This window comes from Barbus barbus, assembly GCF_936440315.1.
Source record: "Barbus barbus genome assembly, chromosome: 14".
Classification (NCBI taxonomy): Eukaryota; Metazoa; Chordata; class Actinopteri; order Cypriniformes; family Cyprinidae; genus Barbus; species Barbus barbus.
The window spans coordinates 23,488,156-23,558,541 of NC_136742.1; the positions used below are offsets into that span (position 1 = coordinate 23,488,156).

The 70,386-nt window shown below is 37.0% G+C and overlaps 1 protein-coding gene across 1 annotated transcript; it reads left to right on the forward strand.

Moving 5' to 3' along the window:
* Nucleotides 1-28,687: 28,687 nt before the first annotated feature.
* On the forward strand, nt 28,688-59,192 carry LOC306880068 (protein cornichon homolog 3-like; the record flags this gene model as incomplete). Its single annotated transcript, XM_079433349.1, has 6 exons — nt 28,688-28,765; nt 33,763-33,831; nt 38,518-38,565; nt 52,415-52,527; nt 55,721-55,864; nt 59,165-59,192. The coding sequence occupies 6 exons, from the start codon at nt 28,688-28,690 to the stop codon at nt 59,190-59,192; spliced, it is 480 nt and encodes a 159-aa protein (XP_079289475.1).
* Nucleotides 59,193-70,386: the final 11,194 nt, after the last annotated feature.

The following is a 70,386-nucleotide window of genomic DNA, read 5'->3' on the forward strand; positions in this document are numbered from 1 at the left end:
AGTGCTTTACACAAGAGAAAATTATATAAAAAAAAATGCACAGAGAGCAAACCAAATAAAAAAGAACAACCCGTTTAAAAATGACCATAACAGTAATCAATACACTAAGGAAAAAAGATTTTTAGCAGGGACTTAAAAACAGGCAGAGAAGGGGCCATTCTAATCTCTAAAATACAAATAAATGTATATATAAAATAAAATATAAGAATATAAATATAAATATTTTCAAAATATATACTGCATGTGTGTGTATTTATATATACATAATAAATAGACACAGTACACACACATATATTATGCAAACAAAAACATTTATTTTGGATGCGATTAATCTGAAGAATAACTGCTGCATATATAAAAACCCAACCTGTCAAGAGTTTAATCTGACATTAGGCAATATATCTTTCTTTACAATTCCATACTACGCCCCCAGAAATGCCCTGATTTGACTCTGAGAACTGCCAGAGGGTAGCATTGTGTAAGACGCTGCACAACAGAAGAATGATATATCCGACAATCAAGCTCCAAAGCAAGTGTTCTAAAGCAAATGCCAGGGCCCCCTAGGAACGTTTCTTCAGCTCAGTTTTTCTCTTTGTGTAACAGTGGAACTAGTGTTCTCTTCTTTCCGCTACAATAGAATAAAAGTTCCAGCCGAGCAATTTATCAAACCACAACATCAATACAAGCTCCCTTTGTATAGTGAGTGCTTTTAGAGAGGTGGGTGCGATAATGGGAAAACATCGTGAAGCAGCATGAAGTCAAGTTCAGACGTTGTCGGAATGCATAATCACAATACTGGAAATAAGGAAACACTTTGAACCTTTTTTAAAACATCACCATATTTTCCAAACAAAATCAAATATATTGGACAAGGGCAGTTTCATTGGGGGCACTATTATAAATGAAGCACTGTTCATCACAGCATCTCAGCTTCATCAAATGAAGACGCATCCATTAAATCTTCAGACTATCAGTTGTGTATCTCATCCCAAAAATTAAGAGCTTTATTGAGCTTTTAAAAATATAGACAACCTGACAGTCAAGGCTAAGGATGATCGGATTCTTTGACATTATTCTACCAATATTTCACAGAAATTTTAATGATTTATTGTCCTCTGAATGCATGAAAAAATAGTAAACAAATTAAAAATCTGCACAAGTGTATACACATTTATCTGCTCCTAATGTCAGTTTAAACAAATGCATCACAAAATGAGAACATCAGTATTATAACCATTAGATTACTTTCTCAAATATTTATTATCCTAGAAAACTATTTAATTTCTTTTTGACTAAATTACATTTTAGTTGTATATATTTTTTTACACAGTATAATCTTCCTTTTCATATTAATATAGTTGTACTGTGACAAAGTCAAGTGCACATATCAGTGTGCATTTTAAACGTCCAAATAAATAAGACATACATATCAAATTAGCTTTTGGATTTCACATAGTCATGGGATGCTTCCATAATAAAAAACATAGTATCTTTGAAATATTTCGAAACTGTTGACAAACTGTCTTTCACATCTGTAAAAATGACTAATATTTTTGTGGGATACGGAATAAATTTTCTCATTGCGGATCTCTTAAATTCTAGTGGGGCTCAACCTTCTAGAACGTTCCCGTAGGCTAAGATTATATGAATAGAAAACAATCTTTCACTTGTGTCATACATACAGCAACAGAGTGTGACAGATGCCTGGAGCACAGGTCTGGCAGTGTCTACATTGACAGCTGCGCATCAAGGTCATATCAAATGATGCTGGTGCTTCATATTTCAGAGAAATGGAACTTTTGGCCCATACAACTTAATAACACATTTGAATGGGTTCATTATCCCGATGCATTTGTAAATTGTGATACTGGGGTAAAAGTACACCATGTAATGGTTTAATGGGGTACAAAAGCCATTAAAGTGGAAATAAACTCTCTCTCTCTCTCTCTCTATCGGTGTGTGTGTCTGCGTGTGTGTGTTACAAATTATTATTTTTATTTAAACTCTAATAACAAATCTTATATTATAAGATAGCCCCTAGCTGGGGCTATCCAATATCTTGGCTATCCAAGATAGCTGGGGCAAGAAACCCCCATAACTAAACTTTTACACAATGTATGAATGACTTTTGATATCATTCTTATTAATATTTATTTATTTTTAAAGGTTAATTAATGTAAAATAAACAAATTAGTAAATTGATTAACTATTTTATTTATAATTGTTTTGACAATTTAGTTGAGAAAAGAATGCCAGAAAAAGCAAAATTCCAGTAAAAAGATTAATCTGAAATGTAAATTGATTCTATGAATTATATACATATGAATATGTACATGTTTAATTGCCCTATTTTAATTTAAAATGTGTCTAAATAGCAACATCAGGAAAACAAATTGAATGATTTCACTGAATATTAGCCTATAGGATTTAAGAAAAAGCATCTGTACATCTGGAAATAGTTAATAATAACACCATTTATGACAAAAAGTATTAAATTAAAAAATAATAACAATATAACAACAGGCCTTTTGTGCCACAAATCCCTCACTAACAAAGAGACAAAAAAAGACAACACACACACACAGTCATTCATTATATTATGATATTCAACATAAGATAATGTCATAGATCACTATTTCTGAGAGATACAAAATTATATTAATCTCACCCTATACATGACATACAATTTATTATTATTATTATTATTATTATGTAAATCATAATAACAAAATATTAAATTATTATAACAAATGTTAAACCACGAGAATACATTAAAATGCACACACACACAGATATAAACATATATAGTAATAAAATTATCATTATATAAATTATAACAACAAAATATTGGATTATTATAAATAAATAAATAAACAACAAAAATATGCATCAGTGGTCTCACACATTTTGGTCCACCTCACTGTATAACTAGTAGTGTTGTAGACCTGTCTCGAGACCGGTCTTGGTCTTGAGACCGGTCTTAAGATCATTCTTTAATGGTCTTGATCTTGTCTCGGTCTCGACCGCATTTGTACTCGGTCTTGTCTTGGTCTCAGACTAAGAGGACTCTGGATTTTGTTTCAAGACCAGTCAAGACCACAACTGCTGGGATATCACTAAATTGCCGGTACATTGTTTGATTTATTTACAGTCATCATTAATGTTACTGAATGTGAAACTTCCTGCTTCAAATCAATTTCTATTTCAATCAATAACTATAAATAAATAACTAAATAACTAAATAACAACAATAAATAATTAGATTTATACCAGTGTATCTCAAAATGTTTGACTTCAGTGCCCCCCTATTGTCCACAACAATATTTGAAGGCCCCCGTCCACTCACCCAAAATTTTTTAGAGCTTAGCGTGTTTAGAAAGATGTATATTCATTATAAAATAACCAAATACCAAGAAATGGTTTGGATTTTTACCTGTTTTAGTTAATTCCTTGTTTTATCTAATTTTAAACAATTTTAAGTCACCTTGAGGCCCCCTTAGAAGTTTGTTGAGACCCCATAGTGGGCCCCGGCCCCTGGCTGAGAACCACTGATTTATACTGTTATGCCAGGTCAGAAATTGTCAAAAATGCCACCAAAATTAATAGATACACCCACAAAATTCAAGAAATTGTTGCAAAAAAGTGATTATGAGTGCTTGAGTGTATGAAATGTGGATTTTTATATTATAATATGATATAATAAAACAATATCACGAGAAATGTTTAAAAAAAAATAGATATTGCTTTTATACAAACATTCAATAAACCTTTTTTTGTTGTTGTTTTAAAACATTATTCTCAACATTATTTATGCATTTGTATACCAATTCAGGTGCAGCTTCTGTGCCACCACTGCAGTGCAAAGATGAATTTTGTTAGAGATTTCATTTGATTTGTAGCAGCTCTGTAAGTTGTCTTATTATTGTATTTAATTATTAAAAATAAAGCATTTCTCAAGCAGTAAATGTGGATCCTTTAGATGAATTTGAGCAGTGCTGGTCTGGTCTTGGTCTGGACTCGGTCTCGACCTGCCTTTGTCTTGGTCTTGTCTTGGTCTCAACGTACAAATGTCTTGGTCTCGACTTGGTCTCTGATTAGGTGGTCTTGACTATAACTAGTGTCAACAGATACAGCATGGAATATTGTTTGTGACAGCTCTGTGGTTAGTATGTTCAAGCGTGAGAGAGAAGACCTCTCTAAGCATGCTAGATCTGCTGACCTGGCTTAAGCCAGACTCTTGGGTCATGTATTTTTAAAGGCTTTCAGCTGATGAAATGACAAAGAGAAGCTTCAACCGCTCATCAGTGTTGCGAGAGCAGGGAATGCCCATCGGAGGAATCCCAGGTTGCTGGGAATAGCCCTAGATGAGTACTGTGCATTTAAAAAAATATATAATACCCATTACTGAGAGAACTTAAATGGTTCAGAGAAAACAATTCCCCGAGCTAATTTAGTTTAGTTAATTGTCTATTACATGAAGTGTGTCTTGTGCTATACGTTAAAGAACACAAGTCCCATTTCAGTAGATTAACAAATAGATTTCAAACAGTGCAAAGCATCACGTTAATATTTTCATTTAATATGTAAAATGCCCGTCTGAATCATCAGTGGACAGATTAATCTCAAATGACTCACAAACTTATCAAAGTCACTGCTTTCAATTAAAATATCAAATATAGCACTTTCTGTATTATTGTCTGCTGACAGGAAAATAAAGTGCTGCATATTTAATGGAAATCAAGAAAATCAAGAGTAATATTGCCTTCACTCATGCTCAGATTATGGATCAGGACTGTGACTCCAAACACAAGTGACTCGGAGAGAGACGGATGCATGCGTGAAGCGGTAAGGGACTCTGACAGGCCACTATTACATATTGAAATATTGCTCCATTCATCCACAGGCTTTATAAGCTCTGTGTTTTTCTATTCTGCCTGCTCGTACATCACTGTCAGCTGTAGTCTCGATCACAACTACAATGACTGCTTTTTAAATCTCAACTGAATTGTCCTGCGTTCACGCAGGCTATAAGCTGTCTGTTGGGTGGTCATGCTACACGTTCTTATAAATGATCGAGCTCTTATAAGAAGGACAGCTCTAATTTTCAACCAGAGCAGAAGCATGTCACAAAACATGAGCCTTTCATGGTGTGAAGACATGAGTCATTTATGGTGTGGCCCTGGTAAAGGTGCATTTGATGCAACAGAGTAGGATACATAAAATGATCTTACAGGTTTTCAGGAGGAACAAGAGTAGGAAGGCACCAGGCCTAGACGGTGTGACACCAGCCTGCTTGAAAACCTGTGCTGACCAGCTGGCCCCCATCTTCACACAGATCTTCAACAGATCACTGGAGCTGTGTGAAGTCCCCTCATGCTTCAAACGCTCCACCATCATCCCCGTCCCAAAGAAACCCAAGATAACAGGACTTAATGACGACAGACCTGTGGCTCTAACGTCTGCCGTCATTAAGTCATTTGAAAAACTGGTTCTGGCTTATCTCAAGGACGTCACTGGACCCTTACTGGACCCCCTGCAGTTAGCTTACTGAGCAAACAGGTCCGTGGATGATGCAGTCAACATGGGACTGCATTACATCCTGCAACACCTGGACAAATCAGGGGCTTATGTGAGGATCCTGTTTGTGGACTTTAGTTCGGCCTTCAACACCTTCATCCCTACACTCCTCCAGACTAAACTAACCCAGCTCGACACCACACTCATCGGCCTCATCCAGGACAGTGACGAGTCTGCCTACAGACAGGATGTTAAAGAACTGGCTGTCTGGTGCAATCTAAACAACCTGGAGCTCATCACGCTAAAAACAGTGGAGATGATAGTGGACTTCAGGAGAAACCCCCTTGCACTCTCCCCACTGCAGTGGAGACATTCAAGTTCCTGGGATCCATCATCTCTCAGGACCTGAATTGGGACACTCACATCAACTCCATTGTAAAAAAAAAAGCCCAACAAAGGTTGTACTTCCTTCGCCCGGCTGAGGAAGTTTAATCTGCCACAGGAGCTGCTGAAACAGTTCTACTCAGCCGTCATTTAGTCTGTCCTGTGCACATCAATAACTGTCTGGTTTGGCTCAGCTACAAAATCAGGGATCAGAAGACTACAAAGAATGGTTCGGACTGCTGAATGGATTATCGGTGCCCCCCTGCCCACCCTCCAAGAATTGTATACATCCAGAGTGAGGAAAAGGGCTCAGAAAATCACTCTGGATGCCTCACATTCAAGTCATCCCCTTTTTCGAACTTTTGCCCTCTGGCCGGCGCTACAGAGTCACAATCACCAGGACAGCCAGGCACAAGAACAGTTTCTTCCACCGGGCAATCTGACTTATGAACAGTTAAATGCCCCCCCATTATGCAATAACAATGAATGAATGAATGAATGAATGATACATTTATATAGCGCTTTATTGTGTATTGCTGTACACCCAAAGCGCTTTACAATCATGTGGGGGGGGGGGGTCTCTCCTCAACCACCACCAGTGTGCAGCATCAACTTGGATGATGCGACGGCAGCCACACTACAACGGCGCCAGTGCGCTCACCACACACCAGCTACAGGTGGAGAGGAGAGAGTCATAGAGCCAATCAAGTGTATGGGCATTATTAGGAGGCCATGATAGACAAAGGCCAGTAGAGGGAATTTGGCCAGGACACCGGTGTTACACCCCTACTCTTTACGAGAAGTGCCATGGGATTTTTAATGACCACAGAGAGTCAGGACCTCGGTTTAACATCTCATCCGAAAGACGGTGCTTTTTGACAGTATAGTGTCCCCGTCACTATACCAGGGCGTTAGGACCCACACAGACCACAGGGTGAGCACCCCCTGCTGGCCTTACTAACGCCACTTCCAACAGCAACCTAGTTTTCACCGGAGGTCTCCCATCCAGGTACTGACCAGGCTCAACCCTGCTTAGCTTCAGTGGGCAACCAGTCTTGGGCTGCAGGGTGATATGGCTGCTGTAACAATGTGCAATAAGCTTATATTTATTTGTTACCACCTCCATCCTTGTACATCCCTGTATCCCCTTCTATTCTATCCCATTCTATCATCTATTGCACAACTGTATACACAATCATTTATGTTTCAATTATTTTTTTCTTTTTAAGTTTTTTTGTTTATTTAAATTTACATACGTGTATTTTTTATTCTCATTTTATTTTTATTGTCTGTGTGTCGTTGTTGTCTCTGTGAACTACAAGCTTATGACACTAAAACAAATTCCTTGTATGCGCAAGCATACTTGGCAATAAAAGTTCATTCTGATTCTGATGATAGCTAGCCCTAGCTCTAGATAAAAGAGTCAGCCATTTTATCAAAAAAAATAAATGTTTAAAACCTCATTTACACCCCAGAATGCTGTTTATTATTATTAAATTTTTTTGACAAACATGTCAAAAGTGACAGGTTAAGAGACTATCCCTGTGACAAATGAAATAAATATCTTTAAAGAATGGGAAGTTCAAAATAACAATTTATTTGAAATAGGACTCTTTTATAAAATGTTATGGCTAAGTATTTTTAAATGCTATTTTAAATGTTTAAATGTTACTTTACATGTCTTTACATTTAATTTCAAAAATCCATCTTCACCACATAATCGCCTCTACACAATATGATTAAACAAAATATATGGTGGCAAAAGTGATCATGAATTTCAACAAAATTCTCATTTGATGAACGTATGCCCACTAACGCATTATTGTACACCTTGTACAAGTGAGCATGAGAAAAGTGTATTTTCAAAAAGTCTACAACGTTAAAAGTGCTTATAGTTGAAATCTTCATGAATGACAGCACTGCAGCATTTGCAGGAGGAAGCCCTCAATTCAGCATAGCAGGAGGTTGCAATGGAGAAAACTGCATGCTAAATAATTGATTATATACATAAAGCAATGCAGAAGGAACAAGGGGCAGGAAAGAACCTCAGAAGACTGTAAATAAATACACAAACACCTAAGCAGCAGCACGACACCCTGGTATCTGTTTTGTTATCTAGTGTAAGCCGCAAAATGAGCCCACGAGTGACTGTGGCTTTCTAATATAAATCTATTGATAAAACTGTCAGTCTTCCATAATTGTGGCTATTAAGAAATCTATTAGATGTGGCACAGCATCTTCGTGTGCGATCTCGCAGGGGTCTTTGGGGACTATGCAAATACACCACATATTGCAAAAGGAGAGGGGGAAAAACTGTTTTGCATTATTCATAAAGGATGCCTTCAGAAATTATAGCACACTACACCGCAGGTGCAATTTGAAATATGAAGAGCTATTAACAGGAAAGATTAGTGGCCAAGTCATTTATTTGGGAATTGTAGTTATACAGAAGGCATGTAGAAACACAAAGCATGTTGTGACAAGGATGTTCTTTGTCATGAAGTGCACAACAAAAATGCATTATTAACAAACTAAACTTCATTTGTCTCTAATTTGTAGCAACAGACAAAACAGTAAAATATACTCAAATTAAGCAATTCATTTCAACTGAATATATTAAATAAATGAAGACAATTCATTTGTAAGATTTTAATAATGTATAATAATAGAAAATGTGTAAAAGCCTCCTAATGAATTGCAAACTGAATGTTTATAAGATAAAGAACAACAACATGTTGTGTATCTTAATGTGTTCCAAAGGCTATTTGAAATTCCATTTCATTTTCTGGATATATTTTAAATTGCCCTTCCACAAATCCTATTTACATCTTCTGAAATGTGAACTGTCAAGACCAGTCAAATTAGTAATGGTGAATTGTTTTCTTTCCTTTTTTTTAACATGTTGTCAGATACAAGGAATTGCCTCAAAATACTAAAACATCAAAAAAGTAGGAGAAATTACCCCCGGTCACAATGTTAGATACATATTTTGCCATGTTTTCCAATCTAGCAAGCAATCTGTAAGTAAGATAATAGATCACAAAATTATCTCTTTCCACTGAATGATATATAATTGCTTGATTTTTTTTTTTCATTACCTAAATAAATTCCCAAAGCCAATGATGATGACGGTCATTATTCACAAGCATTGTAAAGGCTTTTAATATTCCAAAGAGCAACTCAGTCTACTGCTCCATGTTGCAGTGTTAGTCGACAGATGGTTGTGCCAGCATGAGTATAATAGTAAATAAACGTATCAGAGAAGGCCTGAGCTGCTCCTTAACCATCCAGGTGGACATGGGTGTGAAAGTGCACGATTACATGCGTGGGTAACAGTTCAGCTTAAATTAAAAAGTACAATCGGTGACTACAGCATTTGGCTGGCTGTTAGCATTTGTACAGCTACTATACATAGAAATGACAAAACCAGGTCTCTCCGTAGCAGCTCTGATCAAAAATTTAAACTTAAAGTGCTTCACTTAAAGCTGGATTTCTCCTATTCAAGTTTAATGTGCAGAGACAATTACAAGTACGCCATTGGTATGTTGCCTATCAGATGAGTGTTATCACCATGGCACTTTCAAAATATTGCTCTGTTTATTTGAGTGCACTGGAAGAACTCAACAGTATCCGTTTGTCCAAACAAAGAATGAAAGGGGCAGTAGAAGTAATTGGGAAACCTGTTTGGAAACAGCAAGTGCAATATGAACAGCTATTATCAGGAATGAATATTGGCTAAGTCATTTATTTGTGATTTATAGATTCATTGAAGGCATGTACTGTAGATATGCCAAGCAAGCTGTATCAAGGATGTCCTTTGTCACAAAGTGCACTAAAAATATGCATTATGAAAAAAAAGAAAATAACCCCCAAAAAAACAATTGACTGCAAGCTTGGATTCAGATCTGCCTTCATACAATCAACCAATGGTTAGATCCTATATTTCTTACATTTTATTCTTTATAATCTGTTTCAGTCAGATGTATAATACAGAACACGGAAGAAATTATCTGTTGCTACTTTCGTTATGTCACAACATTAAATAAATAGATTACTCAAAATGAAAATTCTGTTATCATTTACTCACTTTCATGTTGTTAGAAATCTGAATAATTTTATTAAAATCCATTGGCATGAATTCAATACCATTGCTCTTCTGCGTGCCAAGCAGTACTTCACATTTCCGCCACCTACTGACCAGGAGGAACAAGAGTGGGACTGACAGGATTTTACTGTATGTAACACTGGGTTGATTTTCACCAAAACCGATCTGATAATTTGAAAAATGATCAGCGAGCAGCATGTACTGTACTTTCTGCTGACACTCTTGGGTACTTTCTTAAGCATTAAAGTAAATCATGTTGTACAGACATTGTACTGAATGTACCCAATTGGACATCAATTCAATTATCTTATTTTCTGCAAAGCAAGAAACTCAAAAAAAGCAAAACAAAGAGGTCTGGCACATGAGAGTGAGAATTTTCATTTTGAGTAAACTGTCACTTTATAAGGGCTCAGCTGGCAGGGAACCATGCCTCTCACGGCTGCCCTTCCACAGCTTTTCACAATAAAGCAATCTCTATAATAAAAAGCTGAAATCTGAGGGCACCAATTTAGAGAATGTAACTGGATTATTAAGTGAATGTTTATAGGTAAACACGACGACTGCGGTGTGATTGCAGCTCTCCAGCAGACATACACTCCCACACTTGCCCCAGCCCAGAAATAGATCAAAGAGAATCCAGAAAGTGTTGATTTCCTCTGTGGATGTCCTTATTTACCAGAACAGCAATGATGAGTCAGACTAGAATACCCTGCAGCTCTGTTTCATCAAAACTAAATTAACATTTGCTGAGAAACTGCGAGCGAGGTTAAAGAAACACAGGCAACTTAGCATCGCGTTCGCTGAAGCACTTAAAAAAAAAAACGTTGCTCTTCATGTTACTAAAATCATCTTTTCAGTTGTAATAAATCGCATTTGTTCTTCAATAGGTGGCCTAATAAGGTTTTTGAATCTATTAAGTTTTTAGCCAATTCATATTTGTAGAGAATAGCCGTCTCACAAGCTATATTGACAATTTCTTCTGTTTTTCCTCAGTGATGCTTCACGGAATATACAGAATGCCTAAATGGCTGCACACCGTCCATTTTTATCTCTCAGGCATGTCACACATAATGAAGTATAGTAAGAGTATGTGAAATAGGATTTCTGACACTCTGAGGAAGAATCGGTGCTGAGCAGACGTCCACAGAGCATGTCAGCTGGGGATTAGCAACCCAACGGTGGAAATGAGAACAGATTCCTCCATCTTTCCCGCTTAATTCCCACCTACAACCATATACAGTGGCATGCGAAAGTTTGGGAACCCCTTGCAGAATCTGTGAAAATGTGGATAATTTTACCAAAATAAGAGAGATCATTCAAAATGCATGTTATTTTTTATTTAGTACTGTCCTGAGTAAGATATTTTCCATAAAAGATGTTTACATATAGTCCACAAGACAAAAAAATAGCTGAAATTATTAAAATAACCACATTCAAAAGTTTGTGAACCCTTGGTTCTTAATACCGTGTGTGGTTACCTGGATGATCTACGACTGTTTTTTTGTTTTGTGATGGTTGTTCATGAGTCCCTTGTTTGTTCTGAACAGTTAAACTGAGCACTGTTCTTCAGAAAAATCCTCCAGGTCCTGCAGAATCTTCAGTTTTCCAGCATCTTTTGCATATTTTAACCCTTTCCAGCAGTAACTGTATGATTTTGAGATCCACCTTTTCACACTGAGGATGATTGAGGGACTCAAACACAACAATTAAAAAAGGTTCAAACATTCACTGATGCTCCTGAAGGAAACACGATGCATTAAGAGCCAGGGGGGGGGAAACTTTTGAACAGGATGAAGATGTCCAAATTTTTCTTATTTTGTTGAAATATCATATTTTTCCATTTAGTACTGCCCTTCTGACGCGACAGAAGATACTTGCATGTTTTCTGGAAGACAAATGAAGTACAATTTACCTTGATCTTCAAATTCAAAAAGTTTTCACCCCCGGTTCTTAATGCATCGTGTTTCCTTCAGGAGCATCAGTGAATGTTTGAACCTTTTTTAATTGTTGTGTTTGAGTCCCTCAATCATCCTCAGTGTGAAAAGGTGGATCTCAAAATCACTGACAGCGTGAGAGGACAAAAGACAAGTAAACAGTCATGGAATATAAAATCCCTGGGATGGTGGAATGCTGAAATGGGAATAAATTGAGTATTAACATCTTATCCACCTAATGCTACAGTAGTCAGATCGACTCTATCCTAGTCCCTGTTGTTTGACCACAATAGCTGATACTTTACCCCTAGCTTTCTACTTTCGGGCCTGTCCCAGATCTATGGTTGGCCACATCATTCTGCACAGAAAGCCCAATGTGCATCCTCTCTCAAAAACTATTACCAGAGGAGAGGAGAGCAGGTGCGCGAGCCAATAATCAAGGAGACCCCACAGCAAGGCGGAGGCTCTGTAATTCACTTTTTCCATCTCCATGAACTTATGTGATTATGATAAATATGGTATTTTTCTGCAAGGGGGCCATTTGCAGTGAAGCATTTATAAAACAAAAACGGAGTAGGGCAATGGAAGCCAGACCCAAAGCCAGGCACCTAGTGCCTTTCTCTTGATTTTCTCATTTGCTTTTATCACTGCTGTCACACGTCCATGGGCTATTCTTTATACCTGGATAGAAAACAGGCCTGTTTTTAGATTAGCCTCAATTTCATTGCATTAGTGGGGTGTTTTGATTAAGACACCTAACCTGAGGGTGCTGCAGTCCGACAATGAGGTGAAGGGGAGACAAGTGAACTGGCTAAAACAATGCTAGTAACTAGAGATAGAAGAAGCCTTTCTTGACATTCTGCTTATTGTTCTCTTTCCAAAAGCCGTGAGCCAAATGTCTCTTTTTGGACCTGGAAGATGAGGAGGATTTGAATAATGAAAGCGCAGTCATGACTACAAAAGCGAGCTTGTTATTTTCTACTTCTTTGCTGGCAGTTGCTATTTGGCGAAACAAGTACTCTTGATGTAAACTCTATAATGGAGCCTCAAATACACCTCTCTTTGAAAATACACTTCAGAAAGAACAATCTTTGACAACTCCTGATGTTGAAAACCTTTGTAGTTAATAGAATCAACATAAGAACATATACAGAATAGACATACACAATATGCTGTAGCGACTAACTGGGATGTCACACATACATGTACCAACGGTTTTTGTTTGCTCTGAAGTCTCGCCCTCTTTTCTCAGGGTCTGGCACTTTGGAAGTGGGGTGACAGATTAAACGATTGCCTTGACATTTCTCTCTCATTCCCTGTGATGGATTGATGAAAGAAGAACAGAAGCACTGTGTGAACAATAATAGACTGAATTAGGACGTAATTTGTGGAGTGATTTTACCCTGTGAATGTGTATTTTTCCTTTGGGGCTTGCCAGACAGAGTATTTCAATAGATTAAAAAAAAAGCACAGACTGTCTACGCTTTCTTATTTATTTAAGTGTTGGAGAACCCAAAACATCTTTTTTTATTGAGATATGCTGCTGAGGAAAATGTTTGAATCAGGTCAGAGCAGGATCATGCACATTGGTTCTTCAGTGTGAAAAGAAGCTCTCTGAACCCCGAACGTTATCAGGAAGGCTATTCCAGAGTTTGGGAGCCAAATGTGAAAAAGCTCTACCTCCTTTAGTGGACTTTGCTATCCTAGGTACTACCAAAAGTCCAGAGTTTTGCGACCTTAGGGAGCGGGTTGGATTGTAGCGTGGTAGAAGACAAGTTAGGTACGCAGGAGCTAAACCATTTAGGGCCTTATAGGCAAGTAATAATATTTTGTAAATGATACGGAACTGAATAGGTAGCCAGTGCAGAGACTGTAAAATTGGGGTAATATGATCATATTTTCTTGACCTGGTAAGAACTCTAGCCGCTGCATTTTGGACTATCTGTAGCTTGTTTATTGAAGATGCAGGACAACCACCTAGCAGTGCATTACAATAGTCATGAATGCATGAACTAGCTTTTCTGCATCAGAAACAGGTAGCATGTTTCGAAGCTTGGCAATGTTTCTAAGATGGAAGAATGCTGTTTTTGTAACATGGGAAATATGATTTTCAAAGGACAAGTTGCTGTCTAATATAACACCCAGATTTTTTACTTTAAAGGACATAACAGTACATCCGTCTAGTTGCAAATTGTAATCCAAGAGATTCTGTGTACTGTTTTTTGGTGCAATAAGTAATATCTCTGTCTTATCTGAATTTAATAGGAGGAAATTATTGGTCATCCAATCTTTTACATTTTTTACACAGTCTATTAGCTTAGATAGTTTAGAAGTTTCATCTGGTCTTGTTGAGATATATAGTTGAGTATCATCAGCATAACAATGAAAACTAATCCCATATTTTCTAATAATATTACCAAGAGGCAACATGTATATTGAAAATAGCAGAGGACCTAGGACAGATCCTTGTGGTACTCCATACTTTACTGGTGATAATTGTGATGACTCTCCATTTAAATGAACAAAGTGGTAGCGATCGGACAGGTAGGACCATCTTAAAGCCTGCCCTTGAATACCAGTATAGTTTTGTAATCGATCTATGAGTATATCACGGTCTATAGTGACCATGATATAGATATAGATATATATAGCTTCAGGACAAGTGAGACACACCCGGTCGGTGCCAACACTATGAGTGTCAGTCCTACTTTTGATAACTTCAGACATGCTAGACGAAGTCTTGGTGTAGGCAAGATCATTAAAGGGACAGTTCACCCAAAAATGAAAACTCACCCTCATGTCATTCTAAAACCGTAAGACCTTCGTTCGTCTTCGGAACACAAATTAAAGGGGTCATATGATGCTTTTTTTAAAATCATTATTTTGTGTATTTGGTGTAACAGAATATGTTGACATGCTTTAATGTTCCAAAAAAACCCCATTATTTTTCAAATACTGTATGTTATTTTAGGTCCTCTATGCCCCGCCTCTCTCAAACGCGTCATTTTCTACAAAGTCCCTTCTTCTGACAAGCGCAGTCTGCTCTGTTTGGCCAACTGGCACAGTGCATTGTGATTGGCCGAACACCGCAAACACTCGTCGGAAATGCCCCCTTCCATAATCGCAAGCTTCATCTTTCAAAATAAATGTAAAGACAGTCAATAATGTCCTTATTTTTACCATCAGTTCAAGCCCGAAAGGGGAACAGAGTTGAGTGACAGACACAGTAATGTTGTTCGTATGTGTTTGCACACAAGCCGCGATTAAGACAGCTGACTCTACTGTGATGTGACCCTGTCTCTCTCTCTAGCTCTCACACACACACACACACACACAACGCGTAAAACTCCGCATTTGAACAGTCAATAGCAAATATTTAAACTAATAACAAAACATACTTAGTCGCTGATTGAAAAGTGCCAGATTGTCATAGCAAAGTCAGAATTACCTCCTCTCCTAGGTTCACGAAACTGTCGCCCATAAAATGCGTTGCTGTTCTGTTGTAAGTAACCTTGATGATTCCTCAATGCATCTACTTTCGGAAGGCCAAATAAAGTGCTTTTGCTTTCGCCTAGAAACACACAGTGTCTCCCTGACATGGTTGCATCGACACTACTGCCGTTACTGAAACCACGCCTTCTTTATTTGCGTGAACATTTGGGCAGCATTACCAAATATCTCCACATCGTGACATAGACATGTGGGGGCGTGTTTAAATGAGCCGTTTTAGGGGGGCGTGGCAGAGTCTTAACTTTCATAAAGAATATCTCTTTGGTTTTGAAACTTTAGTCTTTGCAACTTCAGGGATCTTATCTATGCACAAACAGCTTGTAACACTCAAAAGAGAAGGGAAAACTTGAAATCGCATTATATGACCCCGTTAATATATTTTTGATGAAACTCAAGAGCTTTCTGACCCTCCATAGACAGCAAGGGTCCTACCACTTTCAATGTCCAGAAAGATACCAAGAACATCAGCAAAATAGTTCATGTGACATCAGTGGTTAAACTGTAATTTTATGAAGCTACGAGAATACCTTTAGTGAGCAAAAAATAAAATAAAATACAATAAATTTATTCAACAATTATTTTCCTCTGAATTTCTTCAGCGGACAAGAATTGATGAATAAAGTAGTTATTTTAGGGGGATTTTTGCGCAACAAAAAGTATTCTCGTAGCTTCATAAAATTATGGTTGAACCACTGATGTCACATGGACGATTTTGTCGATGTTCTTGTATACCTTTCTAGACCTTGAATGTGGTAGGACCCTTGCTGTCTATGGAGGGTCAGAAAGCTCTCAGATTTTATCAAAAATATCTTATTGTGTTCCGAAAATGAAAAAAGGTCTTACGGGTTTGTAACAACATGATGGTGAGTAATTAATGGCAGAATTTTCATTTTTGTATGAACTATCCCTTTAAGCTAATCACCAATTTGTTGTATAATATTGAATGCCGTCTCTTGTTTTCGTAAAAGGATGAAGAAAAAAAAAAAAACAAGGTTATATAAAAGGTACTTACAGCGGAAGTACATTTACATTTTTTAAATTTAAGTCTACTGTTGAAACTTATGAATTACTTGAGCTCTGAAGTTGTAAAATTGGATATACACTACTGTTCAATGCTGCATTTAAATGATCAAAAATACTGTAGATACAATAATATTGTGAAATATTACTACAATTTAAAACAACTGTTTCCTGTTCCTTAATATTTTCAAATGTAATTTATTCCTGTGAAATTGAATTCCTGTGTTTAAAATGGATTTGCTCCTTAATATTTTTGTGGAAACCGTGATTTAAGTATTCTTTGATAAATGTAAAGTTTAAAAGAGCAACATTTATTTGAAATATTAATCTTTTGTAATGTTGTAAATGTCTTTAATTTGACATCATCCTTGCAGAATAAAAGTATCCATTTCTTTAACAACAACAACAAAACATTCTGACCTCAAAAACATGAGGCAATAGTGTAATTTACATAGTGACACATTGTTTTCACATTAAAATCATGTTAACACATTGTTAACATTTTGTGGCTAACCAATGATGAAGCAGTTTTAAAACTGAATATTTCAACATTTAAGGATTGGCCCTATTTACATCCATTGCAAAGTGCCTCATTGTAATCCAGATATTTATTCTTTATTTATTTATTTTTTTTAAAAAGAGGGACAAGTGACAATCAATTTCTGTATTGAATCGAACACAAAATATCCCCATTACCTGCTAAGTGACATGCCCACCCACAATGAAGCCTGAAAATTGGCTAGTTTTTACATTTTTGTGTAATCTGCAAATTGTTTTAACTAAAGCGACAAAGTGAAAGTATACATTTTATCAGTTTGTGCATTCTCCAGGAATCAAACCCATGACCTTGGTGTTATTACCACCATGCTGTACCGTTTCCACTTCAGGAGCACTATGGGACATACATCATTGGTATGGAAAGCACCCGGATCTAATCTGATTTTAGCTGTTGCAGCTGCTCCAAGGCTTAAAGCATAGAGTATTAAGTTTAAAAGTGCTGCGGAAAAGGGTTTCACAGTCTAGAAGAGATAAACTGGTGTTTGGGAAGGAAAGTAGGTCCTCTGGGCATTTTCATTAGGCTTCCTCTCAGCTCAAACCAGCCCAGACACGGGTAGGTACCTCTTCCATGTCCTCACACATCCAGTTGGGCTTATGGACACAGTTAATATGCCGCCTTCGGGGAGTTCTGGAAGTGCAGTGAGTAAAAGATGAAGGTGGAAGCAGAAATGGCTTGATGCAACCAGCCACTATACGCTGATGACAGTGTGGCTCCCGAGCGATGCAGAGTGGTGATTCAAAATGTGCTAATAGCTTCATGGAGGCCTGGAGAGAAGTCGAATCTTGTTACACCCACAATCACACTGTGCTCATTATCACCCATAACACTGGAGGGGCAGAAACTAAATGAGGGAGGTTACACATGCACCTAATAAGAAGATCTGTAAACATCCATTTTATAAACACGGGTTAGAAGTCATGCAATCTGCGAATGTATTTGTTCTTTATGCATGCAAATGCTACATTTAATTCAATGTTAAAACTTTGGAGAAAAGCTTCTGTCGAATAGTTAAATTCAAGACACAAAATATGCTCAACTGCATGCTTAATATAATATTATTACACTCAAAAAGCACATGCATATCTTATGAGAGGCTAAATTTTCATAATTCATTTTCATAATTTACCAAACTCATCAGATAATTCAAATTGCTTTCATTGTTATCATTATTATTATTATTATTTCTTAATTTCGAATTCCTTTCTTTATGAACCTCTCAAGGATGCTAAAGTCATGATGAAATGGAAGTAGCAACAGATCTTGAAGGGCTGGGACTAGTTCTATTTATACTTTTTTATAGACTGGATTTCAAGATGTGGGCATTGCACTCAAATAGTAGGCAAACAATATAAACAAATAAAAATAAAAAAGTATGTGAAAGTGTAGTATGTCTGAATTCAAAGCATTCATAAGACAGTAGATAAACAGTGTTGTTCCATTAAATTATAATATTTTGATTAAAAAATACAAGGTCAAAAAATAAAACATGCATACATTCATTGTTCACAATAAGATCAATGGATTAACATGAATTTAGAAAATTTCATGCAGATTTGAAAAGGCATTAAAAAATTTAAAATGCTAGTTTTGGTGAGAAAAAAAAAATTGCAGAAACAGGTGAACAATTCCAGGTGAAATAATAAAGTGAAATAATTTGGTAAATAATAGCATATTGAGCAAAATGCAAAAGCACAGGAATTGTCCACATTACAAGACCAGAATAACAACCAAAAAAGTCAAGAAAGACTGATAAACAGTACATTACTGGCAGTGTAAGCTCATTGCTTGTATATGCATTTGAATTAACCTTCATTAAATTTGGTCAGAGTCCATCCTAGGCTACCTTCAAATGTATTTTCAGTAATCCAAGCATTATCACAATGTACACTGGGTCAATGCACACATGGTTTTCAATGTGACCGAGGGCAACCGCGATTCGCTCACTAAAAACACTCTAATATACACTAACATACTCAATTCAGCTACTTCTCAAGTAATTACTGCATTCTATCGCTTCTGTATAATATTGATTATCAGTGCATTTCCATCAAGGTGAACTTGCAGCTTGTATAAGGACACAAGTTAATAGTCCAAAGCAGCTGTATATTCAGAAGGCTGACTGCTGACTCCACTAACCACTAAAGCTAAATTAAAAAGCACAGGCCATAAGTGAATGCAGTGGATTGGAGCAAAATAACAAAAGACACGAACAGTGGAGTAGCGGAGGCGAGGAGGCATGAGCATTGTGGGCTGAAGATAAAGTGCTGATCCAGCAGACAGTGTCCTACACAGATTGGCTCATGCGATGGACAAATTAGAGCAGTGCCCAGACACATGGTGCGGCTCCAGCTGGGTTTGACTTTGCGAGGCCTGTGGCGCATTTGATTTAAACACTCACTCAATGAAATTGGAATAAAGATAGTGATCTTCTGAAAGGCCTCTTCTTACATATATGGGTTGGTGTGGAATATAAAAGAAGATTTAGCAGAATGTCTGACACGGAGAAAGAAAAAGTTAGAATTGCGAGATAAGTATAAATTCACACAATCCTCCCAATCTCACATAAACTTGCAATTGGGTGGAAGTTAGGAGTTGTTAGAAGAAGAAAAAATCACATTTTTACTGACATTAATTCACCTCATCACTGACACCTTTTTAATTCCATGGCAGAAAAAAATAGGCAAAAAAAAAAGTCTGAATTTTTCAATTTTTCTTCAAAATGTCAGAATTGCAAGATGCAAAGTCCAAATTGTGAGATAAAACAAATTATATATTTTATTTTTTTATATTGTGGTGGAAACAAGATTCCATATTTCTGACATTTTGCAGGTTGACTAACATTTTGTGTTCCACAACAAAGAATGTCATAGGGGTTTAGAGAATGATATGCATGTAAATGCTAAAAGCATTTTCTTAATATAATATCTTATTCGATTTTGCTTAATTGCATCTAGTTTTAAGGATGTTTCAATATTTTCACTGGAAAATAATAAAATATTTTGATTAAAAAATGATTTTGCACTGCATACTGCATTCAGAAAGCTATATTTTGCCAGTAAGATAAGATTCTGATGTTCAATTGGAAAGAGAAAATGAACAGTGTCATCTAGTGGTTGCTTCAATAAAAACAACTTTTACTTGTGATGTCTCAGAAGTGTACCATGATCTCCACATTCTCCACTGAATCTCCACTGATCAAATCAATGTACTGTACAATCAGGGAATAAAAACAGCTGTCAGGTTGACATATGCTTGAACAATTACTCAAATGCATTAGATTGCACTGACGTCACTCTAAGGACAATTTAAGGACAATTTCCCAACTAAATTAGATTTAAAATTTGGAAAAGCTTTCATTAATATTTCATGAACACAGGAGGAAACCACCATTACCCCTTAGTAGGATTTTTCCTTGGCTGCATTTAATCAGAGCCTATCAGTACACTATAGCCTTGTTTAGACCGCGCTGTTAGTTAATTAGGAGGCACTCCACTTAATACTGTCAGTGTACAGCAGTGCCACTGTCAGAAACAAATCCTTACAGAATGCTGTGTAGGGTGTTTCTCTGATGGTGAAGGAATCAATATGCTCTGGGGCCCTGCAACAGTCCAACGAAAAAGTGAACTCTACGCCTGTGGTTTGGAACAGAAATCACCTAATTTCAACAACCAGCCAATCAGTAAATCTTTCAATTAGTCTTTAAAGATGCATAAAAAGATATAGAAATACATGTATTGGTGGAAATTACACCAACTGCAAATTAACGTCTCCACTGAATGCCTTTCGTCGCATTTAAAAAAAGAAACTTCAGCTTGAGATACATTTAATTGCTCCCCTCGTATTCTGAATGCTTTTATTCCACTAGAGGACGTTGAATTAGTATGATATAAGTGATGCAAGATCTCTGATGCGCTCTGTGTACTTTTGTGCCAGGGATTTGTCTTCCCCTTTTGACATAAATATGCTCAAAAGGTGATCTGTAGAGAAATTCTCAAGGGAGCTTGTCACCGGCTTTAAAGATTGTCACAATGTTAAAAGTGTTACTAGGAGGAAAGCCATTCTTGACTCTTGACTCTAGCCTGTCAGAAAAAAAATTAATAAAATAATTTTTCACATATCAAAAAGTCAGTTTGAACATGAATGGGCAAAATATGAGCACAATGGGCTTCACCAATGGCATTCTTGATTTACCCTCAATTCACCTTTCTTAAGACGAGACAAAACTGTAAACAAAATATCTAGAGAAATTAGCATGTCATTTACTTCAAATGGCTGAAAATGGCCTACAAATGTACTCAAACAATCCCTCTTGTTCAAAGATGAACAAGCCATCTTGTAATCAAAGACATTGCATACTGATTTGTTCAGGCATACTAAATTGGGTAACCCTGAAGGCCCAGATCTGATCATACTGAAAAATGATCAAATTTCTACAAAACTGGACAGCACAGTCTCATCATCCACACACACACACAGCTGCAGGATTTTCTTACCTTAATAGAACTGTTTTGCACTTTCTGACTACAGGAACTAGAACTCTGGAAATGGCTCCCTCTGGTGATTGGGATGTGACTACAGAAGAGAAAAAAACGCCTTTAAAACAGGGACGGGGCAATAGCCTACATGTCTGTCGACCCGCTCCATTCCTTTAATGCAGGACCGACTACATGGATCAAATCTGTAAAACTTAGAAACTGTGCAGATTAACAACTTTCACAGATCTTTTCTTTCTTTCTTTCTGTTTAAACAGCCTAACAGGATCCATTTTTAAACAAACATTTATTTGGTTATTGGTCAGGTTGAGAAATAAATTAAGTAGCCTAAATGATTCATGAATTGCTGATTCTTTATTTATCAACTGGGATATTTAAAAAGTTTATCAATAGCCTATGATTTGAACAGAAATAGACTACAGTTTATTGGAAACGTCATGAGTATTTAGTTTCGTAAGCCATATATCCAGGGGTGTCAAACTCAGTTCCTGGAGGGCCGGAGCCCTGCAGAGTTTAGATGCAACCCTAATTAAACACACCTGATCTAGCTAATCAATTCCTTCAGGCCCTGTTGGAGCAGGGTTGGAACAAAACTCTGCAGGGCTGCGGCCCTCCAGGAACTGAGTTTGACACCCCTGATATATCTGTTGCTGTTAGGCTACATAGGCTAAGATATGACCAAAAAAAATAAATAGCCTATTTTAATTTTGGGAAACTTTTAATTTTACGCCACTATATTCCAAAGCATTTACTTTTTTATTTAACAATATTTCAGGGAGGAAGTAATGAATCAGGAGCCAAGAGTTGGCTCTTTTCAATGAACCTGTTAACAAATCGCTTTGAAAGATTCATGTAAATTTGACTGATTAGATTGCACGAATTTAATTACTTGGATGGAACGAATCATGTCAAAGGACAAGTCTGTCACTTACCGACTTATATTACAGTTTGTAGCCTATGTAAATCAACAACGTTTTCTCTTTCTCTGTATGTTGCAGTCAGAACTTGACTTGTTGCGCTCACAGCATCCTGGACGCTAATATTTTAACAATTCATAAAAGATGAATCGCTGTCTGGCCATCTGAGATTTAGGTATGGAGAAAGATTAGGATCGTGATTGCTGGTATATGTCCATGTTTTATTGCCAGTAGCTATAAAATGTAGTTGCCTTTGTGCCAAATTCCACAATGTTTTAATGTATGGTCATGCCCTAAAAAGCCATAGAAAATCAACTAAAGTGAATCTGTAAGACCTCCATCTGTGCACTTGGACTCAACATTATATTTTTTTCTTGAGAAGACAGAAACACCCGACAAAACAAAAGGTCCTTACATTCATTCTCACTGCAGTGACGTAGCAAGTCTGAAATGTCTCTCTGGCAAGTGCTAGAAAACAGCCAGGCCTGTTTGCACCAGATAAGTAACACCTGTAAGGTGTTGTGCTAGTTTCAGGATGCCGAATTGCTTCAGGTGGTCCCAGACCCCCAAATGGTATCTGCACAAGGCTGGAGTAAATAGTCACACGCTATTCAACCCGTCTCACTTTCTCATTCATTAATTTCATTGTCCTTAATGACCCTTAATGATAGGAGGAAAACTGCAAAAAGTGGCATACACTAAAAGGTTTCTAGCACATTTAGTTGGGGGTGAAAATGACTAAACAGTTTCCTTAATGGCCCCCAAATTTGTGATCTTTATAAATATGAATGATACTGTGGGCTGGTATAACCCTGTGGGTAGATTTTATGGAAATTTTATAGCATTATCAGAGTGAAACAATATCATCTATCTCTACTGCATAAATGTGATACAAGTTAAGGATGATGTATACTGTACATATTATCAAAGTGTGCTGTGTGAGGTCAGAGAAAGTATGGATGCATACCAATGGAAACATACAGGCTGTACAGTGTTGATAAGCTCATGGGTATTATTCATCTGCCTTTTGGATGAAGCATATGGACAATGAATAAGCAGCAAATCTACCCTAGATAAAAATACAACAGATGGCCCACCACAGAAATTCTTACAAAAGCAAATAGGTTTCTTTAAAATCCTTTAAAGAGCAAGTTGGGTTTGATCCTTGTTTTATGAAACAACAGTTTATGAACAGTTATTTTGCTATTGGATTATACGGTTCAGTGTAAAAACGTACTGACTACAATAGAACTTTTGTTTATTATATGGGTATGAATTATACAGTATATGGTGAATTCAGATTGTGATGAAACAAGAAGAGTGAAAGAGATTCTGTTCCTCTTTTATTAACTATTACAAACTTCTTCCCTACACGATCATACTTTACTGCCCCCTATTCTATCCTGCAATTAAATTTTGGCACAGTGAAAAGACCTTCATTTGTCTTTGTCAGGGAATTAAGGAAAATCTATTTGACGAACCTCCAACAAATAAGGCAAAGAAAAGGTCAAATAAATTTCACTGTTAGAAGCCCAAGACATTTTGTCCTGATTCAACCCTCTCCAATGTGAAGTTCTGAAGCTGAACAATAAATGTCAAAATATTGTAAAATATACTCAATGGAAAGCCATAAGGTTGTGTTGAAGGAAAGAAAATCATTTTATTTGCTTCAACACTTTCCTAGAATGAAACAAAATAGAAAACACTAACAATACAACACATAACAACATGTATGTAAGCATGGTTTGACACTTTCCAAATTGTGTCCAGCAAAACAGTTCTGTCATAGATGTCTAGTGCTGGTCTCCAGCTGCTCAGACTCTTGACTTCAAGAATGTCCTCATCTCGAGCACGGCTTTTATGTTTCTTCACATACGGTGCACTGTGAATATATACAGTACATACACCTTAAGAAATTCCATAGATATATCTTATCAGCCATGAACGGTGCAGGTCACCATAAACTTATTTCTTGTACCTACCTGATATATTTTGTTGGTGGTTTTAGGTGAATAATTGTGACAAAAGGCCTGGACCTGAAGTAATACAAGTAAATATGTAAAAAAAGAAAACAATTGTCTGTGTCTGTGCTCAAGTTTTGTCTCCTCACTCTTTTCTTCCAGATGTTTCTTGTTAATTATTCTTGTTAAAACATAGATTCTTGTGTATTTATAGCCATTGTGTTTTCCTTTTCTTTGGGCATCTTTCAATTGCCCTTTTGTGTGCTGGGAAAGTTCAAACTGTTAGCTGTCTGCATGTTCACTTTCAGTTTTGAAAGAGTTTTGAAATGTTGTACTTTGAGACATCCCTTCAAGTCGAACAAAGGGTGTATTTATGTTCATTAATTTGCATTAAAACATGGCTACAGTCCCATCTTTTTGCTTTCTTACTGCATCTACAGTAAGCATGTTGGTCCTTACCCAAAAGTGGCTGTGCACAGTGATGATTCATATTTATAAAAGTCAGGGCTGTACTCAGGAACTAGAAATGGTCTGACCTTTGTTAAAGGGTAGATGCTGCATTTGTCTGTGGCTGGGAAAAAAAAACAATAAGATGTGGTTTATTAAAGTTTTGACTGTCTCTCAGAATATAAATGTTTCCTACTGTATGTTAGAAAAAATGATAAATTACCCATGACCTAAAACAACATAGGGTGCACTGACTACACTTCACTAAAAACAATTCCGCTTTATATGAATAGTTAAGAACAGTGAGTAACATTATTAGCATTGATAATGTAGCTCTTACCCTGCTTTTTCCTCCCCATGGATGATTCCAGGGAATTTTCTGAATTGCATCTCATGCTTCTCGCATGATTAATGCCATCCATAAAACATCTCTTTCCAGTGTGATAGGTCTTGGGCTGTCCAAAGTTTGGATAAAAGCTCTATTCAGATGCAGACATCCTATTAGCTTCTAAATGGACATCCCAATAAATATAAGTGATTCTGAAAAATGATCCAAGAAACTAATGACAAATTCCAAAGAAAGAGTTAAAAGTGTCTTAGATGTTACAGCATTAGTGATTACTGTAATGAAGTCATAGGACAGTTTTCATGTACACTTGTACAGCTGCCACTAGAGATCCTTTTATTAATGCTTGAAAAGATAGACGTTGCTGATCAAAGCCTGACTCACGTGGGAAGGATCTCATTCGTTTCCTTTCATTAGGAAACATTATGTCTTTGATGTGTGGAAATGGAGCATCAATGTATCGAGGTTCAGGTATTCAGCGCAACTGGGATTTCCAGTCAAGGTCACATCTAAAAGCATTGGTATCATTTTAATGTAGTGTAGAAGAAAAAAACTCCTATTCATAAAAGCATAGGATACACATAGACATTAAGTTTGACTTGATTTGAAATATTGGCATTGGCTAGAGACAGAGCACAAGTCTCACAGTTAACTGTAATGCTGTAACCTCAGAGCTTTAAAATTAAGACTCAAGAGTCTCTCTTTATGTCCCACTCAGAAATTCTGTTCAATTTACAATTCAGGCTACACAATAAAACTTTGACACTTTGCTTCTACTGCTTCAAACACTAAACGAAAAATTGAAAAGCTGTCATTCACAAGTAACTTCAACTGCAGTTAAATCAATTTTTAATACTTTATGGGAGAGAAATTGATTCATGAAATAGTTACTCAGTGAGAATAGCCTCAATGTGTCTAACGTGAGGCTTGTAGTCCTGCTCTTTTCCAAAACTCCAGAATGAGTCACCAAAGCATGGAACACATTTATAAAGATAGACTGGTGAAAAAGGCAAATAACATTATATGTGACTATACTCATCCTCTAGCATCTCACTTTGAATTACTGCCATCTGGGCGTCGTTTTAGTCTACCCTTCCTGACTAAGAACAGATCTAAATTCTCTTTTATACCACAAGCCATAAAAGCTTTAAATCAGTCAATAAGCTAGATGTCCAGCTGGCTGTATAGTGTAATGTAGGGTGTGATGCATGTTCTTTATGTTATGTCTGTCTGTGTCTGATGTATGGATTAATTGTTTGTTGTTATATGTTTGATGTCCTGTCATAAAGTGCCTATGCGACTGTGCTGCAAACCCAACTGCCCCACGGGGATAATAAAGTTGTCTACTACTACTACTACAAAGTCGGTGTGTTTCTTCATATCACGAAACCGTGACATTTCACTATAAGTAACAAGAGAAAGAAAGAAAAAAGATGGAAAAAAGGGAATGATCTGCTATGCAGTACTTTTTGAACTTAAAGTAAATACGGCCTATAGGCTATTGCTTGTGTTGTAAGTAAAGTATTTCTATGAAAAAACAGCCTAGTCTACACGAGATTTTTAGAAATAATGCTAATTATAAGCTAATTCATTTAATTATTTAAGCACACAAAAAATGATCTCAAAAACACTATTCACTTCGTGTGGCGTAAGCCTAAAGTATACTTTTTAAGAAACAAATTACTGAATTCAGAATTAATTTATAGTGTTATTTAATCCGATTGTGAGCAAATGTTTCAATGAGACTTATTTTTTAAACATTTTAGTCTACTTGCGCCCATCGCAACGCGACTATAAATATTTTGTAGTAAATAAAAGATAAATGTTAGACTGTATATATGGACCAAATATATCCTCGAAACCTTACCTCGTGTTCATCACGTAGCTAAATGATCCAGTGATCTTTGTACATTTGAGTTAAAGGCTGTAGACAAAACTACTGTAATAATCCGTTGCCAGGAGAGCATAAGCAAAACTGACAATAGCCTTCAGAGTCTGATACGTTCTGTAAATCGATTGTGTAGCCTATATATTTGTTTAATTATTCACTTACTTACTGCATTATTTATTCACACGGTAATTCTGTCGATCTCTTTGTTTGTTAGGATACGATACAAAATGTAAGTAAAATAATTTGAATTTGCCTGACATTAGACTGTCAAAACGCAAGATGGCGCAAGAAAGTAATTTATCCTTACAAGGATACTGTTAAAGTATGTCTTAATAATTTTATGTGTGTGAATACTCTATCTATCTATCTATCTATCTATCTATCTATCTATCTATCTATCTATCTATCTATCTATCTATCTATCTATCTATCTATCTATCTATCTATCTATCTATCTATCTATCTATCTATCTATCTATCTATCTATCTATCTATCTATCTATCTCTCTCTCTCTATAGCTTATATAATATCAAGTATTATAACTGATACGCTGCAGTGATTATTGCAGGCTACTAGAACATAACAGTCTAGAGGAAGTCTATGGAAAGTTTATGTAACAAGCATAACTAAAAAAGAAACAAAAAACTATTAAATCGCCTGAGCCAGAGTCATGTTTCTTAACTCAATGCAGATGAAATATGGAAAGTGGCCTGTCAGGATGAGGGCTGACTTTGATATTAACTAATTTTATAAATTTCTGATGGAGATATTTATAGCTGTGAAAACTTATAAAAGAGGAATATTTTTAAAATGACCCTCTTCTTTCTGTCAGGACATAGTTGTGATTCCTGAAAACATACAAAGACTACTAGCCATATAGGCTATTCTGTTTATTATGCAAACTATATGAAATGAGTTGTGGTGAGAGGACAGTTGGTTTTAAGGGTAGTGAGTGGTAATGTTATAACTGTGATTAAATAAAATGGTACAATTGTTTTTATTTTCATCTCATTAACATGTCGCTGTTTTAAAAAGTAATGGCAGGTAATTTTGTGGGACCTGCTTTGACCCAGTGTCTGATTTGCGAGAGACAGAGAAAGAGAGAGCCAAAGAGAGAGCGAGAGCTCTTTAAATCCACCTGTTAGCTGGCTTATATTCTCGCGCCTTTGGTTTGGGAAGGTGAATGATCGCCTGGACCGTGTGTCAGTGTTTTAACTCAAAGTTTAGCATTTTTCCAATGTCTTCACCGCGCACAGTCTGCATCTTTAATGGACTATCACTGCCGACGACACCCTAAGTATAATATTAATGCATCATTTGCTTAACCGTCCACAAAAGCCCTGATCTCGCAGGGCGCAACAGTGCTGCAACTCGCGCAAAATCGACACACCACAGGACTTTTTTTATTCATTCGTGAATATGGCAAAGTGACTGCACTGAACTGGAGCCGTGGTTTGCAACACATTGTTGCAAATATTTTGAAGAAGGACACGATGCTCTCCCTCTTGCATGCCCCGTAACTGCTTGCATTCATTCCGTCCAGCTTGGCTCGAGCTCCGTCTTCTCTCCCGGAGATTTTCCTTCCAGTTTCCTCTCTTCATTATGTTCACTTTCGCTGCCTTTTGCTATATGCTTTCCCTTGTCCTCTGTGCTTCTCTCATCTTCTTCGCGATCTGGCATGTAAGTGTTTTCATCTTTGATATGCTTTATGAAAATATGCTGCAGAATGGCATGCATGTGTCAGAGCAGAGGTTGCTGCATCAGACAAAACTGTTCATCACCAGATCAAAGCCTTCTTGATATTATGAATGTCTCTGGCATGTCTTACATCACCAAATCTAAAAGTCACTGATGATCATTTGAATGTAAATTGATAGTGAAATTAGACTTGGTTCACAGCATTGGTGCATATCCTGACTTGGTGGCACCAGCTTGTGTCAGGGAAGTCTTTGTACACCTTTTTTTGGGTTTCCCATCTCTCTAATGGGCAAAACACCTTTGTGGGTTGTTTCAGATCCTGTTTATCCATTTCAGGAAACACATACTTGCATTAATCCCCCTTATAGTTCAACTGTACAAGCCACAGTCAGTGTAATTTTCCAGCAGCAGTTTGTGCCTGACCTGTTTTGATGTTACTCTGTCCTTTATGTCTGTGCACTTTATGCAAGGTGTAACACTGTTTTTTTTCTTCCTTGAGGAAAGCTGCATTAAAGCACTGGCTCACATTCACAGAACTGCAAGACTGCTCTAGATTTGGGTCAGCACATTCGTTTGCCCTAGGCTTGCTTTTGCATAGTAACAGACTCTATAGCCTTAAGGGTTAAATAAGGGGTAATTATGAGGATATCACATTTGACCCAGACCTTTGTGTAAGACATCATTCAACTCAATCTATCTCCAATAACTGGCCTTGAATTATTCTAAAAGAAGTTCCTTTTATTTGTCAGTTATTTTGTGAGGAAGGCAGAAATGCTGTCCTCAGCGGTTTCAGCTTTTAAATCTTTAATAGACTTAATTCGATCGGCTCACAATGGGAAAATCCTGACACGTCAACCCTCTTTCACGTCTGCAAATTGAATACATTTTAGGTTTCGAGTGTAGGTTCAGCAGAGAATGCATTATGAGACAGCTTCTTCACTGTCCTTTTAAGCCATGTTGAAACACAGTATGTCACCCAAACATATCAAAGAGAGCAGCATCTGCTTTAAAAACCTATTATTAAATCATGACTATTGAATGCCAAGACATTGGGAAATTCTGAATATCAGTGGAAATTTTGTTGATAAGTGTCCTTCAGCCAACATCCTGTGTTGTAAGTGATTCTGTTTTTTAATAACTCACATAAATTCTTATTTATATATACAATTATCTTGCTGACAGTACTTATTGGCTGATGGCACCACACAAATGCACACAATCCCAGGGGACTATCTTGAGCTGTGGTGTGAAAAGCAGCAGACAGGGACAATATCCTATAAAGTACATTTCATGCTTTTAAGAACCCTCCACAAAGAAACTGTAAAAGCATCTACTATTATATAATATTAGTGATTAGGGTATAAATAATATCTACCAGCAAAGATAGCAAAATTCTTGAAATCTCTTACAGAACCTTTTAAAAGTTAATTTTTCAAACACTGCTAAGTCTATCTTTCTTTATCTTCTATCTGAATCTATCTGCCATCCTTTTCAAAGGGATCTAATGAGATGCCTAATCTGCATATTTCCATTTGTGTGTTATTCTACATCTGAGGGGAAATGATCCCCACATTAATTTAACTAACACTGAGAGTCAAAAGCTCCCTCAGCAGATGTTTTGAGTCCACTTTCACAGCCAGTGGAAACCAACACATTAGTGCCCACAAAACATTTGGCAAAGATGCACAGTTTAGAACAGTATTTAACAGATTTATGAATGCAGTGGTGCGTTCATCTGTGAAGGTTTAAATGTATTATTGAGATGTATAGTGGTTGTCCTAATTGTGGCACATTTCATTCAAAAATCCTGCAAGCTACTGTACTTCGAAGAGCTCTTGTTAAACATTGGAGGACAACTTGATTATTCTACAAGGGGAACTGTGTTAAACAGGCTTACACATGCTATGACTTGAATAATGCCAATATATTGCCAATGCCAATACAGTCCTTTTAGAACAAAACATCTTTGCTATACAGACTAGATTTTCAGTTACATCTATTCACAAAAACAGGTTAATGCTATGCATTTGAAAACAAAAACACACCACCTACACTAAACCCTACTCTAAATCTAACCCGTAGTGTAAGCAAAAGCTTGCTTTTACAAGAATAATAGTTTTCAGCTATTTTTCAGCTATTTTATCGTGACTCTGCATTGCAATTACAGTGCTTACCGGGGGTGCTACCAAGCAAGTTTACTACACCAGAAAAGCCATACATATGAAATCTGTTGTGATGCAAATGTAAAAATTGATTAGTTTACAAATTATACACTATGGAAAATAGTGTTTTGTCATAACATTATACATATTGTACCTCTCACAATATCCTAATTTGTGTGAAAAGAAATAAAAGTTGTTGGTGTTTTAATAACAATAATAACAATTCGTTACATTTATATAGCGCTTTTCTAGGCACTCAAAGCGCTTTACATAGTAAGGGGGGTATCTCCTCATCCACCACCAATGTGCAGCATCCACCTGGATGATGCGACGGCAGCCATAGTGCGCCAGAACGCCCACCACACACCAGCTTATTGGTGGAGAGGAGACAGTGATGAAGCCAATCAGTAGATATGGGGATGGTTAGGAGACCATGATGGTCAGAGGCCAATGGGCAAATTTGGCCAGGATGCCGGGGTTACACCCCTACTCTTTTTCGAAGGACATCCTGGGATTTTTTATGACCACAGAGAGTCAGGACCTCGGTTTAACGTCTCATCCGAAGGACGGTGCTTTTTACAGTATAGTGTCCCCATCACTATACTGGGGCGCTAGGACCCACCCAGACCGCAGGGTGAGCACCCCCTGCTGGCCTCACTAACACCTCTTCCAGCAGCAACCTAGTTTTCCCAGGAGGTCTCCCATCCAGGTACTGACCAGGCTCAACCCTGCTTAGCTTCAGTAGGCAACCAGTCTTGGGCTACAGGGTGATATGGCTGTTTTACTGCCACAATCGGTAATTTTAGCTGGAATCTGAGTGAATTGTATGTATATGTTAGTTTATGAAGTTTTGGAGCAACAAAATTTCCAATGAGCCTATGTTGGCTTTGTCATTTGGCTTACGCAAGCTAGTAGTATTAGGAAGGGCTTACGCAAGCTAGTGTATTAGGAAGGTATCTACCCCAAAATCTTGGGTAATACCACTAAGAAGTGGTATTAACACAATTTTGGAAATAACAGGCATTGGGTCAGTGTTAGAGAATGAGGTGATGGATTAGGACAAGTGTGATATCATTTGTAGATATTACAGCAGGCAATCAAAAAGAAATCTATAATTTCTCACAGCCCAGTTCCCTCTTACAGGCAACACAATGTGTTATAATCATGATAAATGTGACCCTGGACCAGAAAACCAGTCTTAAGTAGCACGGGTATATTTGTAGCAATAGCCAACAATACATTGTATGGGTCAAAATGATCAAATTTTCTTTTATGCCAAAAGTCATTAGGATATTAAGGAAAGATCATGTTCCATGAAGATATTTTGTATATTTCGTACTGTAAATATATAAAAACTTATTTTTTGATTAGTAATATGCATTGCTAAAAACTTTAAAGGCAATTTTCTCATTATTTAGATTTTTTTAACCCTCAGAGACCAGATTTTCAAATAGTTGTAGCTCAGCCAAATAGTGTCGTACATCAATGGAAAGATTATTTATTCAGCTTTTAGATTATGTATAAATCTCAATTTCAAAATATTGACCTTAATGATTAGTTTTGTGGTTCAGGGTCACAAATATGAGAATGTTTGAGGAAATCACATCTAATCATTTTAAATATTAGAGACAGAGTTTAAACCCATTCTATTCCGTGCATTATGAGTATATTTTATATACAAGTACAGCTCTCCAGTCAGCCCATCTTTTTTCAATACAACGTAATCCCCAGATGGGTAATCTGATGTCACATAGGGAACGAAACAGCAATGTTTCCACATGGATGCAATGTGCACATGTTACATTCTTTGTTGATTTTCTTTCTGGAAGGCATGTAACATATGCAGGAACATTTTGAATTTCTTACAACTATGATTAAGATTAATATGCTGCTGTCAGGTTTAAACCTGGCCTTATTTTAAATGAACCCCTTTTAAGTGGTTTTTATGCTTTATCAACATTTAGAAAAAGTGTTCAGTTATTTATATGTCACTAGTGTAGCTTATATGGTTCAATGATCCCCCTTTCATGCTGCAAGTTTAAATGTGATTATTAAAGGATGGACAGATTTTAAATGTGTATGTAATGCTTTTTTTCTGATTATGTAGCGGTTACACCGCACACACTTATTTGACAGTCAAGCAGAAAAGCAGTTAAACGCATAGCCCGTTTTTACTGCTCATGTCACCAACAGAATTGAGAGAATATTGATATACTACGGGAGAGGTAGTGTAGGAGGAGAGGGCAGTTTGGTTTGTAACAGGGGAAATAAGCTTGTCTAATTTGATCTAACTTTAATTTAGGCTTCTCTTGAATTGTGCATGAGCTATAGCCATGCGGCACCATAAGACCCTATTTGCTCTAATGCACTTACTAAAGGGGATCATTTCAAATGCCTTTGCAATCTGTATAATTTTTGTCACATCAAACACTATTTCCACCATCATGATATACTGGATATTCATGATATAGTAAAGATTTCAAGATATTGTAAACTCAAGAATCAAGAAAGATCCGTAATATTCAAGTTTATCGCATGTGGTCTTATGTATTTCCTTCTACAGTATATAAATGAATTGAATAATATGATTAATAATAGTATACAACATATTTCAGTTGTATCACCCAGCTCTACTTCTGCTATGCCAATGAGATGCTGAAATAATGGAGGATAAATCAAAGTAATAAAAGGAGCGCATATCCTTGAAAATCATGCAAACACTGCAAATCCATGTGTCTAGCCTAATGATAATGATTGTGTTCCTTTTTTTCTTTGAAAGTGAAAGTGAAAGTGACATACGGTGGTTTGGGTTTTCAGATAACAGCCTTTGATGAGCTTCAGGCAGACTTCAAGGTGCCGATCGATCAGGGCAATCCACTTCACGCGGTAAGTCATGCAAATAATGGACTTGATCATTTAATTCATTGCCCTTTCCTGCACTTCCATTGAAACGAATGAGTTTGTATGCGTGCGTGTGTTTATTTGTTTATGGTGGGAATATATTTTAGCAAGCCCTCTGATCTTTTGCAGGCACCAGGTGTGTTCCCTACCCCAAACTCTGAAACATTTCCTGTCATCCGCAGCATTGCATGAATAATCCATAGAGCAGCTGTCTTATGTGTTGTCTTTCCTCTGCTGGAGGCCCTGGCAGCTTTAATCTCGCTAATGAATTCAAACTGAAGCAACTTTTCCAGCTTTTTGGATACACCAACTGTTATCCAAAAGTTTAGAACAACATTGTCAATCTAGATGCCAGCATTGCAGAATAATTTACATGTGTGTGCTCGATACCTCGCCAGGCTACGTAGTGACAGAAAACAAAGCAAGAGGCACAGGCGAATGCAGATATTTTTGGTCTTTTGGACTTTGTGTCACTCAGAAAGTAGCACTGTGATGAAGTTTCTGAGTCATGTATCCGCGCCACACAAAACTTTTGTATTCATAATTTATTGCTGTCTTCCCAACAAAGTGTCAAAGTAAAAGATACACGCTCTATATGTCATGCACCCCTCTGTCAGACTGGAGGGAACTATGGAGGATCTGGAAGGTGGGGGGTGCTAAAAGATTGATGGCCTCCTAGCTGATCTCACCACCCAGTCAAGTCAATCTAACACCCTGCCTGGCTAATTGGTGGCTTCTGTCAGTCTTCAGCTGGGAGGAAGTCAGGACTTCATCCTGTGATTCTCATTGGAGCTCCCCTTATGACTCTAGTCTGCACAGTACTGCTGCACTCACGGTGTTCAGTCCCTCAGGCTCCTTTTACACCTGGCATTAATGTGCTTTTCATAACCAGACAGCAAAATTATTTCTTTATGAGTAGTTTTTAGGGCTGAGAATTCATTTAATGCTGTTAATATAGATGCAGTAATTCACACAATTAATGCAGCTTTGTTTTTTGGGTTGTTTTTTTTATTTCTGAGGGTAGCTAATGTTTTATTATGCTTATGCTGTTTGGGTCGAAACAACACAGCCTGCATGTACCCTGTGATCAGCCATACTATATTATTAATTTGTTCCTCAGAAACTGAGGGGGGAAAACAGCAGTATTGGTAAAAAAAAAAAAAGGATAACTGTGAGACTGGCCTTGATAGTACTTGATAGTAAGAAGATATTAGCATACGATGAGACAGAATAGAGAATCTTGAATTAAGTTTATTTTACTTACCCCGCTGGCAAGCAGTTTTTCCCCCTGTTTAAGCAGAAATTTATAGTAAAAATATACAAATAATAACAGTATCAGTATCACTATTCATATTAACAATATTGGTGAGACTGGCTTTGATAGTAATTTTATGTAATTGTATGTGAAATTTTATATTGTGTTATATTTTATGTAAAATGTAATATCTTTATGCTGATTGTATATTCATTTTGGGATTAAATATGCAATTATTATTACACATTTTAATGTTAGATGCAATTAAGTGAGATGAATTATGAACAGAAAACTGTGATTATTCACTTCAAAATGTTTACTCCATTTCCAACTTGTTTTCTTGGAGATAATATCTAAACATTCTTTAAACAAGATACATCCACAAACCAAAATTGCTAAAGATGTTATCATAAGATAACAATTTTTCTTATCCTGTTTGGAAAATAGCACTTTTCTTGTTTTAAGCATAGAACTTAACAAAAATTAGTGAGGGTTAAACATTTTAAACTTTAATATCGCTGATAAATAAGGGAGCAAGAGCTAGCAGAACCATCGCATTTAACTGCCCTTGACTGTCACTGCCTGGCTAATTCTGTGGAGGCATTCAAGACATAATTCTCCAGCAATTAAACACTTCTGATGCTATTCTTTTATAAGATCCTCTAATAATCCTTGATGAGTTTTCTTTATGTGTTGAAACGAGGCATCTTTCATGTTAATGTTATGAGCTCATTAGATGGAATTTGTATCTGCTGTGCTGCCTGATGTGCACAAACTTTTAATATTTTATCATGCTAATGTTCTCGATAGACATTACCATGCATGTGGCTGATTTCAATGTAAAACAACACTAAATTAGAAGTGTCATTATGTTGCTTGCATGATTGCAAGAGTTTTTTTGATCCAGATGTTTATCAGCATGCACAATATGAGCAATCCAACACATCAGCTCAGTAAGAAAAATTCAATACACTGTGAATCAAACTCAGTGCTAAGCTTTACCAGTTGAGTTACGGAAGCATTGATAAAACATTAGCTAATTGTCTACTATTCAAAACTTATGGTAACAATATCACCTACCACGTCCATTTTAGATTTGACATTAGACAAGCCAGAATTATTCACACAATAAGCTATTTTCATAAAAGTAAAAAAAAAGTGAAAATTATTAATATGATTCAGAATTTTGTTTTCTAAAACAGATTGTGGTCAGCAAAAACTGTCTGCAAATGAACCCCTATTGAATGCATTCTAAGCCATATTTTGTTATAATTGTTTTTACGTTACATATTTTTGTTCATGGTTTGAGTATAAGGAGATGCCACATATAGCAACATATCTATGTTGGCATCTGCCTAATTTGGCTAGTGTCTAAAGTGACCAAAATTAGTTTATTCCGAGGCTCAGCTTTTTATCACATCTGTTCATGCTCTTTTCATGCCATAATTATAGATGTGTTACAGAGATGACAGACTGCTGTGTTTGCATTTGTATGTCCGTCAAGAATTACCCATTTATATGATGCAGATTCCATGGCTCAAGAACATAATATTCTTGCTGCTGTATTGACTCTTTGTCCTATATTTAATATATTGTTTACACTGTATGCCAGCACTTGTCAGGCAGAATTTGTGCTGACGAATATTTCAAAGGGAGCTGAGTCTAATTGCCTGCTAATTAAAAGTGCTGATATGGCTGCAGTTATCTCTAGACGCTATGGCTGCCAGTGGAATATATTTGCATGCTGTTGTTGAGGAGGAACGGTGTGAAAAAATGTCTTAAGCAAATTTGGATGAACTAAAATGAGGTGCGACCCAAAAATAGGCCGAGTGTTGAGTTGAGTGTAAAGTTGAGTGTAACTTTCATGGATGTTTGGTGTAATCTCTGAAACACAGCTGTGTGCGGAACAAGAGAGTGGGAGGTTGCCAATCAAACCCTTGAAAAAACTGCTTAAAAATACACTGAGGAAACTTTGGGAAAATAGCTGCATATCAATTACTTTTCTCAAATTCAGCAAATAAGTCTAATGCCACATTTTTTACTAGTGGAATTATTTGTATCTTTGATAAATATATTGCAAGATAATTGTAGTAAAACAGTTTTAATAAGTAATATATACATTTTAATGAATATACTGATGTAGTTTATAATATAATATTATGTATAAATTGTATAAATTATTATATTATATTATATGTTAATATATTAAACAAACAACTTTTTTTTCTTCAATATATTATACTGCATATTATTCGAGCCTGGACACATATTAAATGAGAGATTAGGTTATTGCAAAGTTTGTCTCCCATGTGCTATTTTGAATAGTCTGTAAAAAAAAAAAAAAAAAATAACAATAATATAATTTTATAAAATGTAAGAAAAATAAAGTAGGTAAATAAATATTAAATTTCCCCTGTCTGAAAATCATTTGTACATGTAAAAACATATGCTGGGAAAAGAATACAGCATCATCATTAGTGTGTGTGTGTGTGTGTGTGTGTGTGTGTATGATTAAACTGACTAACAAGGCCATTTCTGAGTAGGAGTGGTCACTATGGGTGGTTCTGTGGATCAGTGAATAACAGTGCAAATTATTTAATTATTTACATGTGCAGGCTAGTAGTGTGAATTATGCATATAAAAAATAGCAATCAAATATGTATGTTAAGACTTATGTTAGAAAACAGCATCTATGCACTCCTCCTGCCAAGTGACGAACAGTGCTCTTTTAGGCAAAGTGCTGCCATTTTTCTTCTGTGTTACTCGTGTATGATTTATTTGTGCCTTAACATATGTTCATACATGCCTCCTATTGCGTTCTGCTGCTTTTTGTGCCTCAAATATGAAAAGAAATATTCCATAGTGCATATGAAAAAAAGCATGCAGAGAAAGTAAATTTAGGATGAAAAAACTCTAGCCTGGTTGAAGTCTTCAGACTTTGCATTGAGATCTCTGTTGAAGTAGATTTATTCCACCTCACACATGTGATTACATGTGATATCGCCACTTTTCCTGCCCCCAAAACATACATGTTTGGATGTAATCGCCATATGCCATTTTCACATGCCGTTTTTTCCACCTCTTGGCAGTTGTTTTTCTAAATGCAAGTCCCTTGATGTCCTTGCCAGTGTATAGTGCTCTGTGATTTTGCAAGGGAACACGGGCCAGGAGCCGAGGGAAGACAAGAGCCTTAGGCAGCAGTGCATGTCAAAGCCATAACAACTGTGCAACAAACACCTATTATGTGAATGCATATACACTTTTAAACCTAGTTAAAGTTAAAACCTACTCCACTACTCCTGCTTCTTTGATGCATAACATCAGCATTTTAGCAGCTGAAGGATGCTAGTTTTATCCTTGAGATTGGCATTTTAGGTGTTATGGGAGATTTAACAGATATTTATTTATCTTAACAGCGAGAAAGACTTCGAAATATTGAGAGGATCTGCTGCCTGCTGAGAAAGGTATGTAACATCTTTATCTGTGGGGGGAATTTCAAAGTTTAACCCATCCTGATTGACAACTATACTAAAGACTCAAGGGGACATGTACTGTATTTTACACTTCGATTTTCCTTTTGTTTAAAATAATCATAATACATAGTAAACTTTAACCAAAGGATATTGTCATGGAGCCTGTGATGAGTAGAATCCAATTTTAGCTATGACCCTTTCTATTGTATGTATTTGTAGTAAGACAATAATTTGGCAACATTTTATGATTCATTTCATTACAAATATTATATTATATTATGATATTATATTATATGGGAAACTGGTGCTTACATTTTTCAGTATGCTGCAATATATGCATGGTTATGTATGGCTATATATTGATAAATATAAATATTACATTGAAAATGATGATGTTTCAATCAAAGTTATTATAAAGTGTTTCCCACACCTACATAGTGTGAAACTGAATGCATTCCGGGTGTTTGAACATTTGAATCCAAGCACTATCCAAGTTACAAGGGGCCAGAACCTGTTATGTTCCATATATATATTGTGCCAACATCAGCAGAACGCCTTTATGAGTAATATGTTTGATGGTATGAGGCTCATCTAGAGTCCCAGCTGCTCCGTGTGCATGTGCACCTCGCAGAAAAGGTTTCTGCTGTCAATCAGTTTCACTTGACTGCAAATGCAAAAGAAAACACTGTCTGACAAAAACACTTATCCAAGCAGAGTCCACAAGGGCTTTATTTGTGCTTGAGCTGAATTGCCTTTAATTTTACAGACACACCATTTATAAAATGGTTTGCAGCTTGTGATTGGACAAGCCACGTTTTGGCAATGAATGGTTTTAAAGCTAGTGTTTAAAGCTAGCTCTGTTTCCCCCCTCCCTCTTTGTTTCTCAGTTGGGGTCTTTATGTACACAGGGCATGTGGTTTGCTATTTATTATCATTATTAATTATCTTGGTTGTAAACATTAGCTTAAGGCTCTTATCGCTTCCCAATGGGCCACAGTGCCTTTGCTTTCACTGACATGAGCACAGTGATAATTTGTGAGATTCAAGCCAGAGACTAAATAAACAAAAGTGCATTTCCATTCTGAACATCTAGTCCTATAACAGATGATATCTCTTTACTCAGCAAATAAGAGAGTTTAATATATTTGTGAATGGGAGAATACGCATATACCTTGCAGAGTTTTTGTCAGTGAGACAATTTTATTGCTGAGTGAATCTGTGGATTGTGCATCTTTCCAGAATGAGACATTCAGTTATGCTCACAGGTATTCAACGCTAGGGTGACAAAAGCTAGCATGAGATCATTTATTTTCCCCCACTAGAGGTGCAGAATATTTTTCACAGCCGACAAACAAACATGCATGTTTTCTCATTTTTGTCAGTTTTTGACATCTGTGTCATTTCGTGTGTATTCACCAAAACGTCTGGGGAAAAAAAGAGAAAGGAATGGTGGTTTGTTTGACTGACTTCGAGTCAGTCAGACAAACTTATGCTGAGTCACACAGAGCTTCCTTGCAAAACACGAGCATATTTCTAGACAACTGCTAACACATCTTTTGCAGGATCCATAATTCAGATACCTTACACTTTAATAAATGTATACACATTAATACAGAGTGTATTTGTTTGTAACAAACAAACACACACACAGTTTGCAGTCAGTAAGATTTTTTTGTTTTTTGGATGCATATATCGATTATTGATTACAGTACACTGTAAAAAAAAATACAAATGAAATTAAGGCAACCAGCTTCAGTAGATTTTTGAGTTTTCTCAACTTGTTGTTTTAAGTTTATACAACAAAAAGTTGAGAATCTTCTACAAAAATAAGTTGAGAGAGCTCAAAAATCTGCTGAAGCTGGTTGCCTTAAAAATGTGATTTGGCTCAACTTTTTTTTTTTACAGTGTATACTGTAAATACAGTAACAGTAATGTTTCCAATATTAATAATATTTTAAATTAACTGCTTTCTATTCATTCATTCATTCATTCCTTTGATGGAAAAGCTGAAATTTCAGCAGCATTACTCCAGTTTTCAGTCCTTCAAAAACTATTTAAATATACTTATTTGGTGCACAAGAAACTTGAACAAATGATTAATTATCAGCGTTGAAAACAGTTGTGCTGCCTAATATTTTGGTGGTAACTGTGATTCATTCATTGTAATTATCTGTCATTCAGGTTTCCTAATTAATAGAAAGTTTTAAAAATAGCATTTACTTTAAATATCAACCTTTTATAACATTATACATATCTTCACTTTGATAAATAAAAATTATTTTTTTTGAATGATAGCGTATATAAATTAGGTTGTATTTTTGTTTTATTGATTTTGTTTATTTAAAACATTATCTGTTCAGGTGTTCAACATAAGTAAAAATTGTTTAATTTAAAAAAAATATGGCTCTCTGACAAAATTATAAATGATATCATCACCATTTAATTCAACAGTTCTGCTCTGTGTCTTTGTATCTATGTTTAATAATAGTTTCATTTTGCTGTGAAGTTCTGTCCCTGCAGTTTACCATCATTGTTTTGACCCTGTCTTTCTCTTAAGCTAAGCTTTTCCATCTAACTCTGAAGGTCAAGGTCAATATTCCAGCAGTCAATCAGAGGCGTCCGCTGGGGGAGTGCGGCGTAATCCCCTATGGTTGCCAATGCTGTGTGTTTGGTCTTCAAACGAGAAGCTACTTTTTGATGTTGAAGTACAAACGTTTCTGTCCTCTCATCATTCCACTTCACACTTGCATTCATCACCAAAGGCATTTGCACAGAATTTGCGATAAATGGAAATGACAAGGTGGAACTGAAAGGCAGAGGCTCATTCATAAAAGACCTGTATGATATGCATATCTCTTTGGAAACTATCCTAATGATGTTCGGGTACATGCTGATACACATAATTCGATATACGACAGAGCATAAAACATTTGATGAAACTTTTTTTGAACCCAGGTAATTTCTGAATAGTGTTTTTGAAACATTATTATTATTATTATTATCATCAATATTTAAAACAGTTGAGTACACTTTTCAGGATTTTTTTATATATTAAATTTTTTTTGTTTTTTTTAAATAAAAAGCTTTTGTAACATTATACACTATACCATTCCAAAGCTTGGAGTCTGTATGATTTTTTATTTAATTTTCTTTTTAATAATGGGGTAATGATAGAAATTAATACTTTTTTATTTAGCAAGGATGCTTTAAATTGATCAAAAGTGATGATAAAGACATGTATGTTGTTACAAAAGATTTCTATTTCAGATAAAAGGAAACCTGAAAAAAAATTCTACTCTATAATAATAATAATAATAATGTTTTTTGAGAATCAAGTTAGAATATTCAAATGATTTCTGAAGGATCATGTGACTGGAGTAATGATGCTAAAATTCAGTTTTGAAATCATAGGAATACATTACATTTTAAAATATATTCAAATAGAAAACAGTTACTTTAAATAGTAAAAAATATTTTCAGATTTTACTGTTTTGTTGTACTTTGGATCAAATAAATGCAGGCTTGGTGAATAGAAGAGAATTCTTTAAAACATTAAAATCTTTTGACTGGTAGTGTATTTGTACACTCTAAAAAATGCTGGGCTAAATATGGACAAACCCAGCGACTGGGTTGTTTTCAACTAACAGTTGAGTTAAATGTTTAACCCAACCTTCTGGGCAGTAACCCAACCGCTGGGTCAAAAACAACTCTATCGCTGGGTTTGTCCATATTTTACCCAGTGCTGGGTTGTTTTTAACCCTGCATTTTTTAGAGTGTATTTTTTTAAACATGCACACACAAAGTATACCCAATTATTTATATTATGGTGATAACACAGGCCTTGTTAAGAGATTGAGATGCACTTTTTCAAGCATAAATCAGAACAAACCTCAGATTTGTAGACTGCTGTGTTTCACCCCAATCACAGTCTCTCGCTCATATGACTTTTCCAAGCAATCCTTATCTCATTAGAGCAGGGAATGTGATTTTTCTTTTTCACACCCTATGCTGATATACTTGGGGGCGCAGTAAGAAATCCTGCCTCTGCCTGGAGGAAAAGCTCCATTTGCCATCAAAGGGCTCATGGCAGAGAACAAGGTTGGGGCTTTGTTGCACTGTTCTGAGTCTCTTACCCAGCCAAAAGCAGCCCAGCCGTCATCAGACAGTTCAGCGCAGAGACTAAACTACTGCTGCCGAGGCGTAGCCTGCAAATCAATTTGCATGAGCTGCCTAGATTGGTCGTGTACAATGAAAAATGGAAACTTGCTTGAGAATTTATTAGCTTGTGATGTATATGCTAAACTCTTTTCAGAAAGAAAACCATGGTTAAAAATAAACCTGTGTTATCAAGCCTCTTGTAGCCGGTCCCACGTTGCAGGAGAAAAGAGCATTATCCTTCGTGGCTTTTAAAAATAGCAACATCTGGCTGGTAATCAGACAGTATCTTGTCTCTGTATGCATCTTGTTAGGTCTGAGACATGGGTGTGTAGGGGGCAGCAGGGGCCTATTAGCCTGTCACCAGCCTCTGAGACAATGTGCTCTCAGCAGAGGTGTGGCAGTGATGCTGCTGCTGCTGCTGATCATCTGTGGTATAATTAACTCTGGCCCTAAAAATCACAATCTTCCACTATAACTTTCAATTAGTGTAGTGTAGCCCTTCCAGCTTGACGTCATTCGCTCCTACCCAAGGTTGACTTACATTTGCATATTTATTATGTTTTGTTTTTTGCCAGTCTGATTGTTTAAAAGTGTTACATTCTTTTCTGCAATGAATATTTTACCAATTAGATTTCAATATTCAATAAATTCAATAAATTCACATTATATACTGCATGCAGAAAGGATATAGCAGGGTTGTAAGAAACGGCATCATCTGCAAAAATAAACATATTTCAGTAACTTTGTTAATATAACATGTTCAGTAACCGCTTCACTTGCAGATTCATTATTGGCAAACTGAATCATTTTCAATTAAGTTTATTATTTCTTATTTAAATAATTTACATTTACATATTGTTTTATTCTGAAAGAAAGGATATTAAAGGATTGTAGAAACACTTCATAATGTATTACTACAAGGTAGATATTATTTGTTGATAATAGATATTATGTCAGGGTTTTGTCACAGCAGTTTACAAGAGCAATACCCAGATGCAGAATTATCAAGGGAGTGACCTGGACAAAGCTTGGCTGGAGAACAAAGGAGATAGAGCAGCACCAGTCAATGAGACCACTGGAGATCAGGCAGCAGCTTGAGCAACCAGAGCTTGATACTTTGAGCTGTAGTGAAACTAGTCCAGTCAGATAGCCAGGTCTTGAGAACAGCAGCCAGGGGGAATTAGGACACCGAACAGGAACAAACACTAGACAAAACACAACACATAAGACAAAACAACAAGCAAAAAAATAAGACACTAACTACACACTATGATTGGAAAGGGGAAAAAAATCAAACTGCAGAGAGCAAATAAAACAAAAAGAATGAACCAAAAGGCAAATTCCAGGAATCGATAACTGGAATATAAACTGGCTAAAACTAAATCAAAATAAAGAAAAGCCAAAATAAAGGCTAGAGAAAACTAGATCAAAAATAAATACATTAATTAGACTTGAGCAAAATAACAAAAGCAAAGAAATCCTAATAAACTTCAAGAGAACTAAATGCAAAGCTAGACTGACAAGGAGAGTAAAAAAATCACTACTAATACAATTAGTTGACTGACAATGAATTCTCTTGCACACAAGGAGCTAACGCAACGAACCAGTAGAGACATGAGGGAAAAGGGCAGAATATAAAGGAGCTGAGCATATGAGGATCAGGTGGACACAATCACATAAACAAGGACTAGACTAGGACTAAACAGGGGGGTGGGGTAACTGGAAACCAGGAGGCAGGGCAAGAGGAGCACATGGCAGGACCATGACAGTGCCCCCCCCCCCCCCCTCCAATGGACGTCTCCAGGCATCCACACTGGGTGAAGGAGTCCTAGGGAAAACTGGGTTAATCAGGGACAAAGGGTCTACCAACTGGGGGGGCAGGTGGGGAGGAAAGATTGGAGGTCCAGTGTGGCCAGGAAACACAGGGGGTGGGGGTTCACCAGTTTCTGTTGAGGCAACAGTGTTGATTAGAGTGCCCACCTTGGACAAAACAGGTCTCATTAATAATTCAGATGGTGCTGTTTCAGATTCCTTCAACACAGGCTTAGCTGGTGGAGTAGGCGGCTTAGGGGTTGGTTCCAGACTGTATACCTCTGGAACCACTGAATACAGGACCAACTGAGTCGGGTCCTCCTGGACCACAGGATTAGCGACCTCTTGACTCAGACTCTCCTGGACCTCTGGACTGTGGGCCTCTTGATAACACCATCATCACAGACACCCTTCAGAATAAACTGTCTCAACTCTCCGTCCCCACCTCCGTCTGTCAGTGGATCACCAGCTTCCTGACAGACAGACAGCAGTTAGTAAAGCTTGGTAAATCCACATCCAGCACCCACACCATCAGCACTGGAGCTCCTCAGGGCTGCGTTCTCTCCCCACTGCTCTTCTCCCTCTACACCAACGACTGCACATCTAAAGACCCCACTGTCAAGCTCCTGAAGTTTGCAGACGGCACCACACTGATCGGCCTTATTCAGGATGGTGACAAGTCTGCTTACAGACATGAGGTTAAGGAGCTGGCTGTATGGTGCAGTCTTAACAACCTGGAGCTGAACACGCTCAAAACTGTGGAGATGATCGTGGACTTCAGGAGAAATCCCCCTGCACTCCCCCCACTCACCATCATGAACAGCACTGTAACAACAGTGGAGTCATTCAGATTCCTGGGCACCACCATCTCTCAGGACCTGAAGTGGGACAATCACATTGACTCTATTGTGAAAAAGGCCCAGCAGAGGTTGTACTTCCTTCACCAGCTGAGGAAGTTCAACCTGCCACAGGAGCTGCTGATACAATTCTACTCTGCCATCATTGAATCTGTCCTCTGCACTTCAATAACTGTCTGGTTCAGCTCAGCTACCAAATCTGACCTCAGAAGACTACGGTGAGTAGTCCGGACTGCTGAGCGAATCATTGGTACAACCCTCCCCACTCTCCAAGAACTGTACTCATCCAGAGTGAGCAAAAGGGCTGGTAAAATCACTCTGGACCCCTCACATCCAGCACACTCCCTCTTTGAACTGTTACCGTCTGGTCGACGCTACAGAGCTCTGAGAACCAGAACGACCAGACATAGAAACAGTTTCTTCCCTCAGGCAATCCATCTCATGAACATTTGACAATAAAACACGGAACACACAACTCTATTATTTATTCACCACACTTGCTTACTTTTTTATTTATCTTTTTTTTTTTTTTTTTCAAATTTGCACATATCAGACCTGTACACACATAATTGTCTATATTATATATTGTGTTTTTGCTGTTTTTGTACATTGCCTATTTGGATATTTGTATTATTCTTTATTATCTGTGTCCTGTCCTGTTGCTGTCTCTCTGTTGCACTGTGGAGCTTCTGTCACTAAAACAAATTCCTCGTATGTGTAAACATACTTGGCCAATAAAGCTCATTCTGATTCTGATTCGGATACAAGCCCTCCTGGACCAATGGGTTTGAGCTCTCCTGATTCTGGTCCTCCTGGACCACTGGGATAGGGACCATCAGAATCGGGTCCTCTGGAACCACAAAACTCAAGGGGACCTGACTCGGGCCCTCCTGGGCCAATGGATCTGAAACCTCTGGACTCAGGTCCTCCTGGACCAATGTGCTTGGGGACCTCTGAAAGAAGAGCATTTGACTGCACAATATGTGCCCTCCTTTTACGTCTTTGAGGACTCAAAGGTGCATGATTGGCCGCTTCTGGCGTGACTGCAACCCTCTCAATCAACTCAGGAATGACTGAAGATACCTTGACCCACTCTGGGAGGATTTGGACGGACTTGACAGACTCTAGGATAACTTGGGCAGACTCGACAGACTAAGGGGTGACTGGTGTGAACTCGACTGGCTCTGGACTGGCAGGAGCAGACTCGACCGGCTCTGGACCTGATGCAGTGTTCTGGGCTGCTCTCTTCCTTCTCGACTTACACTTCTTCTTTGGAGTCAGAAGATGATCTGGGACTTGACTCAGCGTAGGTAGAGAAACAGGTTGGTTGCTATAGATGGGCTCAGGGGCTGGAGCCGACACTGAGGACTCACTGGCAGATGCAGCAACTCGAGCCGCCCTCTTTCTTCTGTTCCTTCGTTTCTCAGTGGGAGTCAGAAAATGATCGTGGACTTGATTCGGAGGAAAGAGGGCAGGCTGGTCGCTGCAGACATCCTCCGGAGGGTTAAGGATCTGCCAGTCTTTACCGTGATGCACATACTGGGAGAAATCACAAAAATTCAAAACGTGCAATTGCTCCATCTCCCATTGTGGCAGGGGGTGATCCAGAACGAGGTTGAAGACCTCCTTCAGGACTGCGTCATCATATTCTAGGCCCCTATCCATGGTCCAAAAGAATTGATCAAAGCTCCGTGGATCCAGGCCCTGCTGACGAAGCAATGCCACTGTCCGTTGGAGTAGCAATCTCCCTTCTGCAGTAGGTGGAACAATTTTAAGACTCATTCTGCTGGGTCTGGTGAAGGCTGGTTCATTATGTCAGGGTTGTGTCACAGTAGTTTACTAGAGAGAGAGAGCCAGATGCAGAATTATCAAGGGAGTGACATTTATGGACAAGACTGGGATTAACAGGGCTGAAGTGAGAGTCCAAACAGTAGGAAAGGGCAGTCTGCTGGAGAACAGGAGGATGGCTGAAGTCAGACCTGGACAAAGCTTGGCTGGAGAACAAAGGAGATAGAGAAGCACCAGTCAATGAGATCACTGCAGCTTGAGCAACCAGAGCTTGATAATTTGAGCTGTAGTGAAACCAGTCCAGTCAGATAGCCAGGTCTCGAGAACAGCAGCCAGGGGGAATCAGGACACTGAACAGGAACAAACACAACACAAGACCACAAGACAGAACAACAAGCAACAAAATAAGAAAGAAGCCAAACTAAAGGCTAGAGAAAACTAGATAAAAAATAAATACATTAACTAGACTAGAGCAAAATAATAAAAGCAAAGAAATCCTAATAATCTTCAAGAGAACTAAATGCAAAGTCAGACTGACAAGGAGAGTAAAAAACAACACTACTAATACGACTAGTTGACTGACAATGAATTCTCTTGCACACAAGGAGCTAACGCAATGAACCAGCAGAGACATGAGGGAAAGGGGCACAATATAAAGGAGCTGAGCACATGAGGATCAGGTGGACACAATCACGTAAAGGAGGACTAGACTAGGACTAAACAAGGGGGTGGAGTAACTGGAAAACCAGGAGGCAGGGCAAGCGGAGCACATGGCCAACAAAAACAAAGACAAAGCCATGTGCTCAGACACAAGACAAACAAGGATACATTAAACAAAGACAGAACAGACATGACTGTCAGGGCCGGACCCTGACATATTATGGTAACACTTATATTAATATATTAATAATTAGTAAGGTAGTTGTTAAGTTTAGGTATGGGGTAGGATTAAGGGATCTAAAATATGGTCATGCAGAATAAGGCATTAATATGTGGTTTATAAATACTAATAAACAGCCAATATGCTAGTAATATGCTTGCTAATAGGCATCCAGTTGCAGTAATATCGAAAATAGGTCCTTAAAATAAAGTGTTACTGATATCATTAATGTAAACTTTTGGCTAGCATTACATGTTAGGTAACCATTCTTTTTCACATTCATCACTATGACAATTTGAATACTTTTCATAGGTTTAATATTTGAGGACTTCACGCAAAAACCTCTGATTTTCCAGAGATATTTTCTTTTAAATAAGTATTTTTTATCAGGCTCCTATATGTTCAGTAATCTCACTTTTTGGCAATGACAAGGCTATTAGTGAGTTATTAAATGCCTTATTTTCAAAAATGCCCAGTGTTATTTTCATAGAAATCTGATAAAAATGCACATTAAAAAAATAAAAATAAAATAAAAATAAAAAAATCTCAGATGGACTTGTTTGGGGGGGGTTTTGCATCTGAAGTCTTCATTTATTATTCAATTAATTTCTATCACTATGTTTTATTCTGACAGAAAGGATATTATTGTATTGTAGAAACAGCATAATGTTTATTTTTTGTAAATAAAACAAAGAGCGCAATTTATGTAAAAAAAAAATACAATTTAAGTCTTTCTACTTCAAAATGTAACATTTATTTAAAAAAAGTGTTAGTTGTAGTTTTATTTGTTAAATTTACTAGCAATTTGAGTGAAAAGGGTTTCTAAACCGATTTTCAGTGTACTATTAAAAATATTTATTATTCACATATACATATAGATCTAGAATTGTTTAAAAATAGAATTCATTACAATGAAAAATCTGCTGTGCTATAAAGTATTCAAAATGGTGATAATCACAGTCTGAATAGTTAAATGGAGAGCCAGATATGCTATCTAGTGTCATGGGGATAGGTGTTCTTGAAAGAGAAAATATGTATAATTCTTTGCTGCAGTTAATTACTGGATGCTGCAGAAAGAGCAAGACAGTAATTGGAGACTAGCGGCTCTTCTGATCTGCTAAGGCCGAGAACATTTTGCTGCTGCTAATCTGAGGGTGCAGCCAGATTTGTCATTGTAAAAAGGGAATGTGAAAAGGGAATGGTTCCTGAACATATATGAATTTATTTATAGTTACTGTACAATTACTGAATGTCGACCCTCTACCACAAAAATGTAATGTTATCAATGGCACTTTTCCATACCTTTTTTTATCTCCATTCTTAATATACATTTTCAAGACACATTGTCTAATTAAAGTGGTATCCACAGGTTTGGTGCTCGCTCCATTCTGCTATAATGGTGGGACATGTCATTAGTAGTAAGTAGTGTTAATTGGAGAGACCTGCAGTGGCAGGCTGGTGAGAGTTTGAGAAGAACAGAAGGTTAGAGAGCGAGTGAGGGAGACGGAATTAAAAGATACTCCACAGTAAAAAGCATTCAGCCACAGCAGACCTCTCATTAGGTGACATTACTCCGAAGAGGCTCTTGTGATTCCCATGGGAGGGCAACTTTAAAAGTTACACTTAAAGCACTCAAAGCTCCTGGACTTCGGTTTGAGTGGTCCTCAACCACAGCGTTGTAATTATCATACAGCCATAGACAAAATGTAGGAGAAACTAGCTCCTCCTGAATGGTTGAATATGTGCACCAAAGGCTTCAAGTGTGCAGAGTCAGCAAAATGCAGGAAAATTGTTGATATACAGTCCAAAATCAAATAAATCACATCTGAGACACTTACAAGACAGCCTTATTTTTACCAGGACATCTGCAACGTTCAAGACAGCAAGTTCTTTACTTTTTATTCAAATTAATCACAGAATATGGTTTTATTTATGCAGTTTTATAATGCTGGCTTAAGTGTCGCAGCTGGCCTGCTGATTAAAAGTTAATGTCATATAAATATCACACATAAAATCACCCCAAAACTGCTGTTTTTGTTTATGTGTGCCTCTGAAATGAAGGACAAAATATTGTGCCTAAAGTTAGTCAGATGTTCAGAAGCCCTGAAGTGTAATAGATAAAGACTGATCTTCCAGATGGGCCTGTCCTAACCCAGTCCATATTTACTTGATTATGCAGCTTTCATCACTGCCCTCAGTTGCTCTGTTCCAACATCCATACTGTGGCAGAATTCTAAGGCATCATAGGTGCAAAAAAATAGGCAAAAGGTAGGCAACTTAATTATGCTGATTTATAAGATAAGTATACAGCCAAATTTGAAGTCAGCTTTACACACATAACTCATGCAGAATGCAATCCCAAAATGCATTGCAACAAGCTCAGTGGGGAAAAAAAATAAATAAATCTAAGATGATTAGATAATGCTCATTATAAATAATTTGAATGTATTTTTTTGTTCAAGACTGAAACTTATTAAACTAATTAGAATGACTGATTAAGTACTGCATTAGCGTAGCAATATTCTAACAACAAACTCTCTCATGCAGAGCAATTGGAGGAAGATTATTTATTCTAGTGAGGAAAGTTTTAGTTTTAGCCAGTTTTAGACGAGAAACTTTGCAAAAAGCAGTTCACAATTTAGCTAGAATCCAGATAAGAAATTATCCATGAGCCTCAGCTTGAAGCGAATAAATATACTAAGGGGATGGTTTGAGTAGCTAGAATCTATGTTAAATAAGTCTTTCATTTCTGAACATTTTTAAAATGTATGCATTATATTTCTCTTGTTATGAAGATAAGAATGTGGCACACAGATAGGAATTACACGGATAAGACATTTTTTCTAAAGCATTTATCATTTTCTTTTTATATTCAGGGTATTTTTGTATTGGTGATGGATTATTTTGGGCTTTTTTGCACCAATAAGGTTAAATAGCTAGGACAGGTCAAACTTTAATGAGCCCTCTTACGTAAAGGTTGGCCTGAACCACATTTCCTTTAGCCTGCTGTGAAAGGACGCCACAGGAAAGGTTTGTGCCTTAGGATGTTGTGTCTTAAATGATAAATGATTCACTGAAGCCAGCCCTCAGTCTGTGTCAGGCATACACTGGAGTTAATGGCTACAATATTACAAGCCTCAAGTCCTAGATACTGCAAATATATACACTATACTTAGTGATTGATTTGCTATACAGTCTAACTCAGGTTTATTTGAAGTTAACTGGCTATTGTATTTTTATTCATTTGTCAATGCTTGTATGGGATTTTGTTACAAAGGAAGTCCCACTGTGAATGGGCAACACATTTGGGTATTAGACATACCTAGCTAAAAAAAAAAAACTCAAGTACTGCTCAAAGTAACTGCCTGGAGAGTCCCCTTTCTTGTCCATTTACAGCACACTGGCACAGCAGTGCTGCCAAAAATTGTCCTGTTCTTCCTCAGCTGAAGGTGATCTAACATAACCTAGAAACCATGTCCTAAAACTCACAATGTTAACTCCAGTGATCACATAAGATTTATTCATTTATTTTATTTCATCAGGTACTGTATTTGAATTTCGGTGAAAAAATAACAGTTGTATCCCTCTTTCTTATATAAGAGAATATGATCTCTAAAATGTTTCCAGAGCAACAGATGTGAATGTAATATAGACAGTTCCTTTCTTAAACGGATAGTTTATCCAAAATGACAACAGAACTTAGTCAGGTGAGATGGCGTACTTAATTTATTGAAGATGAAAATGAAACTGTGAGTGACAGATTTATAGTCTTTACAATGGCGCACACTGTATAAAGGTACTAGATCCTTCCATTCCTACTTGTTTGAATTACTTTCAAATATTAAATATGGTGCTAACCTGACTTAGGGCTGTTCAGAATATTCTGCCTATTCTCTATAATTTAATCATAACCAAAAATCCTCTTTGAACTCTTTAAAATTAGTAGAAGAAGAACAAAAACAAAACAAAAATGAAATTAGTTTGGAATGACATGAGGCTTAGAAAATAAAAATAAAAATAATTTTTGGGTGAGCTATACCTTTAAGAATGAACCAAAGAAAAATACCATACCATCTGCCTGCAAGAATCAGACCTAAATCAGAGCACTGTCTTCTACCAAGTTGTACCCAATAAAATAACCTTTGGGTTTTATGGCTTTAATGGACAGGACAGTTTAGAGTAGACACGAATGCTTTGGGTGGAAAGAGGGGAGCAGTATTGGCAAAGGACTTCGAGACAGGAATCGAACTTGGGTCGCCACAAGCACAGTTGCACACTAAACATGAGGCTATCTGCACCGACAAAAGAAACCTTTTTAAATGTTATTAATCTGTGTTCTCTTTAGTTGGTGCTTCCAGAGTACTCTATCCATGGACTCTTCTGTATCATGTTCCTGTGTGCTCAGGAGTGGCTTACTGTAGGCCTGAATATCCCTCTGCTCTTCTACAACACATGGAGGTGAGCACCTGAACCAGCCTTTACTCCTCAAGCTATGTGCCTACTACCTGACAGCTTTCACTAAAACAGATGTCCTGAGAAATCACACTTGTCCCTGCGACAGCCCTCGACTATATAAACAGAAATACTTCTGATATTAACCCATTTAATCCCACCAGTCACAATAGTGACCGTAAAAAAAAAAATTCATTTATAAAGCTCTAAAAACCTTACTGACATGCAGTAAGGTGTTTTAGTGCACTTCCTGCAAATATGGAAAAAAATAAAGGGTAATTAAATATGTGCAGTTTCACATGATTAGTGCAAATTGTCACATGACCAGAGCAGTTTATTTCCTGTTTGCACCTTGAGAAGATGATGACTGCATCAAAGCTCCAAAACAAAAGGCTAGTAAAGTACGTTAACAAAGATATGATAAAGATTTTTGGTACACATGATCTTTAGGGTGTCTAGTATTAATATATGCATTTGCATATATTTATTTTTATTGAGTGTGGTCATAAAATGAGTAAACGTGTTGATGGTCACAATAGTGACCGGTGAGATAACAGTGAACTTAGGTATACAATATAAATCCAATTGCAGTTGCTAGTGAAAATGACAATAAAATGTTGCAATGACAAAATATTGCACTAAATTAAAAATTCAAATGTTACAAAAAATATACACTAATGATGTTGTAATACTCGTAGCATTAACATAAAAATGTGATGTTATATTTTACTAAATTAACAATTTAGAAATGCGGTGATGGTTGAATTTCTTTGTTTTTTATCTCAGTGTTCCTATCAATGTTGCATAAGGTTTTTTTATGCATAATAGTAGCCCTAGAATGTGATCAAACTGTTTAAAATAGCTGGGCTAAGATATATAACAATTTTTATGACTGCAGAAATATGTTATTTCAGTACACATATTATCCCACCAGTCACAATTGTGACCGAACATAAAACACAATTTATCACACACTTTTCCAAAACAAAATTATTTTACAAAATGTCATAAGTAACAAAGGGTTACTTATGACACATCATTTGGATATTTTCATGTCTGGGAATAATTTGGGATTAAACGGGTTAATATACTTGCAGTTTATGATTAAGTACAAAACAGCTAATTATAGACATGGAAAAATACAAATAAACATTATTATCAGCTCTGCTTGATTGAATGAGTGATGATCTCCAAAAATGTTTTGCTTAAAAATAAATATCATTATAGCTGCAGTCCGTAATTTTTTTGGTTAAAAATGATCCGAAATCAATATTACAGCAATTACATAAACAGCCAGTGTTCAAAATTATCGCCTTACTTTAGCGCGATTCACAACGGTAAGCTTATAATAATGTTTTCCAATTTTAGTGGTATGGGAAAATTGAGCATGGCACTGCGTCATTACGTCACGTCTGTAAACATAAAGAAGTTGTCCCGGCTACTAGGCTATATCACATGTGAGGATCCTGCAGGTAGCAGATCATTTATAGCCTTTTCTCACAGCAGCTAGAATAATTAAATGTATCATTTGGATGGCAGATTGTAATCCAGAAAGGATTACACAAGATTTGTATTTTAAAGAAAACCAGTTCGAAGGGAGCATAGTTTGCCTTTTGGGTTAAAATAATTTCTTAACATGAAATTCGAATGGTATGACAATTAGATATTAGACTGTACAGAAATTGAAATCTACACGCTAATACACACTATACTCATAGTCACGCAATGCTGATGTTGTTAACATGAATAATTTGAGAATAATGTATAAAAATAATAATACTTTGCACGGTTTGATGTGATATGAACCGATCTTTAGATTAAATCATCATTGGCAATTTATGGTAATGTTTTTTTCCTCAGTTGGTCAGAACAAGTGTGGCAGACTTGTTACTTGCTTGTTCAGATGGCAATATACGGTGAAAATTCTTATTTGGGTCATATATTCCAAGACATAGGCTAGAATCTGTGATTGTGAAGTACAGTAAACATCCACATCGGTGCGGTGACTGACAGCTACACATTCACCTCAAAACATTAGATTCATCCGCGCTGGAGCCGTGCCAGAGCACAACCATACTCAAGCAAGATAATTCCGCACACGGCTGCAAGGTTTTCAAACAGAGATGGTGGCAAAGAGGCGAAAAAAAACGGACTGCAGCTTTAAATAAATAAATGAAAGTAGAAACTGTTAATATTAATTTTCTTGCTAAATAAATACTAAAATAATAAATATAAAAAAATAATGTTTTCTTGCAAACCAGTGTTTTTATGAATGCTTTACATGCATCACTATTATCAATGCTCAGATCAATCCCATTCCTAATTTTCCTATATTAAAACTTCTTGCCACAGCGTCTTTATAATCTTGTCACTGCGCATTAGTCTTCCAAATTTTTCTAGATGAATAATAGCAGACTGAATGTTTCATCACACAGTGAAACAACTGGGGAAATCATAACTGGGATAAAATGATTTTCAGTCATTTTACAGTGGAGCTCTAAATCTTTCTTCGGGGTTTGTTACTGAATGTTCAGAGCTGTTGTCAATTTCTACCACCATCCTCAGAATATGAGAGATCGTTCTGTTGATTTTTGTTTGTTTGTTTGTTTGTTTTTTGCAGGATGATGAAACTCTGAACTTAATTAGTGCAATAGTAATAGTGGATTTTAAATATTGTTATGAAGTTTTGTCAGATTAGCTGGTTGAACTTGCCATCAATAATTTTCAGTATCAGATTTATTGCTTTCCTTGTAATAAATCTACATTTCTTTAACAGATCCGATGATGCTGCTATAATGCACTGTCACTCTGTTCTTCCCTCTGTTTTGCTCTAATTCTTTCACGTTTTTTCTTCCTAATGCGCTTAAAGCCTCCACTTCTTGTTTTCAATTTCCCTAATAGAATTATTGCACCAGGGGTGACGTTGTTCCTTGTCTTACAATTACAGACTATATTTAAGTCATCCATCTCCAAGGACTGCCAAGATTGACAGAAATATTTAAATTAAAGAGGCTTAGACAAGCTAAACTTTGCATTAGATTAAAAAATTAAAATAAAGTTAAATTAAATATTAAATTAAATTAATAAAATAATGAATTAAATTAAATTAAATGATACGCAAACAAAAAACTAAAACAAAGATGCACTTAATGTTTCAAGACGCACTACCCGGCTCGTGTTTTTTCCCCATTTTCGGCAGGTACTTTCACAGCCCCACAGACACTAAAGAGCTTCTCTACGATCCAGCGTCAGTCATGAACGGAGACACACTCAAATTCTGCCAAAAAGAAGCCTGGTGCAAGATGTCCTTCTTTGTCCTCTCGTTCTTCTACTATCTCTACTGGTGAGTAGATATCCGGCAGTTGTCTCAACCAAACTTAATTGCCTAGTAATGTGATTCTGTGCGATGTATTCACTGATTTTTATATCATTACAGCCAAATATGCTTTTTAGTGTGTGCCTTTGCTATAGTATAAGCTACCTTAAGCCTATAGCATAGCAGAGATATATACATAAACAAGCATTTGAACTGACAAGGACGCACTTGGATGGCGCCAGCAACATGCCTTTGGGTAGAATTCCTGAATTCCTTTTTTCCTCCACACTATATCACGTCATATTAAATGTTATTAATATACACATAAAAACGCACATATTCTATAAAGGTTCACCCTTCCAGTGCACAGGCCTTATGACCTTTTGTCAGATCAAAGGCAATTGTTGTGCACCGGCCACGTTCTGCATTATTTAATACTATTTGCTTCTGGAATTGAAATTCTAGGACAAACACAGCCTTTTTGTTCAGAGTCTTTTGTGTACTCAACCACTCTTTGAGGAGTGACAGTAGTGAGTTGGAGCTTTTATTCTCAGTAGTTATGCACAACTTAAACTTCACCTAATTGTGCCAAGCATTGTGAAAGATTCACAGGTCTTACTTCCCTTCATAGCATATTGCAAGGGGCTCCACCAATGGTCTCTGTAACTTTGACCTTTTGACCCCTCCTCTAATTGACCCTTTGCAAAGACCCACCCCCCTTCGTTACTGTTGCTATGTCCGACAATCCATGGCGCTCACACGTCACACATCATGTTCTCATGAAGTGAAAAATACATCACGGAGCAAAGACGACACTGACAACACACCGACAGACAAGACAGAGCAGGTTACTTTAGGTATAAAACAAAGTCCCAGCTTTCAATTTATTTCATTTTTTAATAAATTCAAACAATAAATACCGTCTTATGGCGCTTCAATGTGTTGCGACAGAACAATAGCGCCTCAGTTCAAGCAGCACGTGAACTGGTCATCTTTTCTTGTTTACTAGTTATAGCATGAAATGAACATGAATGAACATCAGAAGGTATCTTGTTTCAACCGCGGAAAGATGTCAATACACACTATTTTTCAAGTTCAAGTCCACTGATGTTAATCTATTCTCCTGTCTGGTTTGTTTGCCAGACAAAAACGGCAGATTCTGTGTTATGATTGGTCAGATTGCCTGTCAATCAAACCTCCCGCAAAGGGTCATTTGATTGCTTTTTATTGCTAATTTCTTAAAGGCATGTTCCTGTTAATCTTAAACTTAAAGGGATAGTCACCCAGAAATGAATATTCTATTGTCAATTCCTCACCCTCAAGTTGTTTCAATGAATTTCCTTCTTCTGGTGAACATAAATAAGATGTTTTAAAGAATGTGATTAACCAAACAGTAACTGGAAAACTACAAGGTTATTTGCATTGAACATTTTATAGACTTTTCTAAAACGTTTTAGAGAACATTTTATAGTGCTTAAAAATATGAGCATCACATTTTGGCCTTTTAAGTCTCTGGCTGCTATCACAGTTTTATTTTATTTATTTTTAACTTTTTTTAACTAAGGGATGAGTTTAATTAATTTCTTTAGTAATTAGCATAATGCTTAATTTAATCTTAACTTTCAGCAAAACTAAACTTGGACTGACCCTTCTTATAAATTCTAATATAACGTCTGATTTGATTAATGCTGCCCATTTGCCTGCCTTAGTTTAACCCCTGTGGCTTGATCTTCAAACTTCATTTGTACTCTAACCCTTCGTAATAATCACAATGTTGTGCTCCCTCTCACAAATCAATCTTACAAATCAATTGCAAATCCAATATCAGCGCACCAGGCCATCACCCATCCAATTACAATAGTAGGTTTGCCATTGCTTTTTTCTGAACACCATTCAAACCTAATGACTCAAGAAAGCCACTCCGACAGAAGTGAAAGAGGGAGATCTGGGCAAACATCACACTAGTTCTCATGTGTTGAAGCTTCACAAAGATTGCAAAGGCATAAGGAACATTGTTTGCCTCAGGCTCCATCAGGATCATATCTATGATCATAGCTGAAATACATTTTTCATTGATCTACCACTTTCAACACGAACGCTAAAATTGTGTTTTCAGGACACAGATAAGCTGCAGTCCTTAATAATACATCTTTAGATTTGGGATAAGACTTTAGCTGTGTGCACTGAATATAATCATGACACTCAACATTCGAAAAACATTTTCAGATGAAGTCAAATAGGCTTCATATGCAGCAGTGATATAATTCCAAAGACCATCAATAGATCTGTTTCTTTTTATAAAGATTAGGAATATAAAAGGATTCACGCCATTACTTTTCCAACTCCCACACACTGAAAATGATAAGACACAGCGAGCCAAGAACTGCTTATACAGTTTTTATCAGGGCAACCCCTTATTATGTATTAATGCCTGTGGACAGCATTCTGGCATGACATCAATGGCCCCTAGTGTGAAATCAGCACAGAAATTCAACATACATCAACATATGGCAGTGCATTCTGAATAAATACAATATCATACACGACCTGCCTGGAGTGATCCTCAAGCTGGTGAAGCTGTCATTTTCCATAGCATCAGCTGCTTTGAAGACTCGCGCCTTATATTTCCATGCCTGCACCATGAGGATGAATGCTGCGCTTTCAGCTGGATAATTTGGGGACAAAATGCATCTTTGTGTTTGTTGTTAGCTAGGGAGAAATGAACTAATTAAAGCCGTTCCCTGACAGAATGATTGAACCCACAGGCACAAGCTCATTTCATCAGAATCAAAAAGTAATGTGCACAAAGGGAGAAGTCCCCGTTTCAATGCACAGGATGGGAGTGATGTAATCAAATATTCTGAAATTAATTAAAATGAATTCCATCTGTCTGTCTGTCTATTTATCTATCACAAGAGAGCACTCATTTTCTTCAGAAAATATAGAAATCTAGTTGTTGTTTTTTTGGTTGTTCTGTTTAATTTATAATGTAAAATGGATTGTTATGTACAAATCTCAATTAATTTCTAATATCAGATGCTTTCACTACAACTTTGGTCTTTAAGATAAATCATAAACTCTGAAATTATTTGACTTATTTAATTAATCACATTTCACTGAAATCCTGTGTTTTATGGGCATTTTAAATAGCTCATCTGCCACCTTCAAGTAAACAGATCAATATAACTTTGAATATGGCCCACAACCAAGATCTTGTGTAAGTTGTTAGTAACTCGGAACAAGATTCATATTTTACTCAAAAGTTTTTGATTTTAGTATAACTTTGTGCACACAAAGTCAGTAATGCCTGTTTGTTCTGTCTTCCAGTATGATCTACTCCTTGGTGACCTCATAACAGAGTTCTCAACACTGCTCATAAGACACTGTTTTCCGAAAGCTCTAAACTACATTTGGATGAAAAAAGAGCACCGCTAGGAACAAGTTCAACACACTGCAGTGTCTGAACCTACAGAGAAGACTTGACCCCCATCTTCCCAGAGTATCAGAAGAACCCAGTGTTGTTTACAGATCTGACTCAATGTCCTAGATGTCTCATGGACCTGGTGTGATGCGCTATTCACAAGCTCACAGTAACATTTGCACAGATTGTCTCAGGCATAGCACAACATGTCCTTTACCACTATGAGGCACAAAACCTGCCAACCTTTACACTCACAAAATGTAGCTTCAAATTCATATCGGGTTAAAACAAAGGAAAGGAAAAACGATGGCTAACTTGATCAGCGAATGTTTCATTTTTACCAGTCACACACTAGGTCACTGAGTTTGATTACGTGAGAAGCTTTTGTGATATATTTTATGTGTGTCTGTGCAATCCTAAAATAAGCGTTTTTAATATGAAATACGTATCTGTTGCATTACTTGTGTACATAGAGAACTTTGTGTAATGCTTTTATGTGTTGGTGTCAGTGGGTTGAGATGTTTTTGGACTTTATATTTACAAATGCAGATATCGAGGCTTTATTATAGAAAACAAGAGCCACTTTTCCACAATTTTGCACAAAGTTGTTATGAGTTTGCACAATAGATACAGTTATTGGTTGTGGTGGAAAAAAAGTCATATTTATATACCCAGTACGAGTCTTCCAATATATTACAGTGTATCAAAATATCATAGATTTTCATTCTAGGGAAGAAATTAAAACCCCAGCTCATGATCTACGAATTTCCCTTTCTCATTTTGTATTATTGTTATTATATTAACTGTATTACTGTTATACGACAAGGTCAGCAATACTGAAACAAGTTATTTAAGGAACCATTGAGTTCCAGATAGAATTATCTATCTATCTATCTATCTATCTATCTATCTATCTATCTATCTATCTATCTATCTATCTATCTATCTATCTATCTATCTATCTATCTATCTATCTATCTATCTATCTATCTATCTATCTTCTCTTTTTTTGTTCTTAAAAAAAATCTCCAAACACACAGTTCACAAGTGTTTCTGACTACTACTTTCTACAGCTTTTAAATTAACTATGTTGTTGGATCAGTCAGGCTAACTGTCCGGAGTAACCACATGATGCATATAAGCATAAACCCCTCAAGACATCTACATGATGCTTTGGATGAGCATCATATATAATGCAGAGTACTGAAAATAGCAGTAGACACACTACATAATTTTCATTGCCGTGTAGGGGATAATAATATCAGTCCCCAGCAGTACTATACTCTGCTGCTGTCATGTAGCCTGCTGTCTTTTGTATGCCTTATGTAGTTACACATATGCTGACCAAACATTTTCTATATCCTTATTGTGGACATGTTCACCCATCCAAATATCAGTTACGAAATTTGTATATTAAATAAAACAGACTATTTTAAAACTGTTACAAGTTCTTTCCTATGCATGCTTCACACATATGCTTGAATAGCACTGGAGGCATTGTTTTTTTCCCTTCATAATCATATTAATTTCATCAGTCATGCGGTTCATGATCCATATGTGGTTATTTCACTCAATTACCCACAAAGCATTTCTCACTTCTCCTCATTTGAATCATCACCCCGGAGTGACTCTCTGAAAAACATTCACCTCAGATTGACACATGCCCCCATCTCTCACATGTCTCCTCTTCAGGGAACGTTGCCTCCCGCTTGTAAGTCGACTATTATCTGCGTTTTCCGGAGCCAAGTCCTGTGTGGCAGTGACTGGCTGACAGATCGGTGACAGGCTGTCCTCCTGCTCCACCTGCTATCCGTCCAAATCACTGCCACATGCTCCATAATTACAGTTTGTAAAGGATGCGGCTCCCTTTGCCAACGATCTAACACTTTGCCATTATAGCCGTGAAATGAACGTCATCAGATGTCTGCAGGTCTTGGCACTCAAAGAACTTTTTTGCCACCCTTTCGACACCCATCTCAGGGTCTGGTCAGTATGCTGCGACACCAGATAAGTGATGAATTTTGGCTCCAGGTTCAGTGGGATGTGAAAGTCTGAGATGCATAACTATAGTAAAGGGTATTCTCTGTTCGTTTTCATGAAGTATCTTTGCTTTTACGAGTTCCATGTGTTCCTCTCTCAGAAAATATCCCTACCCTTAAGCGAAGAGCTTTTCACATTATATGCTTTGACAAGTGTGGTTGTCCCCCACACAGTACTGGATGGGCAACCTGTCAGCAACCTTCTCAGATACCCAGCCTGTCAGAACAGATTACCCAGAAGGACAGCTGAGCATGGATTTTACCTACCTTGTCTTTCTAGGACTTTTCACCTTGCTTCCTGGCCACACAAACAAACAAATAAATATCGGCTCGTGTAAGCTTTCTGCGAAACTTTGTACAATCTGTGATTGCTGGCACATCTAGCCAGTGTGCTGGCAACAAATCTCAAAACCTAATAGTTACTCAAGAGAAGAACAGTCACCAAGGTGCTGGTGTTTTTTTTTAATCTGGCAGCTGTTCAAAAAGATATTGTTCTTGATTTACTAATAGGCTACATCCTCTTAGGCACAAGATAATCCTTAAAACAGGATATAGAATCCAATAAAGCTTATTATGCTTCCCCATGTTCTATATAATAATAGCAAAAGTAAAAATAACATCTGTAAGCATCTGTAGCATCTGTTTTTTTTTACGTGCTTTTTAAATTATGGTATTGTTTTTTCCATACTTTCAAAAATTTCAAAACTGTATGCAATTTGTTGTGTTTTTCTTTCTTTGCTGTCAACTGGCATGGACTTTTTAATTGAAACTTTTATGGGGGGGGGTTAAAATGTACTAAAAATCCATAGGGTTCTTTTGCCTTATTATTGGGTATATTTTAATATCAGCTAACAGTGCTGACTGTCAACAACTTTCAACTACGGCCGTCTGTGTATCATAGCTACGGGTTGTTAAAGACAGATGAGCACCATTTCAGAGGAATGCAAGAAAATAAAAGCTGATGCTTGCAAAAGACAGCAAACTCTGATCCTTTCTAGTTAGATAACAACACCGATGCCTGTATACGATGCATAAATTGGTCCACTGGGTAAACTAAAAAATGATACTGAGAGCAGACATCAGAGGATGTTGTCCTCTGCGATTATTCCTCTGCTCTCAGTGTCTGAATCTAAAATCCATTTCAAAACACACCAGTAGGGATTTATAAAAGCGATAACAACACCATCAGGTGGAAAGCGCAGTGTTGGCCTCTCTATTGTTTGCACAGAACATTTATTTCCTCCCACCAGCTAAAAAGAAAATGCCAAACCTGAGATCTCAACAATCTAACCCATTTAACACAATACAATGGCACTTGCTGTATATCTGCTAACCTGACAGAAGCAGAAACAACTTTCTCTGCCAAAAAATCTGCACTTTGTGTTCATAGCATGACATACAGTATTTCTTAATTCAAGTGTGAATGAGGGTGATCTAGTCATGGTCAATCTCCTCTCAGTTGCCCACATATTGTTCCAGTGGGGTGAGAAAGGGCAGGGAGTCGAACATCTGACTTTATTAAATCCATGTGGATGCATGGGGTTATTCAGTGACCTAAAGCAAAAAAACACTTGTGACTTATGGTCGAATAGAACAACCGTCGGACGTGATAAGATATGAAATGTGCGGGGAGGGCGTGAGGACTGTAATTGGAAACCGTTGATGTAGCCTATTGTAGTAATTTAATGTTGTCTCTGGTATTCTGCTCTTTGAGCATATGTGTGTTCAGGGTGCATGGCTTTGGACGGCCATTGCTGGGAGGGTGGGACATTCGCTTTCAGTGCTATCAGGCTAAAGTTAGCATTTTCTGAGATCTCCTATCGCACCTTTAATAAATGAAACTAAATAAATAGGCAACGAGTATGGGAATCGGCCCATTTTAATATAAAAAATCGCCAATTGGTGTTGGTCACGAAAAATCCTGATCAGTGCATCCTTTGTGCATAGATCTGTAGAACAAGTGGGTTACATAACGATATTTTAAAATTAAGATAAATAAAAAAAACTGTACTTGAAAAGAAAACAGGATGACTTTGAATAGCATAGTTGTGTTAGGATGAGCTGAGGAAGTTTGCACATGTAATTCCTGGTCTGAGAGTGACTTCCTACTTAAACAGGAAGTAATGGATACCAAAAAAAAAGTTAGAAATGTATGTATGTGTAAGGAAAATGTATGTGTGTGAAAGCAGAAATGTATGTATGAGAATGGCGAATGTGTGTGTGTGTGTGAGAGAGAGTAGGAATGTATGTATGTGAATAGAGAATGTATATGTGTGAAAAAAATATGTATGTATATGTAAGGAGAATGTATGTGTGTGAGAGTAGAAATGTATGTGTGTGAAAGGAGAATGTATGTGTGTGAGAGTAGAAATGTATGTGTGTGAGGAGAATGTATGTGTGTGAGAGCACCAGAATGAATTATGGCTTGTACGGCCCCTCATAGTACTGTGTGTGTGTGTGTGTGTGTGTGTGTCTGTGTGTGTGTGTGTGTGTGTGTGTGTGTGTGTATGCATATCAATCTCCACAGATCTTTTTGGACCTGCTAATGACATACAATTGTTAATAAATGAGCAGTTCAGAGAAAATTCCACTGCCATGAAAAGTAAAATGATAAAATGTTCTCATGAGGCCTTCGATTAGATCTCAACACATTTCTCAGTTTTCTCAGCTATTAATAACAATTAGCAGAGTTAACAGACGTGCTCCTCTATAACGAGGGTGGCTGTTTGCATTAATCTTGGGCTCTTGGCTCTGGCTCCTGCATGGATACGCCTCAGTGAGTCTAGTAGAGGACAGTGAAGATGCCTGAGTCTCCATGAGTCTGTTAATTATGGTCAATTCGTCCTGCCTCTTTACTCAGTCTTAACCTTCAGCCTCATCCTATGACTGTCTCAGTCATATCACCCGCACCTGCACAGCATGTAGGAGAGCAATGGAGAAGAAAGCACTTAAGCAGATTGTACCGATGTCCTTACTGTAGGAAACAGCATGCTTCCTTTCATTCATGCTGAAGTGGAGATATATATTGATTGGAATTACTGTAACAGCTTTGTTCTGATTTAATTTTTACTACAGGATGGCATGAGGCGCGTGTGTGTGTGTGTGTGTGTGTGTGTTTTGGTTTGTGCCCTTCTATGAGTTTGCCAGTCTGATCTCTTGGCTGCCATACTCTTGGAATGCTCCTGCTCACACCTGTGCATGGATTATAAATGATTTTTGTGCCTTCTGTCCTGCTATAAACAAGCATGTGAAAGCAAAATATGGCCCAGAACAGACTAGAGAGTACATATATACAGGTCCTTTTCAAAAAATTAGCATATTGTGATAAAGTTCATTATTTTCTGTAATGTACTGATAAACATTAGACTTTCATATATTTTAGATTCATTACAACACAACTGAAGTAGTTCATGCCTTTTATTGTTTTAATATTGATGATTTTGGCATACAGCTCATGAAAACCCCAAATTCCTATCTCAAAAAATTAGCATATTTCATCCGACCAATAAAAGAAAAGTGTTTTTAATACAAAAAAGTCAACCTTCAAATAATTATGTTCAGTTATGCACTCAATACTTGGTCGGGAATCCTTTTGCAGAAATGACTGCTTCAATGCGGCGTGGCATGGAGGCAATCAGCCTGTGGCACTGCTGAGGTGTTATGGAGGCCCAGGATGCTTCGATAGCGGCCTTAAGCTCATCCAGAGTGTTGGGTCTTGCGTCTCTCAACTTTCTCTTCACAATATCCCACAGATTCTCTATGGGGTTCAGGTCAGGAGAGTTGGCAGGCCAATTGAGCACAGTAATACCATGGTCAGTAAACCATTTACCAGTGGTTTTGGCACTGTGAGCAGGTGCCAGGTCGTGCTGAAAAATAAAATCTTCATCTCCATAAAGCTTTTCAGCAGATGGAAGCATGAAGTGCTCCAAAATCTCCTGATAGCTAGCTGCATTGACCCTGCCCTTGATAAAACACAGTGGACCAACACCAGCATCACTGACTGTGGGTACTTGACACTGGACTTCAGGCATTTTGGCATTTCCCTCTCCCCAGTCTTCCTCCAGACTCTGGCACCTTGATTTCCGAATGACATGCAAAATTTGCTTTCATCCGAAAAAAGCACTTTGGACCACTGAGCAACAGTCCAGTGCTGCTTCTCTGTAGCCCAGGTCAGGCGCTTCTGCCGCTGTTTCTGGTTCAAAAGTGGCTTGACCTGGGGAATGCGGCACCTGGAGCCCATTTCCTGCACACGCCTGTACACGGTGGCTCAGGATGTTTCTACTCCAGACTCAGTCCACTGCTTCCGCAGGTCCCCCAAGGTCTGGAATCGGTCCTTCTCCACAATCTTCCTCAGGGTCCGGTCACCTCTTCTCGTTGTGCTGCGTTTTCTGCCACACTTTTTCCTTCCCACAGACTTCCCACTGAGGTGCCTTGATACAGCACTCTGGGAACAGCCTATTCGTTCAGAAATTTCTTTCTGTGTCTTACCCTCTTGCTTGAGGGTGTCAATGATGGCCTTCTGGACAGCAGTCAGGTCGGCAGTCTTACCCATGATTGCGGTTTTGAGTAATGAACCAGGCTGGGAGTTTTTAAAAGCCTCAGGAATCTTTTGCAGGTGTTTAGAGTTAATTAGTTGATTCAGATGATTAGGTTAATAGCTCGTTTATATACTATCCAGCCTGTTTGAAATTAATGTTCTTCTTTCTGTTCATCAAAGAATCCTGCAAAAATATATCACCTTTCCAGAAAAATTTCTAAGAAACAACCATCTTCTACACTGATAATAATAATGTTTCTTGACCACCAAATTAGCATATTAGAATGAATTCTTAAGGATCATGAAGACTGTAATGACTACTGGAAATCTAGCTTTGCCAACACCAGAATAAATGATTCATAAATATATATATATATATATATATATATACAGTGCCCTCCATAAGTATTGGAACAGTAAAGACAAAATTTCTCTGTTGGCTGTAGAGTCAAGACATTTGCAAATATGATTAAAATATGAATTTGAGGCAAAACTACAGAATGTCACATTTATTATTAGCCGTTTCAACACATATATGTTTTATCAAATAAAAAGAACAGCACTTTTAGAGCTCATCCCACTCATTGATGTGAGCATAAGTATTGGGACAGTTGAACATAAGGCAGATATAAAAGATTAAAAGCTATTATTTAGTTGCAGATCCCTTGCGCACAATCACAGCAGTGAGTCTGTGACCCATAGACATCACCAGACTCTGTGTGTGTGTGTGTGTGTGTGTGTGTGTGTGTGTGTGTGTGTGTGAGACCCTGGACCACAAAACCAGTCATAAGTAGCACAGTTATATTTGTAGCAATTGTCAACAATACATTGTATGGGTCAAAATTATAATTTTTTCTTTTATGCTAAAAATCATTAGGATATTAAGGATAGATCATGTTCCATGAAGATATTTTCTAAATTTCCTACCATAAATATATCAAAACTTAATTTTTGATTAGTAATATGCATTGCTAAGAACTTCATTTGGACAACTTGGTGTTTTCCTCAATATTTAGATTTTTTTTGCACCCTCAGATTCCAGATTTTTAATTAGTTGTATCTCAGTCAAATATTGTACTGTCCTAACAAACATCAGTGGAAAGCTTTGAAATAAATCTCAAAATCTCTTATGACTGGTTTCGTGGTGGTGTGTGTATATATATATATATATATATATATATATATATGTATATATATGTATGTATGTAAGGGATAATCAACGGCTAGCCGTGCATTAAAGGATTTTAATGCACGACGTGGAGGCAAATAACCACCCGACGCGACATTTTAAATTTAATTTGTTGTGGACACTAAAATGGGACATTTAGCCTACATATATATATAAAGACATGGGAAAATTTAACTTTTAAAATACAAAATAAAATGCTAGAAATAAGCCTTGAAAATATACAAAATAAAAGCATTTTCACTTCTTACATTTTTGGACGTCACTGGGAATATGGCAGTGGGGATTTCTCTGGTTTTCAATATTCATATGAGGTGGTATCCTGGACCCCCATCCAAATAAATATCTGTCAGCTTGCCCAGAACTAAGGGCTGAAGACTGGCCAACAGAGGGGAACAGACAAGGCGCTGGCAAGCAAGCACCACCTCCTCATGCACTGATGCACATTCAAATTCCCCATGCCCTTCTCTTCTAGCACCTATTTAATATTCAAGAACACTTACCTCTGCGTTTAGCCAATCCTTTAATATTCTGCGGAAGAATAGAACATACATGTACGCCACTCTGTTTTGGTCAGTCCTATGTATATGCACACAACCAGTATTATAATAATACTGTATATTTGTACATTACTATTATAATTTTTTGCTTCAAAAGTAATATGAACACAATGAGCTCAAATTTAACAATATTTGTTTTATTACAGCATGTTTTTTGTACTGTCAATAACTTCTCATCCAAGTTTTATTGAAGAAGCACTGCCTCCCTTGCCTTTTCTAGAAAACACCCAGAATGCTCTTGAGTTAGACCTCTGTCCTCATACCACACCGATTCAGGGATGTTGTACTCATAAACAAATATATGCAGAGTGCCTAGAAGAGTTCCTGAAATAGCTGTAAGCATGTTAGTGACTATTGGGGATCTGCAGTTGTCCCTCATGTCCACACGAAACCCAGCACAGAAAACTCATCTGAGCTTGAACAAACAACTCAGCCTTCAAAGCAGCGATAAGAGAGGGATTTTAATTCCCCTGGTCCATTTTCACTATACACATTGCAGGTCTTGTATCATCCTGGAGGAGGTGTATTTTGTGATAATGACCGGCTGAGTGTAATTTCTATTTAACAAGAAATATGCAAGTTTCTTTGTTAAACACAGAAATTATCTCCCATGTCAAGACACCTCTATTCATAAACCCAGCTAACAAAAATAAATTCTAAGAATGCTTTACATTCCCAGTGAGAAATTTCTAAATGTTCACTGAACGTTCAAATGTCCAGTTTTTAAAAAAAGATAATGCAAAGGTTTATGCAAAGGTTAATGGAACATTCAATTTAATCATTTTGCAAATATTATGGCAATGTTACTTTTGAATATTCTCTAAATGTTTTAAAACAAGTAGCAAGGTTTTTTTTTTTTGGTTTTTTTTAAATGCTTAAAAAACATTACCCACTAAAACATTTCAGAAAAATGTTCCATGAATGATGTTTTAGAGCCCCATTATGGGTTAACAGGTGGACAACAGGTTGACATGCATGCAAGGTTAAAAAAAACTCTTTCATTGTCTTATAATATGCATTTATTTTTACCTTATTTGCTCAACAACTCCCAAAAAATTCCCGATTCACTCAACGATTCATTTTTCCAAACCCCTTTGCGTGACGCTAATCTGCGGTGATTGGTCCGATTGGTGATTCATTTCCATTTCATCATGCCTATAATGTCTGATAAAGTAGCATTTGTTTCATTTTAAAATTTTAAATGGGATATATCCATCCAGTGAGTACATAAGACTTAGATTTGGATTTGACTCTAATAAATGTATATTCTGTGATGACATTGAAACCACGGATCCTCTGTTTTTTCATTGTATGTATATGGATGCTTTATGGTTTGATATTCATGACTGGCTTTACCCTAAGGTACGTTACCTTGACAGCTTCACCCTAAAGGAAATTATCTATGGACTTGTAATGAACAAAGATGATTTTCTGGTCAATAGCATCCTTATGTTGGGAATATCACAAATCCTTTCACTGCATGAACGGTAATTTTCAAAAAATCCATAATAGGGGCATTTTAAAAACCAGATAACTTTGATCAAACATTCAGTTAATGTTACTAGAAAAATATTTGTTCATAACTTTGCCATAATTTTAGCCAAAGTTGTCAAAATGTTCTCTATTATAGAGCTTTATATAATACAAATTGTTTTAAAGTAGCTTCACAGTAATAAACAGGAAAATAACAGAAGCAAAGGAGCAAACTTCAAATATAACACCAATTCTCCTCTGGCCTAAGCAAATGAACACGATGTCATATACGATTACAGGCTTCATCATAAATCAGATTTGTGGATTGATTATTCAAAAATGTTGCATCCAGCTCCTTCTGATTCAAGATTGGGGTCCATCATAGGCTACTGGCAATGCGAGACTTAAAGAGCATGTATAGGACTACAAACTTAACAGCTCTATACAGCTTAATATGAAAATGAACTGAGAAGTTTAGTCATTAATGAACTTTTTCTTGGGTGTCTATAACTTTACATAATCCTGTTCTCAGTTTTGCCATCATACTTCAATCCATAAAGTAAGCATTGCTTATCTATCCTTAATTTCTGAGGACTCATTTTTCATACAGATGAAGTTTAGAACATGTTTATGTAGATAATGATGAGTCACCGACTGGATTCTGCCTCTCGCCTCTCTTACAGCTGGATTAAACGCAACGGCAGACCAACACATTTGCACATTTACTCATTATTCATCAATTGGTTTGAAGGAAATGCAGCTTTCAGAGGGGAAATCTTAGCTTTCATTGAGGTCGAATGAATGTCTTGAGTTATGCAGAATACATTTGGTGGCACTGGATTAGTAAAATGCGGAGAGAGATTAATTTAGAAACACTGAGGGACAAAAAAAGCGAGGGTGTGAGAATGTGAGTTTCTCGCTGGCTCGACAAGCCAGTTTTTGGCAGGAAAAAAAAAATGTTTCCTTTTTTTCCCATTGATATGTATTATTGGCACCATTGCAATTCATCTAAATACTGACATCTAAGCCATGTATTGAGATATGAGAAGAGCTGGTTAGGAAAGAAGACTTATTGGTGGGAGCATGTGGTATGTCTCCACGACCTTAAGGTGTTTACACATTTCCCTGACAGGTGCAGTTTCACTGAGCGATAAAGATTGGCTCATCTGGGAGGACACCTGTACTGTTTTTCTCTGTAAGGTCCACAGCACTTCACAACTAAAACTAAACATATGAGACTGAACTTCTAAAATCTGAGGGAAATTGTATCTTAGCCCCAAGTCTTAAAATGACACATAACACAAAGCCTGCCATGTCATGCACCTGCCACAAA